The following is a 72089-nucleotide window of genomic DNA, read 5'->3' as shown; positions in this document are numbered from 1 at the left end:
CAAAACTAATTAAATTACATAATAATTTACTTCATGTGTCAGTGAAATGTGTGTAGAAATAAATAGTAATAAATATAATGGGTTATAATAACCCCCAATAATGGTAACAGCAATACTACTTAAACTGGTAATAATTATTTAGAAAAGTGTTTCCATCTCTAGAACGGATAACATGGACTGGGTTTTGACATGGTGGCAGACTGCAATGTGTACCTTCACAAGCACATTATGTTTCATGTTATACAGCCTTTAAGACTCATACTTCATGAAATGACTTAAGAAGAGAAACAGTGGGTCTGTGACTATAGTGGCAATATAACTACTGACTAATACCATGTCGCCCAATCTCTAGAACCCCAGCTTAGTGGTGGATCGTTCCGAATTCTGTTTCTGATGTATCTTTACGACTATGTCCTTCATTTTGCCAAGAAACTCTTTCACAGGATGTTTCCGAAATTTCTCACAGGCACCGCTGCAGTCTGTGGAGGTTGTTGGTCCCTGTAGAGAAGAGGTATTGCATTATTTCCAGCAAATAATCAACTCTTGATCACTGAATATAGTTGTTTTGGCAGTTGTTTTGGCAAGTGGCTCCTGAACCGGTACTGGTACCCAAGTTGTACAGTACAAGCTCTCATCCAATCTTAGCTTGTAACCGTTGTGCCAGATATTACCCTGTTCTTAAGGATAAACCCATACTGTACCTCAACTTAACTATCTCTAAACTAATGTCTTAACTATGTTAAACCTATTACATAAATACATTTCAACCGAAAATGTAACCATGTCTAACCTAATACCTGAACATAACATAACCCGTAAAATATATTCTAAGAATTCATTCAACCTAGGATCATTGATGTTCCAAACCACTGGCTAACTGTAGCACCACAAGACTTAAAGTAACAAACAGTAGTTTAGTTAGTAGGTGGAACATTACCATTTCAAGGACCATTGTGGTTATGGTCCCATGCCGGTTTAGGAGCCACTACATACTCGTGATCCTTTAGCAGAAGAATATTTATAAATACTTACATTAGATTGCATTGCAATCAAGTTTTTCAAGTTGTTCATGTTTTTCTTTGCCTTTCCGATGTGGATAAGGGGTCCGGTACAGTTCTTCATGGTGTCCATTTGAGTAACAATACAGGTCAGAATGCAGTAATCCTGTGAACAGAGGAACAGAGGAAAGTTGTTCAGAATGAAGATGAGGTTGTGGTTGTGGCTACAATGTTCTGAGTTGTCACTGTATGAAAAAGTGATTCCTGCCAAGCTCTCATTTCCTGCAGAGATCCTTTTGTATGTGGTTTGTAAAAGTAGACTAGTAAGTATGTCATAGTACAGTACAGCAATACCTCTTGGTGTTCTACATTATAATCAAACCGACATTTCTTTAAGGCTATTAGTGTTCCGGAACCTCATGTCTGTTTGGAACTTGATTTACTTTCAGTACTAAGAATAGACAATTCTCATTGCATTCCTTCTTTACAGTTGTTCTGTTGTAATAACATTTCTCTTATAGCAGATAATGACTTACACTGGAATTGTTGGTTGGAGTGTGGAATGCTAAGGTCGAATTCTGTTAGTGTGTGAAAAAAAGATATACATATATTAGTGACACAAAAAGAAATTAGTTGAGAATGTGGAGGAGCAAAATAATAATAAACACAAATAATAATAATAATAATAATAATAATAATAATAATAATAATAATAATAATAGATGTAATAATAAAAGTAATAATAATACAATTTTGCAACAAAAAGTATTTAACTTACGCATGATATGTGCTCTCTGAGCTGATTGACTGAAGTCTTGAATTCATTCTGTTTGGTGTCGATGGGGTTTGCTTGAAGGCAGCCTGAGATGGTAAAAATCAAAAATACAATCCTGAAAAGATGCTCCATTGTACAGTGTCAGGGCTTGGTCGGCTACGTGTTCAGTAGAGTTGTTATTAAAGTTGATTTCTATATCTTCTCACATTGTGCTGGACTTATTTATAGTATCTGTGAGGTGGAAAGGGTGGGCTGATAGTTTAGATATCACTAAATAAATACACACTTTTTTTCCTTTTTGATGACCGTTGGGATTTTTTTCTTCTTCAAAGCGGTGCAACGTGCGCGTGAGGAAAAAAAAAAACATGGCTTGCCACACACAGCAGAGCCATTTAACCACAACTTTACAACTTTACTTCTAACGCTTTTTTTTGTCTACACCAAATCTCTTCGCCAAAAATAACCTTCTATCTCACAACGCACCGTGACGCGCTGTGAGCTTGTAGATCTACTACTTTGGCGAATGTTACCCTGGCCTAGAATATGTATGCTGGGGTTTCAAATTTTTTCCTTTTTCAAAAAAACTTTTCCACACTTTCACTCCGGCGATTTGGGTCCCCCAATATACACACGGCCACGCTGGGCCCCGTGCGCGGCTGGGGTTGAGGGGGGCGTAGCCCCCCGAAACTCTAGTATGAACATAACAGACCATAAGCGGTGTGCAGAATTTCCTCTTTAAATGTGCAACTTGTCAAACCTTTAAATGGATAGGTTTGCACTCACCCCTGTCATATGTATGCATTTGTGTCCATTGTTCCATTGATTGATTTGTATTTACTTTTTTATTATTTATTATCTAGGCATCTTGGAACTTACCCGAATTTCAGTTGGTGCAATAACAGCAGAATAGTTTACATATTTAGATCACCATCATGCACGCAAGCAATAGTCACAAGAAATCTTAGAAATACTCTTCTGTACATTGAGTGGTCATTTATGATATGTAAGTGCTAACAATTGTAGTTTTCTTAAATCGTAATATATTTTATGATATGTGGTTCATGTGTAAAACTGCCTACTACAGCAATCTGCACTGTGGTCACCACAATTTTAAATTTAGGCATTTAGCAGACGCTCTTAATCCAAAGCAATTTACAGTAAGCAAGGACAACACAAGGTAATACAGTACATCAAATGCTTAGAAATAGTAATCATAGGTAAACCAAGAACCTATTATCAGTCTAACAGTAGAATATCCCCAATAAAATATAATCTGTACATTGAAACTATACACACTATAGGATGCCAGGTCAACAATGACCTGGCATCTGTCTACATGCCATCTAAATTACATTTTAGCCTTTGCATAGTCGAGGCTAGGGCAAGTGCTACGGCAAGTGTTACGGGCTAAAGTGGAGTCTGAAGACCATATGAGTCTGTGTACACTACTGTATGGGTACTTCGATCAATTGAATACACATGGACCCCAATGGAAACAAAGCCATAGTGCTTTCTTGGGTTTTAATCCTTGTATTTAGAACTGTACTTTGTGTTTTTTTTGCAAACTGTTAATAAAGTATTCAATCATTCAATCAATCAATCAATCAAATGCAAGATAGTTAATATGAAGCACACATGCTAGTAGGAAAGCTGTGTATTTAATAACATTATTTACACCAGGCTATATCTATTTGAATGTTTCTTAAAGTTCAGAAGTGGTTTAAATTTAGGAGATGTTTACTATTTCTCAGGGGGCGCTGAGGAAGTGCATTGATCACAGCAAATCAATTCAAATATATAATAATATGTGTCATTTTAAAACAAACAACAAAATATGAGCACTACACTGTGCCAAATGTAGGCTACCGCCACTGCTGAGGTGGACATGCTCAGCCAATGCCAACTTACTTTTGTCAATGACCATGTTTGGGCAACTTAAGGTGGATTGACAAACACATCTGCATATCGCTAGTTGCAGGTGGAGTAGCCCGCTAGAGAGGAAAAATGAACAGATGACTGAACCAAGGGCATCTGCTCACACCTACAGAAAAGGGGATTCCCCCGAAAGGTGTCATTGTGTCAAAATCCATACGACAGGAGATACTGTTGTGATCAAACATTCTATGTGCGTGCTTAGAGTCTTCATCACACATTGGTTTCATTTCTCTTCCTTACAGTCAGGATTGTAACCTTTGAGGTTATCATGAGGAGGGAGGTACCATATTCTACACGATCACTAAAACAGTATTTGTCATGAGGATGGGGGGTGGGGAACATTTCTATCCATAGAATGTTGTGCTATTAAGGGGGTATCCCCATTGTTTCCATGCCTACCTGAAGACACAGCTTACTCACACGGAAAGTTATCCTTTGTGTACCCATTTTTATATAACCTATAAATGCCTTCCAATGTAATTTGACCAGTCAGGCACAAGTTGTCATAGATGGCCTGGGATTTCCAAGGTTATTTTCAATGAATTTCATTCGTTTTTATTAAATTTTGACTTAATGTCTTCAATTCAATTTAGTTTTGATTACTTTTTAAAGTGTGTTTGCTAGTTTATTTTTTATTTTGTGAAAATGCTTAGTTTTAGGGTTAAGCTTCACAAAAGGTCAGAAAAAAACATTGTGTAATAAAAACTAAAAAAGTTTAAAACACATTTAAAAACCTGAGGATTACTACAGTACATCGGGCACATGGCCAATCTTGAAAATGTATGGTGCATGCCATTCAAAGTAGTTTAAGATGGTTCAATCTTTCTCTCTCTCTAACAAACAAATGTCAACCACGGCTTATACATAGAAGCAATATTTTCCAAGGACCTGCAGGGCTATTTTAGAAGTTAAGGATCCAAATAGCATTTGTCCACATTTGTAAATTGTCACTACAGATGTTTCACTGGAGAACAGAGAGATAATGTAGCCTATGTAGCATATGTTGCCATAATATGCATATTTTATATTCATATTATGGCAAAAATATGGGAGGAGAGAACAGAATGACTAAAAGTGGTAAATGTGATTCACCTGAATATGTCATAAATAGCTTAATGAATGAATATAATGTGATTTTGTCCATTCTGTATGATATGTTAATATTATATAAGTTATGCAATTGAGGTGGCTGTATTTTGTCTCCCTGCTCTTCTGTTGAGACATTTAGATCATGTCAAAGGTCATGTCTCACCTAGATACAGGATCTAACACGAATTTTGACCTGATGGTCAAGATTCAATTTATCCCATGAGCAAGCAGGCAGGCTCTATTAGCTCAATGGTAAACATTTCAGCACTTGCGCAGGAACCCAGGTTCAAATCCCGGGAAAGTTACATAAGAATGCAGAGGGCAGAGCAGATTTGTGTACAGACAATTTAATAACACACAAAGTTCAAGACTATAGGTTAAAGTGTCAAAGGTACACACAGTATCATAGTTTTACAAACTGACAAGAGACAGATGGGGATGAGTCCAGCTCATAGAGGCAGGCTGATGACGGGAGTGATAACCTGTTAATACTTGACAGGGAACTGCAGAACTGCTGAGGGAGTGGAGACAAGTGTGTTACTGGGACTGAGGTGAGAAGGGAAGGAATGTGGAAGTGGCCGAAGGAGAGAGGCAGAGAACAGAGACGAGAGAGTATTTCAAAAGACTCTAGCTAAATTCCAATGCTCAAATTTCAGCCTCCTTGCATCCTAGATCCTCTAGCGCAGGGGTCTTAAACAGGGGGTCCGCAGAGTTACAACAGAGGGGCCGCCAAATCTTTGTGTTTACATTAACCACTTGAACCTTATCCCTATTCTGAGGAGAACTTAAGCCAAAAATAGTAGATCTACAAGCTCACAACGCCGCGCTGCAAGGTGTTGTGAGCTTGTAGATCGGCTATTTTCGGCAAAGAGGTTTGGTGTTGGTCTATGAAATCTATTAAAATACTATTTTATACAGTGTGTAGTGGGAGTCCCTGCTTCATCTCTCTTTCAGCTAGTCCTTGGTCCTTGGGCTGCAAAACGTTGAAGACCCCTGCTCTAGTGTGACCTGGAAATTCTTCACATCCCAAATGTAAATTTGCTTCAGGAGGAGTCGAGAGCGAGCAGAAGGCTCCCCAAGCCGCTTGGAGTGAGGATCAGCGAGGATACATCAGTTGTATCCTTCGTGTCTCCTTTGCTGATGTTGTTTTTCTTTTTTCAGAATGTGTGACGTATACATGTTTTCCTATGGCCGTGACATAATAAATTCTCCTCCATATGACGACCGTACCGGCTCCGTAGTGATCCAGCGATCCAGCTGTGTCACGTGTCATAAGTAATTCCTGTAGCTTCAAAATGATGCTGGCTGAGTGAGGAGCTTTCACATTCCTTAAAGTTAACCAGGTCGATTCTTCCGTCCTCGCCTCGCCTCCTCGCTTTCGAATGAATGTCCATGGGCTGGAAAACATGGCCAGAAGGGGCAGAGGAGCAGACCATGACACCTGGATGACGGGATTGTAATTGGATAGGGCAGAAACGTATACACATCATACACATGTAAATGCACCCCAGAAACTTTAAAGATCAGATCACCCAAACCACTGCTCCATGTGTACACTGCACCTACTGTTGCTTTTAATTCTTCTTGCCTCATGGTGGCACCTATAATGTACACATCTGCATGCTATTGTTCTAACATCATGTATACCCGCTACTATATTTGTATGTGTATCTTTTTGATTATTTGATCTGTTCCTATCCTGTGTCTTTCTCCTTGCTCTTCCTCTGTCTCTATCGTCCTCTCTCTCACAAAAACTACAAATGGAGTGTGCACAAAATAAAATAATAATAATTACACCCACTTCTTTATAACAGTAAGTTAGTGATGTAACAGTAAAGTTGATTCTGATTCTTTAGCTTGCACTCTCTAAACAAGATTGTGGGAAAATAACACATGGTTTTACTTAGTGATGTTTTTGATTGATTGATTGATTGAATACTTTATTAACAAGCTTATTAATAGTACAGGTAGTACAGTTAAAGGTTATGCTAGGATAACACAAAAAGCCCCAAGGGCTTGTTTCCATTGTGATCCATTCAGAAGTAATTCACACTTGCAACTGTGAAATCTGTCAAATGTCACTTCTAATAGAAAGAAAAACAAGTATATGAGGGTGGACAAGCTCCCTTTTTTGGAAGTGTGGAAAATGTTCAGTTGGGTATAGGTCATTTTATGAGAAATGTCTCTGGTGTTAGAGGAAGTGCGATACTTTGAACGTTAAGATGTAGGCCTATTTTCCCCTGCAAAACCTTTAATAGTTGTATTTATCACTGGGCTATCCCCCGACTTCAATCAAAATCTTGACACCATAGATTAACCCAGATTAATCCATTACGACCGGGAATGCATCTGTGTCATTTTAAGATTTGTTTGGCTATTAAAACATAGCAGATATACAAGCTCATAGCTCTTTGAATACATGTTTTTTAAAGCAAACATTTGTAAAATATTTTGTTCCCCCCCAGAAGCAAAGATTTGAGTTACAAATGTTCGCTTAAAAAAATATATATATATATATAAAAAACAATGTGCACACATTGTCACGATTCTTTTTCAAAAATAGCCGATCTACAAGCTCATAGCGCGGCACTCAGTGCTGCGTTATGAGCTTGTATATCTGCTATTTTTGAATAGCCAAAGAAATCTAAAATGACAGAGATGCGTTCCGGGATTGAATGGGTTAAATAAAGTTGAATTCAAGGTTGACATTTGTTAAGATGTTTCTTACAAACACAAGTTCACGTTTGTGAAGTAAATCCTGGCTGAAGAGGTATACAGTAGGCCTACTTTGCTCACTCACCCTCACTTTGGCAGGTATTGACAAGCACTGTGAATTAAGGTGAAGCATTTACAGTAAGGCTTGGTAGAGAGCCTCATGGGGAGATATTGATTTGATTTTGATTTTATTTGGATCTCTTTTAGCCGAGGCTAATCTTCCAAGAGTCCAGCAAGCAGAAATACAATACATTACATACGTACAGTGTACAATACTGATAAAAATTACAATAAACATATTGCAACATACCATAATGTAAAAACAGTACCAATATACAGAGTTACACAATAAAAAGATGTAACTCATCTCACATACACACCTACTACTAGGCCTTAGGCCTGTTGCACCTAAGGGATGACCATGGATACCCATGGTGGACTATGCATGGCAGGGGCGTCCTCCTCCCTGAGCCAGGCCTAGACCTGACCGCATACCATTGTAAAAACTATTTATTACTATAAAAATAGGACACAGAAGAAAAAAGCACGAATCATTAAACAAACATCCAGATTATTGCAATGAGTTCCATATTTTGACCGCCCTAAAAATAAAAGATCTGCTTCCCATGATAGTTTTTATTTTAGGTATAACATAGTGGTTTTTGCATCTTGATCTTGTGTTGACCAGATGACTGTCACGAACTAATGTCAACCGATTCCTTACACTAACTGGCTTGTTAGACACATTAATCTTTGTAATCAGTGCAAAAGATTGCTGTCTCACACATTCAGATACTGTGGGCCATCCCATTATGCTTTGCAGTTCAACCGTACCAATTTCATATCCACATCTTAAGACCATTCTTGCTGCCCTGTTCAATGTGATCTGCAGTCTCTTAATGTCTCCAAGAGCTGCATTGCCCCAGACTGCACAGCAGTAATTAATGTGACTATAAATTAAGCTATGAGATATTATTTTTAAAGTATCCCTAGGGAGAAGCCCTGCAATACTGTACGTCCCACCATTTCCGATAATTTCAACACCTTTTTCGATATATCTGTAATATGGGCTGTCCACGAGAGGTTGTTTTGTATTTTAATTCCCAATAACTTAACCTCCGATACCTCGCCAATTTGAACCCCACCATGTGATAGGCTCCATGGCCCCAATCTCTTTCTCTTTCTATTTGTACATATAACCATGTTTTTAGTTTTATTAGTATTTAATACCAGTTTATTGTTATCTATCCATTCTGCAACACGTTTAAAATCATTTGTCAAATATTCATGTAATTGTGTTTGTGACTGAGCCACTGCAGTGATGGTAGTGTCGTCAGCAAACATATGTGCACTTGAGTCGACTAATACTAATGGAAGATCGTTTGTGAATATGATATATAACAGAGGCCCAAGACAACTCCCTTGCGGGATGCCGCAGTTGGTAAAGCGTGGAGAGGAGTATGAGCCGTTGACATAGACGGACTGCTTCCTGCCATACAGATAGGATTTCATCCAGTTGATAGAAGTTTGACTGAAACCATAATGACTTAATTTTTTAATTAAAATTGTGTAATCGATCAGGTCAAACGCTGCAGTAAAATCTAGAAGTAAGATGGATACAAGTTTACCATGATCAAGAGCATTAAGCCAGGCATCAGTCATGTCTATTAAGACAGTTTCAGTGGAATGATACTTTCGGTACGCATGCTGGGTATGGGTTAACAAATTGTTTGTTTCCATGTATTTCCATATTTGATCACTAACTATCTTCTCTAAGATCTTACTTAGAGAGGAAAGTAAGCTGATTGGTCGACTATTTGAAGCAGTGAAAGGTAATTTAGCATCTTTAGGAATAGGGCAAATCTTTGCATGTTTCCATTCAGTCGGGAACTTGCCATGTTGCAATGAGAGATCAAATATATACTTCACAGGTCTGGCAATATGTTGAGCAGCGTATTTGATCAGTTTGTTATCAATTAAGTCACACCCTGGAGATTTATTCTCAGGAAGCGATGACAATATGTGCATGATTTCCTCTAAAGATATATCTGGTAAAACAAAACTACATTCTTTCCCATTCATTATCTGTCTGTCTATATTCCCCACCAGTAGTTCATTTGAGGCATTGACATGCATGTTGGACCTAAGAGTGTTTGAGGCCGGTAATAATATATAAGTGCATAAATGCATTTACTTGTGTAATCTAATCTGTAACTAGGGCACAGACAGCAGTTGATTGTTTTCCTTCTGATTTGACTTGTAACGTTGTAGCGTTTATCAAAGGATACTGTACACTGCATACAATGAATAAAGAAATTGCCTTCTCATACTTCATATTAATATTTTATAGAAACAATATAGAGACAAACAGTATATTATATTATATTCCTATTATTCCTATTATTTCTTCAACAGTGAACTAGAAAAAAATAACAGTGAAAAGTTAATGAAAAGTTAATTGTTCTATTGCAATATTTTGTCAATGGAGAGACTTCCATGTGTGACTTCCCATGGTTCTTTATGTGGGGTGCTGTCTCCATGTCATCTAAATGTCATTGTGATCACAGACAATCACACTTATTATTCTTGTCAAGAGGTGTGAGATTCAGAGCTGCAACTTTGGTTTCCTGGACAGTAAAGCTGTCACTGAATTAGCTCCAAGTTTCTTAACCACAGACAAGCACTATGCAACGTCATAATTGTGGGTTTATCCAGTGGTGGGGAAAGTACTCACATGTTTCACTTAAGTAAAAGTATCAATACTGCAATATTGATAATACTCTCTCTGTGAAAGTGAAAGTCCGGAATTAAAAATGTACTTAAAAGTACAGTAGTATTGGTATCAAAATGTACTGCTGCAGGGAGTTAGAGGGCTGTGATAATAAAACAATCTAACACTTGGTGATCTCTCAAGAAATATTTTCAATCTGCAAGGAAAATATTTCAGCAGGATCGCTGTTTAGTTTGATGGGAGCTCTCTAGGGTCTGACTATTGAACAGGAAGCAAGCTAATTAGCAAGTTCCAAAAACCTTAGTGAAAGGCAATGGCAAAGGTCTTCATCTTTGATTTAAAAGAACAGAGTTTTAGCAGACCTAGGGGGTGGGGGGGTTAAGTCATAAATAATGCAGAATGTGACTGCACTACATCAATGTGACCAGAAGGTGGCAGTCATCAGATGACTGCCACCTTCTACTATCAAATGGCCTTTTCTAATATCACATCGCAGGCCACATTGGCCCGCAAAACACCACTTTGACAACGCTGGTTTAAAATGTAAACGGTGGTGAATATACATTGCTCCAAAGTTTCACAAAGAGACTCTCATTGGGACTAGAGCAGTAGACAAACAACTAATTCAAATGTCATTGTACTGACAATTCCCATATCTGACTTGTAGCACAAAGACACTACCACCTGCAATCCAGAAACTACCTTTCACTCAGTTCACAATCTTATGGCAGCCTACCTGAAAATTAATGAGTCTCCATAAATCGATTGCACAACATTCAGTGTGAATTTGCATACCAGTTTTTTTTAGCATTATTACTCTATTGTTGTTTAATGTAGTACCTATGTTTTTCACTATTTGAAGATTGTATTAATTATTTAGGCATTATGGTTCTTGAAAAGCAAACATCCCAGATGCAGTAATGTATGTTTGCATGTTTTAGGTTGTTGTATGTAGACGAATTCAAGTGTGTTGCCCCAAACTTCACATATTTTGTGAAGTTTGTCTTGAAGATGACATCCTTTTATACAATAAGGCAAGAGTTAGAACATGGTTGTACGTCTCACACGAAAGCCCCAACTCTGAGCGTCATCTGGACAGCTGACCATATCATGTTCCACTGGGCTGTCATTACAATTACAGCTCCACTGGTTGTACTGGGAAACTCCCAGTGTTAAACATGTAGCTGTATAAACATGAAGCAGACCCTTTGCTGAAAGGCAGCATGCCAGCTCAGGCAGTAGCGTACGGTGGGTTCTAACGTGGACCGGGCCAGATTCTTAACCCCCCAGATTCTTAACCCCCCCCCCCCCCCGCCCCGCTGGGGGGGGGGGTTAGAATCTTGGGGGCGGGTGGGGGATGGCTGATAAGTGACAGTCTATTGAGAATTACCATCAGTGTTAATGCAAGCGAGAGAAACGTGAATAAAACACAATATGCAAGTATAGTTGGGAAGCGGCTTAGTTTGGGTTGAGTTGCTGGCTCGTCGATAGCAGAGAGGTCTGTAGGCGCAACTGCGCTGCTGGAATCCGGGGAGCAGGGGCGCACTTATGGTGCTGCGGGCCGCGGAGATGGTTGCTGGTGGTGGCGGGTCTGGCGTTGTGGTGGGCGCTGCTGGTTGTGGCCCCACTGGCCCCCCACCAGCAGCCGCTGGTGCCTGGCAAGAGAACCGGTTTGACGGGGAAACCGTTTTTTAATGGCCACCCATTAACAATTTGGCCGAATGCAAATAAGCCCGATTTGAAAACAAAGAATTTCTGTGGTTGGCAACAACAGAATAGGGTGAGGGGTGCTAATGTTATGTTGATTTTTTTTGTTTTTCTTTCCCCTGGGGGAGCAGAGTTTTATAGACCGGGCCATGGCCCCGTTGGCCTCTATGACGATACGCCCTTGAGCTCAGGTGAGAAGTCTGGCTATTTTTTCTCAAAATGGAGTTTAGAAATTTTTCACATTTTGGAGAAACAAAATAGCCAATTTCACAAGTCTTCCTGTATCCCTGCAAAGACTCCATGGACAAAAACAAAAGAAAGGATTTCATGACTAAGATGAATGTATGTCCCATTTAATGTTGGCAGTAGAACTATTTGAAATGTCAGACATATGAACTTCATTCATTTACACTGTACTGTATAATTTGATTGACATGTGTAATATTTTATTTACAAGTAATACAAACATCATTAAGAGGATGATTTTCACCTAAAAATCAGAAAGTTGTGACACTTAATAAAATGAAATGCAATTTCATTCAAGGAAAAAAGAAAAGAAAAGAAAGAAAAACTGTCTGAGAGAAAATAACATGAAATGCAAAAACAAACAGAAGATGGCAACACACAATGGCTATATTCCAGCATATTAATCAGTGGAAAAGTATCACATATACACTATTATCCTGTGTTATGTCTTAGTGTATTATTTCCAAGCAGGGTAACAACCCAAGTACATTGTCACTGTTACATGCTTGCACATTGATCACGCTTGTCTATTAGGAACACTTTAATTCATAATATATTACTGAGCACTGTCAGGTTAATCCACAGGTTAACATACTGAATAAGGCCATTTTAAAACTGAAACGTTACCCAAATAGCTCGTTGCACTCAAGGCAAATTAATCTTAGCATGCTTTTCAGAAAGACACAATTGTCACGGTGCAATAAATTTATAATTACGATTGACAAACAAATCAACAAGCATATGGAATAAGAGAACCAAACAAATATGACTGTTAATTCAAACGAGCAGTAGTTAAACTTTACAACAAAATGTGTTACTTAGGTTTAAAAGTGATACACTTAAATGAACTAACTGATGGCAGTTGCCAATACATGCGTAGCAAGAGTCCAGAGGTGGGTAATGAAGAAATGATTGAGCGGCGTAAAGGATCATATAATAAATGAATGAAACATTTTCCTCTGTTCAGTCAACTCTTCATAACTGAGGAAAACCGTCACAGGGATTTAACACGTCACACATCAAGCTTAATTCATACTTTGTTGCATGACAAGGCGGTGGCACGTTGTTAGCTTGAAAATCAGCTACTTTCAGCGAACAGCACCATCGTTCAAAGTATAAAGTAGGCTTGATTTTGAAACATCCACCATACCAGTTCTGATGAGGATAAAAACAAACAATTTCATTGTCCCCTTTTCAACAAAGAGTTAAGCACTGTAATTACACACTGAACGCTTGAGACGAAGGGCATTCAGAAACAGAAACCACCCTCAGCTTGATGGTTCACATTTTTGCATATATTTTATATTGGTCCATCTGTCTCCCCGTTGTCCATTCGAGAGCCCAACGCTAAGCTAGCTTCTTAGTCTCATCGTCTTTTTTATCATCTCAAGGTTTGAATACAAAATAAAACAATTTGAATACTATCGACATGCACGTGGCATTACTCAGAATAGGACATTGTTGGAAAGGATTAAGACAGGCACGACAACCTACTACATCATGACGCAGTGAAGAGTGATATCTAGTCACTTAAAACGGTAATCAGAGTGAACATCACCACAATAAAGACACTGATGAACCCCAGGGGGAAATCAACTTGTTTTAAATGACCTAAACACAGAGGGTTGGGGAGGGGCAAGCACTCAAAGTTTGTCTTTAGATTAAAAAAAGGCAATTTCTTTTGCCATTATTACAAGTGTTTGGGTCATGGGAAAAACATCTGGGAGAAAAGAAAAGAAAACTATTCAGTTACAGAGGTGACATCTCCAAGATCCAGCTCAGTAAAGAGAGAGAGATATATAGATATAATCATATTCTCCCTAGAAAAAAAGGACAAAAAAAACGTAAAAAAAGAAAAGAAAAAATCCCCTCATTTTTTTCCTCTTTTTAAAATCTTTGATTCGTAAAAATTACAGTCTATTCAAAAGTCAACCCCAAAGCTGTGCATAACACCAACATAAAATGGAAGATTGTTTTTTTTTTGTCGGCGTCTTAAGGGCCGACTTCATAACCCTGTTCCCAATGATACGCGAGTGACTCCAGGATGACAGATGGAAGGAAGGACCATCCACCCAAATAGTCATGAGACCAATAAACAAAAAATATTTCACGCTAAATGTCTGTGAGCTACATTTATACACAATTTATAACCTTAAGCAGGTTTGTTTGGGATTTCTTTTTTGTTCCTGTTTTTTTTTTGTATATTTTTCAATGTTTTTATTTTTCCATATATTTTCATTATGAAAGCAGAGCTATTATTTCAACACCGCGATAGTACTTCACGTTTTTTTGTTTTTGTTTGTTTTTTCTCTTTTTCATTTTCTAAGATCCACGCCATGTAATTTCCTCATTGCTGCATTTACAGTAAGAAAAGTGATTAGAAAATTCTGGTAATAAAATCTCAGTTAATGCTGATTTGTTACTACACACTTAAATAAACAAATTCTCCAAAGTAACGGTTGCAAAAGTAGCATATCAGTAAAGAAAAAAAAAAACAAGTCAAAATCTAAAAACCAATCTAGAAACAAATGACCCAAAAAAACAAAACAGGAAATCATATACTATGTATAATGAGAGCCATGCTCTTCAAAAAACCTGTTCTTTATTCAACATATACGGGTATATTAAATAACAATGAGATACAAAATGAGAAAAAAAGAAATCGAAAAAAGAGAGCGAGAACTTTTTCTTTTTTTTTCCCCTTTGCATTTTACATACAGTCCATAAAAAGTTCAGGAAGGCAAGAAAGGACGTGGGAGGGGTTTGATGGGAGGTTGGTAGTCGTGGAAGTTGAGTGACAGGGGAAGGGAGCCAATTGCGTGCTGGCTGGGAGGAGGAGGGGGGGTTTGTTCATCTCTTCCTGCGACAGGTGCGTTTGTGATCGGCGTGCCAGTGCTCCTGCTGACATTTGATGGAGCAGTACGAGGTGTTCCAGCAACAGTGATACATGGCCTCCTCCTCACAGTTATAACACTAGGAGACACAAATGCACACAAGGCACGTCATGACTACAAAATGCCATATCGCTGCTGTTGAGCGAAAACCGCATAATGTCCAAAACCACAACTTTTCAGCAAATGGAAAAAAAGGAATAACCTGTGTTCCAATGGATCCAATGTAGTTATTATTTAGTCACATGCTCTTGTTAATACTTTTAGTAGGTTCAATATTCATAAAACCCACAGACACTTAACCACCGTCACATTTTGTCAAAAATTGTGAAAATAGCCCATCTAGAAGCTCTCAACCCGTGGAGTCCATGTTCCTTGGTGAGGGAAATGTTTGACAGTACGGAGATAATTCCGTCGTCATAACTGTCATGTGTTAATGTTCACCGATCGGTCTTCGGTCTGCCCCACAGTCTGTTGTTAGCAACACTGCTAGCGACTTGCAGACTGTACAGTACTAAACCCCCCCTGCGATAATATGACAATCAGTTTAGTTATTCCACCTCTGTGCTATGTAATGTGCCAACCACTCCAGGATATCCTAAACAATGAACTACTCGCTTCGCCAGCTCGTAGTGTTGTCCCATCGTATCCATGGATAGCTTTCTATTTACTGCTCTGTGCTCAGAGACGGTCTAAGACCGTCTACTGTATCCGGTAATGCATACATGCTAGGGATGTCACGGTATGCAGTGTTACCAGGTGTTCGGGCACACACCGAGTACGTTACTTGCACACCAATACTGTTTTATTATTATTTCATTTCCGTGTGGCACCCATGTTCTTATAAGCATGTTCTCAATACTTTAGTCAGATAACAGGTGGCACAATTATAATTATTATGAAGAGAAGTGATTGACTATTCTACCTACGTCTCTGCACCCAGGGCTGCTAGGATAGCTGCAGGCTAACCTCACGTCACTAGGCTTTTAGCTGCAGGCAGCGGACACACAGCGATGTCAGATTTCACTTACCGGGGATTGGGGGGGGGGGGGGGGCTTCCAAAGTTGAGTTGAAAGCTGCATTGAACTCTCTCACTACGGTGAGCTTATACTTCCATGAGTATGAGTGCTTTATTTACTTAATAACCTGTAGTGACGATGTGCTCTCAATTAATGTATTAATTCATTTGACTTAATATGATTTTCTGTTTGCGTCTTGAACAACACGATGAAGGCTGTTTGAGCTGAAACACATCCATTGTTGCTCTCGGAGAGGAAAATACCGACCTAAAGCCTTGGAAAGGTTTGGTTTCTGGATCATTGCCAGGCATGTCGAGTAGGACACCTTGTGGTTGACAATATTAAAATAAATGAAATAAATAAACAAACTCCCAAACCTTTAAATTGACATCCGAATGTCAATGTAACAAACGAACCTTCAAACATTCGGGGCCAGCCTTATTAGATTATTAGTAACTACCATGTCTCTACACAGGTGTTGTATTGTGTGTGTGTGTGTGTGTTCCCACTCACCCACTGTTTCTTCTTGGTCTGAGAGATGAGCTGTTTGTGTTGAGCAACGATCTTCTTCACCTCCTCCACTAGCTCCTCTTTACACTTCTCCTTCACCTGTTTACATTTTCTCTCCATCTCAGCCTGGGCTCCCGTAACTGCCTTGCTCACTGCCTGCCTCTTTTCCTCCTCCATCTCTGAACGCAGCTGCAGCAGACAGAGACACACACACGCACATTTGTATTACTATACTTGTGTTGTGAGGACATCCAACACTTTAGGACAGCATTGAAAATATATTAATATTGAATATTTTCCTTATGCAAAACAACCATTTACTTTGTGAGGACCAGGGAAATGGTCTTCACATTCACAACAGTCTATTTCTCAAATTCTACTATACTTGTGGGGACATTTGGCCCTCACAAGTATAGTAATACAAGTACACACAGACACACACGCAGAATGTAAGCTCTCAGTGTATCTATTGACATTACAGTACATCTCTGCTGACAATTAAATGTAAAGTGAGTATGAGCCACTAGGGGGTGCTGAGATCCCAACCCTGGTCTTCAGAGAATCCCTGGTTAGCACAGCATGCTTTTCTATATTACTAACGAGTAGTAGTATAGGTGCGTAGTTTAACAGGTGTAGAACCACAAGGATATGCTGTATGTTAACCAAATAATATCACTTACACCACCTTTAAAAGTACTGGATCTGACTTTCTCCCTGCCAACATGGACCAGGACCAGTAGCGCAAGGCTTTGCTTTTACAGACCATGATCAAACATGAAACAGTTTGATCGCGTGCCCATCACTTTGACATCCTTGCAGTCCCTTGCAGATCTGCTACAGTATGCTTGGTTAATGTTCCCCTACAGAATATGGATGCTGGGGTTCAAGTGGGTAAAATGCTTTCACATTTTTAACTTCACGCATCTAGCTTTGTAATTTTCAACGTATTTATTCCCTGCACTAGCTCTCAATGGGGTGTTCAGGTCACACACACACATACACACACCTTTTCCAGGGCTTCTCGAACCACCCGCTCCGTCTCTCTCTTGTTGTCCTGCTTCATCATGTCCTTGACGTCGTTGAAGATCTTGGTGTACTTCTCGTGACACATGTTCTGACAGGCTCCATCGCTGCTGGTCTGGGTGCTGCGGTGCAGGGTGCGAGGCGACCCCCCGCTGGCCTTCTTGGTCTGCGTTGAGACCGACAGCTTCTCAGGCTGCTGGGGGGGGCACGAGGAGACGGGGATCTCCTGGCTGGAGCTCACTGCTTCCATCTCAGGCTCTGGATCCTGGGTGGGATGGAAACACAAGAGGAATTTAGAGGACGAGGAGTCTGTGTCTGTCCCTTTGTGTCCAAATAGGGAGATCCCTGATCTCTCCCAAGTTGTTGCGTCATAGATGACTGACATCATAGACTGGCCTCCAAGTAATCTGATACATGTTCTGCTAACCCTCTAACTAATAAGTAGTTTAAATTAGTTTGAGGTGTAATTAACACAAGGGCTTGAATGCAAAGGGTGTTACGCAGCTTTACATTGATTGTAATTATTTAATTAATTAAGTAAGTCAATTTTATTTGTATAGCACTTTTCACAGAGAAGACTCACAAAGTGCTTTACATACAGCAGAAATAAAAACAGCAACAAAAAAAAAACATTCAAATGATTAGAAACAGAATTATTGTTACCATTGTGACACTGGGTTCCTCTTTGGGTTCAACTGGTTGATTGCGACGGCTCTTCTTAGCCTTGGGTTCCTGACTGCCTTTGAGCTGGACAACACAACACAGGATGACATGATTAACAGTGGATGGGTTAGGTTAGTGTTTTAATATAAGGGATAGTGCAGGTTTGGCGAGAATGTAACTATTTATCCTACTTAAAATTATGGAAACATTTTCTTTAAAGCTTTAAAAAGAGTAAAAAGATTTTTTTTAAAAAAAGCACTTGACAGAGTTAACGTTGTCTATTTATTTTAGTTCTGTACATGTCATGCGGTGGTCAGTCCACCAGGTGTCACTGTCTCACTCCAAGACACCAGTAAACTTGTTAAACATCACAGAAGCAGTGTCAGATTTTATGTTTCAGTGATACAGTAGATAATGTGTGCACAGGCATTATAGAGGTACTGGAGGTGTGGTGGGCTGAATGCAATGAAACCACCAGCCATACCTCCCTCTGGGGATTAAGACCTCCATCTTTTAACCCATATCTATCCTATCAAATCCTACCGAAGTGAATCTAGCAACGTTTCTACAGTCCATCTCATTAAAGAACAGAGAAAGGGTAGTGTATGACACATTTCCCTTCAAAACCTCCCTCTCTAGGGATTAAGACGTTCATCTTTTAACCCATATCTATCCTATCCGGTCAAATCCTACCAAAGTGACCCTAGCAACCTTACTACAGTCCATCTCATTAAAGAACAGACAAAGGATAATGTATGGCACATTTCCCTTCAAAACTGAGCTCCCATATCTACATGCATGCTTAACTAGCTGGTTTTCTTTTGCACGTCTACCTTTTTCGGTGGAAAATCTGAAAAGAAGGCAGATGCACACCTCAAAGGTTCTGTGGAAAATCTGGAAATGAGCTTTGCCTGTCTGAAAGACTAGCATGAGTTATATAGCACTGTGTTCTTATACCCCGTCAAACAAGCCCACATCTCCACTTACTTCCTGTGTCCACGTACGTATGACATGAAAGAGAAAGTCTACACTTACATGTCGTGCTTGTTCGTTGCTTGTGGATGAGATGCTGGACTCTGCCTCTTCCGTCCTCTCCGGCCGCTCCACCACCTTCCTGCTACTAGTACTACCACCACCACCACCACCACCACCACCTCCTCCTCCTCCACCTCCCACCCTGCTCCTCTCCTGCTCCTCTTCTTCCACTACGTCCTCCTCCTCCTCTTCCTCGGCATCCTCCTCCTCTTCCTCTCCCAGCTCCCCTTCGTCGTCTACCTTGGAGATAAAGCGACGTCCGTCCCGGTAGAAGCGCTGGTACATCTCTAGCTCATCACAGGCCTTCTTCCAGCCGGCGCTGCGCTTCACCTGCAGCTGCTGAATGCTCATCTTGATGTCCTGAATGTTGTCGGCGGGAATCCACGCTCTGAAAGAGAGAAACAGGAGAGAGGGATAAAGACGGATGGGATAGAGAGAGCAAGGAAGGAAGATTAGAGATGGTCTTTCCTGAAAACGTCCTCCCGGTATTACGTGGTCCAGTATCACCTCCCTCCCTGTATAATGCGGTCCCTTACCAGTACCAGTTCTCACCTCTGGTGTTGGTGTCCAAAGAACCGTACATCCACCTGGTTGTCTTCTCTCTGGAGGACCTTAGCCGGCCAGTAGCCGAAACCCTTCATCTTAGCCCATACGATCTCATGATTCGGAGTCTGTACACACCAGGGATGCAAACACAAAAAGAAAAAAGATAAATGAAGGTAAAGGTATAGGTAGCCTAATGTTGTAAAGATGTGACAAACAACTGCTGTCATATGTATACCATTTGTATTCAGATCAATAAGAGACAGGTGGTATGTTTTTCATTTACAGAATTATGACAGGCATGAATACGTTGAAGCCCATGGCACAGTGGTGTGGCCACTCGGCTTTATGTTAAGCAATGTTTTGGGGTATGAATGTCATGCGAAGGAATGATGGCAGCTGATCTGAGGTACACAAAGCAGGTTCTGGTTACTCACACATGGGTAGCAGAACCAGTTTTCAGGCCTAGCGTTGGACAGGTAGAAACAGTTCTTACACAACATCAACTCGTTTAACTGCAGGAGAAAAAAGGAGACATAAAGAGAGAATGAAGGAGATGAGATGTTCTTGTACATGTATTTAAATGGAAATACATTTCATTTTATTGATAACACATTCAAGTGAAAGGTGAGACTGCAAAACAAATTGTTATTTTCTACAGTATATAATACACACACACACACACACACACACACACACACACACACACACACACACACACACACACACACACACACACACACACACACACACACACACACACACACACACACACACACACACACACACACACACACACACCTATATATAATTCTGAAACTTTCTCTCTCTGAACTCTTAATACATGATGAATGAAAATGAACAATTTATCCTTCCTTTCTGTATATGAATCCATAACTTACTCACTCCAATCCATCCATTAATCTTTCCTTCTGTCCTTCATCCCTCCCTCATTCTTTCTATCATCCCTGTCTTCCTTCCATCCCTCCCTCCTTCCGTCCATCATCACCGTCTTCCCTGTCTCTTTCCATTCATCAGTCTTTCAAAAGCATCCTTTGTTTCTTCTTCCCTTCCATCCTTCCTTCCACTATTTCACCCTTTATCCTGTCTTCTTCTCCCACCATCCTCCCTCCCATCTAATCTATCCTTCATTTCTCTCTCCCTGCTTTCCTCGCTTCCATCATGCAACCTTCCATCTTGTCATGTAACAAGTCTTATCCTCCTCACTCATTGGTCACTACAGAGAATATAGATGTTTTACCTCATGACACATGTCGCTGTACAGGATCCGTGCAAACTCTGCTTGGTCGCTGTGCACTGCAAGAAACAACCATCAATATAACACTCAGAAATCAAGCACACTGATCTCCAATTGCAAATAAATAGTAGGTAAAACCACAATCATTTTCACAGACTTTGTCACCACGACATTACAGTAATTAATTGCTAAAATTGCCAATCAACTTTTATCTGTTGCTTCTGTGCTCTGTGACCAAATACTTACAAATGACTTATGGACAGGTAGCTATAAATCCCTAAAGCAAAAAAAAAAAGGTTCAACATCACTTTAACTACCCCACCCCCCCAGCATCCATATTCTGGGGGGAACATTAGCCAAATATAGTAGATCTACAAGCTCACAACGTGTCGCGGCACGTTGTGAGCTTATGGATCGCCAAAGAGATTTGGTGTAGATAGAAGTAAGTGGTCCAAGTACAGAGCCAACTCAGTTTAATAAGTCTAGAGGGTTTAACACATTGGGTGCCAAAACCGTATATATACTTCTTTTCAATTACAACCATGGAGTGCCAAAACCGTATATATACTGTTTTTGAAAAAAAAAAAAATGAAAAAAAAAAATGTTTCAATTTTTTTTTCTTTTTTCCTCCATAGCAACAGGAGATATCATTTTTCGAAGATTTAGACTCCCATCCACTTCCTGGTTAACTTATGACTTCAAAAGCTTGCATCTCGGCTCCTGTGTACTTTTTTTTTTACAATGTATTTTTGACTATTTTTGACTATTTTCAACTGGCTGCAACTATGGAACGGATTTCCGAATGTTTTTAATTTTCCCCGATTGTACGAGACCTCTATATAATGAATGGATGCTTTTTTTTTTACATGGATTTGCTCGTCGTGGATTCTAGAGCTTTAAACATTAAAGCGCAGTCAATGGGGAGAATGCTGGCACCCAAGGTAAGTTGTTATGAGAAAATGCTGGCACCCCATGTGTTAAGTGGTTATGGACTAAATGTGTTTGTTAAAATGATGTACTTTCACAAAAGCACGACTGTCACAGTGTCTAGAATTAGAACAAATAATAATCACTTTTCTATTCTAATCTGCCATCTGTTACCAGTACAGCTGGAGTACTGGTTCGGACATAAGGTTTGAGTTTAAAAGTCAAGATAGAACTGGAATTAAAAGAGAAAATATTTTCATGTGCACTATTTCCCTCTCAATCACCTCCAAACAAGATGGCCGTATTGTGAACAATCAGCTGGGCATCTGCTTTAAACTCATCAGAACTCCTATACTTCCCCTCTAACAGGTTCTGAGAGGGAGAGAGAGAGAGAGAGAGAGAGAGAGAGAGAGAGAGAGAGAGAGAGAGAGAGAGGTGGACAGAGAAAGAGAGGGCAGATGAGAGGCGGAGAGACAGAGAGAGGGACAGAGAGATGATTGGAGAGAAGCAAAAATAAGCACAAAGAGCTCTATTCATATGGAAGGCAGAAGTGTGTGTGTGTGTGTGTGTGTGTGTGTGTGTGTGTGTGTGTGTGTGTGTGTGTGTGTGTGTGTGTGTGTGTGTGTGTGTGTGTGTGTGTGTGTGTGGTCATAACATGCGAGGGGTCCAGGAGAGGGCAATGTGGCACACACAAAGACATACAGTCCAGGAGCTGAGAAGTTATCTAGGCAGTTTTGCAGAGTAGAGTGGAACGGTCCAGTAATTACTACCATACGGCACACACTTGGAGACCAACACATACATACATACAGTACATACGTACACACACAGACAGACACACACACAGGGCCATAGAGGTTTACCTCTTGGATGATGTTGACATCTGCTGCCGTGTGAACCAGACGTCTGTACATGGGATGTTTGGTGTCTTTACCTTTCTTATTCAGATCCACCGCCTGGAGAGATGGAAAAAGAGAGGGGGTGATGATAAACAATAAAGTTTTAACATAATGACTTGAGGCATATTGTACTAAGTCTTGTGTAGTAAGACGATCTGAAATCTCTGCCTACTAGTGATGTGCGGGTCGGGTTTTTTTATGACCCGCCCCGCCCCGCCACAGAACCCAACCCGCCTCAACCCGCCCCGCGAACCCATATATAAATCTATGGCTCAACCCGCCCCGCGACCCGCGGTGGCGCTCTTTTAAGTACCCAATATAGCGCTCTTTTAAGTACCCAAGGTCGCTTTAAATGTCTACAGTAGCACAACATTGTGTTTTGTGGGCAAAATAAACAAGCATGTTGTTCAAAATATTTTTTTATTTTTTTTGTGTGAGAGTGGCTGACCCACTCACCCGCAGCCCGTATAATTCTATGAAATCCTGACTCGACCACCCGCGCCGCGGGTTGACCCGCGGGTTACGGGTCGGCCCGCTCATCACTACTGCCTACCAATATGTCTGGTGACACCTAACTTCAAGGTAGAAGCTAAAACTGTGTGGAAACAACTCAGAGATTTAAAAAATAAGAGAAGCTGCATTGCAGCACCAATGCAAAGACTTTAGGGCGGTCCCCTAAATTTAGATGACACCAGGGGCGGTCTCCTGAATTTAGATGACACCGGGGGCAGTCCCCTAAATTTAGATGTCATCAGATGTATTGGTAGTTGGAGATCTCCAATCGTCTGGATACGCAAAACAAATATTGACATGGAAGAGGTAAAAGAGAAGGATAGATTGAAGACGAAGGGAGAGATGGTTCTGGAGCAGGAAGGGCGGTAAAAGAGGGATGGAGACAGAAGGGAGAGAGAAACGAGAGTAGGCACCAGAGGAGGAATAATGAGATTTAATAAAATCCGTATTGTGTACGAGGAGCTGACATAGATATTAGAGAGAGGGGGAGATGGGAAGAGATAAATGACAGAGAGGGGAGGAGAGATAAAGAGATGAAAAACTTGCAGAGTAAAGCCTAATTTATTATTTGTTGCACAACGGTGTCACAATGCATTGTGTTTGTACATCAGTTATTTTTGGTACTGCGCCACATTTTTCACTGCTAAATCTGTTATTTTCTGTTACATTTTCCACTTGTAAAGTAATTATTCTCAGCGATGAATCACCTTTTCTACTTGTAATTGAATTATTTTTCATGTTCTTCATTCATAAATAGATCATTTTGGGCGATTTATTGTGCTTTCCGCTTATGAATCTTTTTTTCTTCTTCTGTAATACATTTTGTTATTTTTGGCTCCTGCTTGTAAAACTTCAGATGAAGCTGTGCAACGAAGCATAAATTAGGGCTTTAAGAGAGGAAAGGAGGAGTAGAAGATGAGAAGGGGTTGATTAGTTGTATTAACTCACTGAGTGCCATTAACGTGTTTCACGCGTTATTACCGCTATGGCGCTGGGTGCCATTAACGTGTTTCACATGTTTTTGAAAAAATAGTCAATTTTTTTTTTTTTTTTTTTTTTTTTGAAAAACATGTTCAGAACCCAAGATATTATCATCTGAAGATTAGCAGCTCCATCCACTCCTTGTTTAACTTAGAACTGAAAAAGGCTGTATCTCGCTTCCTAAGCACTTTTTGTTTTCTGTGAAAAAAACTCTGGCACTTTTCAGAATCAATTCTGAAATAATTCTGGCAATCCTGGCACTCAATGAGTTAACAGCATTCATGTACAGCAGTAGGAGGGATAGAGGGATGCATGGAAGGGTAAATAGATGAAGACAGGATAGAGATTTAACATTTTATGGCATAGAAGAGCAGTGGGACGGACGGAGAGAAAGAACGAAAGAAGCTAGAGAGGAGGGATGGATGGAAGAGATGGGATATGAGAGATAAGGGATACATAAGGAGAGAGGGGGGTTAAGGGGGGAGGGGAAAGGGGTGGATGAATGGAGTGATGAGAGGAGGTATAAAAAGATTTAGTAGCACTTTTATAGAGTACAAGGGGATTATGGGTAAAAGGAGAGAGAGAGATGGAGGGAGGGTTGGAATGAAGAGGGGATGATGGGGGAAAAGAAGGAGGGAGAAGATTTAAAGCCACTTTTATAGAGTGGAGAGAACGAGCGAAGGACAGAGGGAGGATAGAGGCAGAGAGAGATGGCAGAAAAATTAAAGGCAAAAGATGGGATGAAGGAAAAGAGGAACAGGGAAATGAGAGGGAGGAGAAGTGAGGAGAGGGAAAGGGGGGTGAGGAGGAGAGAGAGAACAGGAGAAAGAAAGAGAAGGTTAAGAAGGGATGACAGGAGACAACAGGAGACAGGAGGGTAGAAGGGAGGGACGTAAAGAGAAAAATGAAGAGATATTAATATTGCTATAGAGGAGGAGGTGGTCAGGAAGGAGAGAAAGAGAGAGGGGGGTCCATGGAGAGATGATGGTAGGAGAAAGGGTAAAAGAGAGGAAGTATGGTGGAGGAGAGGAGGGAACAGAATGAAAGGGTGATGAAAGACACGAAGGGAGTGTGAGAAAAGGTAACTAAGGAGAAGAACAGATGGAGAGACCGAGGGAGTGAAAGTGGGATGACAAGAGGGACGAAGAGAGGGAACGAGGGGGTGTTGAAATGAAAGAGGGATGAAACGGGGGAGAAAGGGGAGAATGACAATATATACTGCAGAGATGAAGATTTACTGAATCCATAAACAGCAGAAAGAAGGGAGATGAATAGAGGGGGGGATGGGGGTGGATGGATGGAGGAACACAGGAAGGTGGACGGTAAAGGAGAAAAAAACAAATTAAATAAATGGCTGCTGTGGGCCGTTACTGGACCTTTGATTTAAACCAGTATAAAAAACACGGATGCCAGCCTCAACACACACACAGTATGGATGTTTTTCCAGCCGCAGAGACCCCAGGATCTGGTACATTTCAATATTCACCCCTGTCATGCTGGTTTATGACTTCTAGAACATACTGGTTTGCCTTGCCTACCAGATATGAACGACCTTGGCACACTCAACCAAGACAGCAATTGACCGAGTGACTCAATATCAATAATTTGACAATAATTTCTTCTCCTTTCGTACTGTATTTGTGCCTCTTGTAATGTTGCTTGTTTTATGTATGGGGACTACAGATGGAAGTTAGCATTCTTGCTTAATACGGTGTATTTACACAATATGTATGTATTGTTCATTAATATGCGCTGTCACGTCCAAATAAAAAGGAAAAAGATTGGGTATAGGTGCTTTCAGAAGATAATTATACCCAAGAACATTTTGAGAAATTAATACTACTAGATCAATTGCTCCAGCCACTGAGGAGAACCGGGCAGAACAATTTTGGCTCACCACCACAACACCATGCACCACAGAGGTTTGTCAAATTATAGGAGGATTAAAGAGGATATGATGACTAGACAGGTAGAGGCATTATATGTTCATTTCACTTTGTAAGAATATCAAAGCAAACCTTCCATCTTACTGTACCAACCACACAAATGGAGACTCTGACTCTGTCAGCATATTGTCACTGTCGGGTGGAAACCAGGTATCTCCACATTATTATAATTTTATAGATCGATGCTATTGGTCAAATTGTTGGTTTTACAAATATTTTACCACTTATGCCTTATTATATACTTCCAATTTTATCTTTTTATATATAGAAAATAGCCGTCACGATTTGACATGATCTGCCATTTTCACTTTTTATTATTTATTATGCCTATGCTGACATGCCAAAAATAGTGATGTTAGATTGAAAGTGGTTAACCAATTAAATGTATTAGAGCTTGTAACTAGAATCTAATAACTCCAATAGGTTTTATTTTTCCCCTACGGTTTTGGACATTTTCTACCCGACAGCAACGATATGCAGTACGTTAGGTCTGCAAGTCTGGACTGATGGCGCATTATGCAGTAGGTTAGGTCTGCAAAGGTCAATTTATGCTTCGAGTCAGTGACAAGTGTTGACTAACGTGTCGCACGTCATATCATGACGTTCGGAGCTTTGAGTATTCATACTGAGAAAGTCCTCTGCTGTTTTGACGTAATCTTTGTTGTCATTTGACAATTTTTGTCCAAAGTATAAATTGCCCTTAACACATTGGGTGCCAAAACCGTATATATACGGTTTTTGCAATACTTACACGGAGTGCCAAAACCGTATATATACGGTTTAAAAAAAAAAAAAAAATTGAAAAAAAAAAAAAAAAAATCAAAAAATGTATTTTTCTTTTTTTTTTTTTTTTTTTTACCTTCTAAGCACCAGGAGATATCATTTTCCGAAGATTTTGACTCCAATCCACTTTCTGGTTAACTTATGACTTCAAAAGCCTGTATCTCGGCTCCTAAAAAATGGTTAAAAATCCTGGCACTCAGTGTACTCTGTTTTTAAAAAAACCTGGCACCCAATGTGTTAAGTCTGTATGACTGATGAGAGCTGGCTGTGATCATTACACCTTCACTCTGTTTCCCGCTCTTTTCTGAAAAACACTGCACTCAAAGAGGACAATAAGGTCACCATGAAAGTCTGTGTACATAGAACACCATGACAGAATTGTGCATCTGACCAAGGAGGACTTATCCCACAATCTGTGAAAATCTACACATCTTCTTCACATCTTTGGTCAAGACTAATATGTATGAACAGCAATAACCCTGCAAAATGCACATACCTTGCTGTGAACGACTTAACCACAACAATTCTTAATTATTTCAAAAATAATTATAAGCTCAAGACATGTCACATCGCAACATGTTGTGAGCTTGCATATAGACTTTTTGTGAATGCAATCTCTCAGCTTAACAACGTAGGCTACTAGTCTTTGATAGTCTAGGACAGTGATTCTAACATTTAATGTCGAGGACCCCAGTTTCATATGCCATTGTGTTGTGACAACAAATGTGTGTGTGCATACGTGTTTTCTCACCCTCTCTTTCATCCGCTCAACAATAAAACGCAGGTATTTACGCATGTCCTGTCTGTTCAGGTTTTTCTTTTTACTTCCCTGCAGATGGAGAGAGAGAGAGAGAGAGATGGGAGGGACAGAGATGGCGAAGAGTAGTCAAGAGGGGTGAAAGAGAGAGGGCAGGAGGGGAAAAGAGAAATGTTAACAGTTAAAGAAAAATAAACATTTGAAATGGACATAATCTTTTCAAACACTCCAGTCACATTGAAACCATAACACACACACTCCTGTGAGGTCAGCGGGCTTTTAGCTGAATGCAGTGAACTGTAGAGGAACTGACCTCTCCCTGTGGAAGGGTCTCACTGCCTGGCTGTCTCTCTCTCTCTGTTTTCAGCTGCTGTTTACATCCAATTCACAAGAAAACAAAACGTTTTAATCACACTTTTGAAGCATTCTAAGAGAAAGTCATAAAAAAAAGAAGTGTGAATTAAGCGCATTTTGATAATCGCTTGGCTGGTCTGGAGATAACGAATAAGCCACCTGAACACAGAATGCAACTTTTATGTCAGAAAACACATCGGTTGGGTGTTCCTGCCCACCACCATGGAGACTAGGGTTGGATTCCACCACGGTGCCGCCGGCTTTGCCGGGCGCTCCGACGAACACAACTGGCCGTGTTCATGGGTGGGAAGCCAGCAGAAGAGGGTATTCTCTATAGCATGTTCCTCTGTGAGCATAACACCCTCCACTGACAGGTGATACGAAGCAGCTGGTAAATCCATGTGTATTGTAGAAGATATTATTGTCTACACCCTTCGCAGACCAAATAGCCAATTTGGGGATTATATTAGGAAAATAAAATAAAAATATTTTTTCAAAAACATAAAGAAAACACATCAATGACAGGAACGGAGGGATAACTGAGGATTATCAGGTCAAATGACAGTGGAATTATGTTATTTGGAATATTTATTTATTGATGCAACACAAAGATAAAAGCCTTTTTCTTTCCACTACTAAGTAAGTTTTATCAAATGTATACTTATTTATTCTCTCCAAACATACTAGACTCTGAACACCCAGAGGTTGGTTTAAACCGTCCGAATTTCAGATGTCATTTTCTGGCATCTCACTTGGGTCTGTTGGATTTGCTTACATTCTGAATATATACTGAGGACAGATGGGGTTTGACTGAATAACATGAAATGAATATAACCCTCTGGAAAATGATTCCTCTTTTGTCTTCAAAGAAATATTCTCTTGAATTAATTGAATTATCTATTCAATTAAGAAACTATCATTTTTAACAACTTGAATGACAGGAATTCCACACAGTATGATGCATAAATTAAATTGTTTAGGAACACTCCTCTATAGGGTCAAGTGTCGGTCAACCTAACATTCCGTATCCATGGCATAGGTGACAGAGCTCTAAATAAAGGGATCAAGAATTATATGTAAACTGCTGGAGATCTACAGTATATAGCAAAAAAACTGTTTTTCCAATTGTCAACAAATACCTGTAAAATGTATTTTACCAAGGCTGTCTATTAAGCATAAACAAGAGACAGATCTAGAATTCATTTATGATTATGTTGATGGTATTAGTTTGTGTGTGGGGGGGGGAGACACAAAATTGATTTGAAATCCTCTACATCACTTTACATCTTTTGCACATAGTAATATATCCTTGTTTGCATAATTCAATCGCTCTCTCTCACACACACACACACACACTAAAGACAAGCTTCGACGGACTGTAAAAGGTTGTCTGTAAAAGCTTTGGGAGACAGACAGACACATTGCACGTGGAACAAGCTGCTGATCCAGGGCCAGTAACACAAACTGAGGAGAGCCATACTGGTAGATAGGTTTGGCTGATACAGTATATCGTATTATTTGACTTTTTTAATTAATCAGTATCAGCACCATTGTCTGCCCCTGACAGTCGTGCCAAAACGACTTCAGCATCGAAAATGGACCAGAAATGTATTTATGTATTTTAATTTTAATAGTGGCCAGTAGACCAGTGGTTATGGTAAAGCCAGTGATCATGAAATTTTACTCTAAGGCAACCCCTGCCAAGTTGTATATTTCACCAACTTTATTTGGGAACATAGGTCAACACAAAACACTCTGAAAAGCACTTTTATAGTGATGAAACTGTACAGTGGCACGGGGGGGGGGGGGGTTTTGTAGTCAAACCTTACTTTTGATACCTGGCAGGGAACAGACAAAAAACAAAAAAAATCTAGTTATCCTTTCAAGTACCTTTGGGTGTCCGCAGTCCGCACACCCATATACGGTACACCCATTCACACGCACACAGACACACACACACCACCTACCCTGCAGACCGCACAGTGCCAGTGGAAGCCCCCGTCTCGTGGTTTGTACTCCTCTGAAAGACACTTGAGGTGATAGACGCGGAAGCAGTTTTCACACGACAGCACATCGCCCGGCAGGTGGCACTCGAAACAGTACCAGTCGTGACTCTCTGTCTCCCATTCCTGCACAAAACACACACATGGAACACCGGTTTGGATCACCCCCTCCCCCACCAACCATACCACCCCAAGCACACCCGCCCTTAGGTCCACCACCACCACAAACCTTTTGAGACCAGCCAAGGAGGGAAGTTAATCTGTTCAGCCATCAAAACAACATTTTGGACACCGGCAACATTTTGCAAGGTGATTGCAAAATGTTGGTGTGAGAAATGTTAATATTTGAGAGATTAAAGGGAGCTCTCCAAACCTCAGTTTGATTTATCGCGCTGGCGATGCTGCCCAGTAGCAATATAATATAGCGTCACTGAACACTAACAGTTGTGGAAAGCTATGTGCCAATGCCAAATTGGCCGATTTGAAACTTTAGTGTTCCACAAGGGCAAATTTGTTTTGCAAACAGACCAATGCAAACATTGCATGCACTTATCAGCCTTTTCTTGGCTGATGTTATCTTCCCACCTTGAAGCTAGGTCTCTGCTATCTCACTGTACCCCAGTACATAACTAACTAAACTAAAAAAAACATTACAGATGAAGAGGTTCATTCCAAATTAAGCATTATCCATCAGCTTTTTAAAAATAGACCGCTTCTCTTGGCATCCAAGTAAAGCAAGCCGTTCTGCCAACTGTAACTGTTAAATGGTACAATCTAGATTAAGACCTTCAGACACAGGAATGTTTTGTGAGGTTTCAAAAATATATATAAATATTAACAAAATATATATCAGGAGTTTCCGCCCCAAAAGTGATGTATAAGGTTTTGGAATGAACCTCTTTCATATCAGTTTCTATTAGGAATAAAATGACTATAAAATATCAGGTTGAATGTACATACTTCTCCCCAGCATACAGAACTCTTACTTACTTGCCCAACCTGTTACTACCATAAACAACCTGACACCCTAACACTGTAGATGGTAAATGCAATGGGCATCAGAGTGGTCCAACTGTTATCACGGTTGTACCACAACCAGAATCAATGTCATGGGTTTGATCACCACAACAGCCATTGGTCCATCCTGTCAATATGTCCATGAGTAGAACTCTGAACTAGCCTGATTATCAGACTGAAGCTGCGTGGAGCTTCTGTCTGACATTGGCTCCAGTGTAGGCGATTACAAGGGGGAGGGGATTAGAATTTCCCTAAACCAATCACAAGGGATCCCCACCCCCGACTCTGACTCTCATTGGACGGTACTTTTTGTACCGGATAAATCCTAGGTTCATTACAACACCAGACCAAGAGGGGCAGTCCACTCAGAGAGTGGGCGGGGTCTATGGTCTGGAACCAGGCTAACTCTGAACACCTCCTGCTTGCTCAATGTAGATCAGTCAATTATAACGTATTGCAAGGAAGGGATGCCAACATTCTTGAGACAAATTAAGACACCTACGCTCCATAAAAGTGCAACACAATACCATCTATTAAACCAATACACAATGATCTGGAATGTTTTCTCAAGCCTACAAGGACTTTTACTTCCTGGAAATTGATTATGTCAATAACCATACCAACTCCGGCCACTAAACATAGCTCAGGTCAGCACTGCTTAGCAACAATCTTATCACCAGTAACTACTTACTTATTTGCCTAACGCCAGTTCCTCCATAAAACGACTGAGCAAGCCTTGAGGTGTCTAGGGACACTGCCCTCCCCCTGTAGTTACAACCTGCATCTTAAAAATACCATATTAATTGAAAATCCACCCCAGGCAGAGATGCTCGTAGGCCTGCGTCCTGCGTCGCTGACGCACCATATTGCGAAAGGACGCATTCATGACAACTCTAGTGCGTCCATGGGACGCAGCTCCGATTAGCTCCGATAATATATAATATTTGTCAGCTGTGATCTACATGGACTCTCTCGGTTAGGCACTTTTGGTGGAGAAGTATAACTCTCCGGTTAGACACCGTTGTACTGGAGAAGTATAACTCGGTTAAACGGCGTTGTGTGGCAGAAGCAGCAGCACAGCCCCTCGCTGTTAGTCTACGCTACACACACAGAGAGAGAGAGAGAGACGGCATGAGGACCTGCTCTTAAACGTGTTAAAACGTCTTGGATAGACCACTGTCTGGAATAATAACTGATCATCATACATACAGGTCTACTACTAATCTTTGTTGCTGTTGTCATCTTAAATTGACCAGCCAAAGTAAAATCCCCGATTTTAGAGTGTTCTCCCACTTGCTTGGAGATCAGAGTGAGTGGTGGATTAACGCATGTTGCCAATCAGCTGTGTAACATTAGCAGGTTAACGATGGCTCGTTGATCCTATGCATTTGACCCTAATTTGACCACAAAGGCAAACAAAAGCACTAATTAATGGCAGCTGTAAGTAACCGGTTGTCTATCGTCTGTGTCTTGTGTATGTTTAATAGGCAACTGGATGTTTTCTGTAGCTTAGAGATATCATAACAATTAATTCCCTGAAGAGGGTAGACCCTCTCCCTCTTGCTAAACTTAAAGTGACTTATAAGGTTCCACTTCTCCTCAAAAAGACAACTTTATTTTCCTTTCTCAATGACAAGCCTAATAGTATTATTGCATGTTGACTATGTGCAATAACTGCAAGCCAATGTTCATAGGCATTGTCAGTATTTGTCTTCATTATTTCTTGAATTCCTATTTCTTTATTTGCCAATACTTCCACTGTAAGCCAGTGTTTTCAGTCTACACAATAAATAGTAAAAATAAATTCTACATTCATAAATAATACAAAATAAAATAATAATAATGATTAAAAGGTTCTATGATTAAATGTATTCTATTGGTCAAAGGTATGTTAAATCCACCTGTTGCCCACTACTAGTATTTCTTACCATAAGGTGTGCTAATACTACAGAATCATATACATTTGAAAAAATATATTTATGATTTTTTAATATATGTATATATATCGGTATCGGTCTTGAAAAGCAGGAACGGGTCGCACTGATCTAGATCTGCTATTTTCACAATATGTATCTGTGGAACTGAATCAAACTAAATTAAGTGCCTCAACTCCTAATTCCTCAGGGTGGGGGGTCCCCAGTTAAAATATGATTATTTTGGGGGGTCGCTGCCTGAAAAGGTTGAGATCCACTGCATCAGGATATAATGTACACAGTCACACACGCATAGAAGATATGGAGATTGGAGATCAAAGAAAACGATAGGGGGGGGGGACGTGTAATTGGGGACCCATAAAATGTCCCTGGGACCCATCTAAAAGACCACCCTTGCATCCCAGGACCCATTACATTGAAAACCTAGCAACATCACTGCCCAGGTACTCAAAATGCTAATGATATAGTCATGTTGAACTGCAATAAAAAGTATGTATATTATACAGGCCTCAACAATAAACAGACAATATCTTTAAGTATGTTATGTAAGTCCACAGTCATGTTACATGGGAGAACATAAACAACAATACATTAGGGAAAGCAAATACAGGCTGACCCACTTCCTGCTCCCACCCCGACTAATTAACCTCATAGTATCCACTATGTACATACATTTTTAAAGGGGAGAGAAGTCCACTCCCCTTGCATTTTTCTTTATTTAGACTTCAGAGTAAGCTGAGATGGTGAAGTTGAGGCATAAAGCAAAAGCACTGGTCAGATTTGATCTTAGCTCAGCCAATGGTACAAATGGGTCCAGAGATGGAAGTCTGAACCACTTAAGCATCAATTAGCATTCGACTACATAATTAAAACAGACATAAAGATGATGTACAGACGTATACTTGTAGCAACATTTCCTAGAATATGGTCCCCTTCTAAAAAATCTAGCATGGAACAGCACTCGTTGTGGTTCTTGATGAAAGGTGAGCAATTAGGAGGATGCTTCATTGCATTGCTTAACATCAACCTAAGTACCAGTTCTCTGTAAGTGTGCTAAAGTGACACTAAATCTTTACAATGGTTTAAAGGCATTCTGGCAGCTCTGCTGGTTAGCATGGAAACCAGAAAGTCACAGGGCACAAAGAGTAGAAAAGTGACCCTTATTTTTAAGAAAACTTCTTGTATGCAATCAATGGAAGCGTCTCATGATTTTGACTCGTTTGCTGGAGTTCCAGTAGGAACGAACCACTAGAGATCATCATCCAACTACGGTAATCTGCAAAGTGTCAAGAGTCCAACTTCACCCCTCACAGTCTGCTGGAGTGGCTCAGACCGACTGTCACAGCCACAAAAAACAGCCTAAAAGACTGATGCTTTACTATCCATTTCTGGAAATCTTTATATTTCTATGGTTTTGTTGTTTCAATTTGGCACATTGGTGCATAAATGATACGTATATAAATCGACAAGAGCAGCACATATCACTTTCTTAATCTCTTTCTATGTTTGTCTTTATTGTCCGAGTCTCTAGATCAAATCATCAAATTCGGATTCAACAAGTCAACACACTCCTTCCACAATCACGATCCTGAAATCTTGACTCAACATATCCAGCTTATTATTAGCTGGCACATTTCAGATCAAACAACACCATCAAGGCCAAAAGTAGTTTCTTAGAAAATCTGTCTTCATGTGGTAAGGCCCGAAAATACTGTGTATGTGTTCAATTATTTATCTAATCAGAACTTAAGCTCATGATAATATAACGTACAGTGCATCACCTCAAAACCTCTGTAAATCTCATATTTAGTCATCACATGTTAACAGTGCTTTATCAAACATTCAATCAATTGATTTGATCACGCAGCAACCCTCTTCACTCTAGTACTGTAAATCACTAGTTTTCGTTTTTGTCAAGTTATTTATAAACTTAATCTGTAACTGAATATTTTTTTCTTTCTTGAGTTTTTATTAAACAATACTTTTCAATCCCTTGCACCTGACTAATTTGTTTATTTGGTGCAGGATTGAAAAGGGCCGAAAGTATTAAACTAAAACGAATAAAAACTAACTAGAACTATTGGCATTATCCAAAATAAAAATAAAAACTAGCAAATCCGCTCTAGAAGCTTATTAAAACTGAATTAGAAGAAAAATCTCAAAACGAACTAAAACTAAACTAAAATGAAAAATCCAAAACTATAAGTATTATAACCTTGATTATGTAAACAAAACCTTAAACATAAGTAACATTAAGGCAGATGGGGGTACAATTCAAATACGCAGTCTTTAGAAAACTGTGCACCTAGTCATGTCAGATCCTGCCTCTTCCTGTCTACAGACCCATGAACTTGAACTAGAAGGAGCAGCACTAGTGTCTTCAGTCGGTCATAGTGGGGCTAAGAAGTAGACAAGCCCAAACAGCACCATAAATAGTCATGAGGACAAAAGCAGCAAAGACAGCTCCATGATAGATCTCCGCACCACCAAGGGCCCTGATGTGAAGCCAAGCCTGACAGAAACACTGGAATACAGTGTCTACATACACACACAAACACAGACACACACCGATACGGAGGACATACACACATCAATATTGTACACACATTCACAAAACACAGAGACACACACACACACGTATAGACACACTTGACAACCCACAGGTGCCATATGGGTTCTGTCAGGTAATAAGAGGCATCTTCGCTGCTGCTGGAACGGTTTGATGAACAGAAAGTGTCAGAGTTTTTTTGGGAGATCGGAGCCTGGGAGAGTCTAAAGATGTGTTCACACAAGACATGCAATGTTTTTGAGCGAAGCAATTCAATATTAAGTCAATGTAAAGACACATCATGGAGCAATATTTCCTTCTACACCAAAACTAAACAAATCATGCAAGTTGAAAAATGTCCAACTCTGGGAAGCGAACAGAGCAACATCCGATGTAGGATACAGTTGGAGAAGTAGTTTGTTGTTGCTACAGTGTGTGTGGATTTCTTGAGATAATGTATATGATGCAACACTTGTGAATGGACTAGTGAGAGAGAATTGTATGTCTCAGGTATAAGTACATGTTGTGCTCCCTTGCTTTCCAAGCTTATAAAAACACACTGGTGACATAAACATTGCCAATGCTGCCACCACCAAAGTCACAACATGTCAGCTGAACTGAGCGACATAGCTCCCGCGATTCAAATGATGCGGGAGGGTTTTGGTTTTAACATGAGCCACAGAACCAGGATGCCTGAAGTGGGCCAAAGACAGAGTGTATAAGATGGCAATTATTACTTATTTTTGGTTTGGTTTATGTCACTGAGGCTTAAATAACTGAAAGTCAATGAACACAAGAGGGGACAAGGTGCATCAGTCCAATGACAAAGATGATTATCATTATAATAGCACGTTTAGTCCTGCTAGCAGCGTGGCTCTGCTGATGTTGGTTAGTCAGTTGGTCCATCTTTCCAACACTTGTCACAAACAAGATATCTTGGAAAAACACAGGCTTTCAGCACTAATGCAGGAAACCAGGTTCAAATCCAGGGTAGAAGAGGAAAGTTACATAGTGCTGCTTTAAGTACCACAACTATAAGCCATAATTTGGTAACATGAGTCAGAACTTCACACAATTTGGTACACATCATCTTTGGAGTCATGTGATGAAAACATATCAAACTTTTTTTTTTAAAGAATATAGGCCTATATTCAATATTGTTTTGATATATTCATTATTTGATGGACTGTACAACTTTAATTGTGTACTGATGGGCCTCAATAGAGCGGACCACCAGAAGCACCTTCACTTCTACCCAGGGGCACCACAAATGCAAAAAGTTGAACCCTATGTCGTAGAAACACAATTTTCCCCCAGTGGATTCCTTAGGCCATGGTAGCTGCAATCACAATGTATAATTTCTCGAAATTGTCAAGTTTAGGTTTTCAACAGATTTGAGATCATCCTGACATTCTTCAGCATGCCATGGAGTGCTGGCTGACAAAAAAGAAGGGATCCGCTGCAATGCAAGTAACAGGCGTGGACATGGCAAGAGAGTACAATCACATAATATCACCCAACCCCCCCAACATTCTCCCTCCTCTCTCCCCTCCAGCACCTACAGACACATCATTTTCACTTTGTCAAATAATAATAACTACAAAGCATGCTGGACAGAAGAAACACACAGCAGTACATCCCCTACCCGACCCACTATGGAGGAGAAAACTACAACTACCATAAGCAAAAAGACTACAGGAAATACACACTCATCGATGTGATGCTTGCTACCAACCTGCAGCTATGCTAGCATTGCTTGTCGTCTTGCATGAGGACGCGAGTCAAATAAAGGACACTGACATGGTTCACTCTGAACCCTCTGGTTTTGATTGCGATACAATCACACCGTATGCATAAAGCCACGGTACTGAAGAGAGCTTTCGACCATGTCACTTCATCGCTGAATCTGTTTCAATTTGCCACGTTTGTCAAGCAACGGCACATCTGTAGATAAGTAGCGAGCACACTTTTCATGAAGATCACTGATCCATTCCGCAAGAAATTTCCGGCCACCTGAACACAGTGCTACAAAAGGACTCTTGTGAACTTGAATGCGTTTGGAAATCCCTTATTGCTGCAATGGAAAGCCACTGAAATCTTTTCAGTTTTCTGAAAGGATTGCAGGATTTCAGGTAATTTAATTTAATTTAAGGTAAGGTAGTAGCCTCAACCACAAGCATCATGTTGGAAAGTAGACATTATTTACCTTGTGCACTTTGTGTCTATTTGCAGTTAATGTAGCCTACACAACCAGCAGTTTTGTAATGCATAAAAAGCTTCAATCAAATCCTTGATTGCACTGTGTGTGGTGGAACCCATTTCTCACAGAATGATGTTAGTTGTGAGGGGGGAAAATAGAGAGAGATCAAAGAGAAACAAACCAACTCCCAAATTTGGAGAAACAATGCAGCCCTTACCTTGTGTCCCTCAGCTTTCGGGTCCTGTGATTGCAAGTGATTCAGAAAGTAGTGTTTAAATGTTCCGCTGATAAAAAGGAGCTCTGCTTGTGTTTGTCTCCTAAGAGCCTGACACCTCCGATACCTTGACTTTCATGGATTTGTGACTACTAATTGTGTGCGACAATATGAAATTGGCCCCTCACAAGAAGAATTCCCTAACTGGTAACAAAATGGTTTAAGTGTTATTGTGTGTGAGTCTTTCTTTCTCCTATTTCGCCTACCACCAGCACCTATAAATCAGGCACATGGTGAGGTCTGCAAATGTGTATGTATAATTTATATGTAATTATATGCAGCAGTTAACATCAGTTCAGACCATTCTAATATCCCTGCAAAGTGTATATCATTGCACTAAAATGAACAGGGTTAGGAGTTATATTCATTGCCTAGATCAGTGGGTAGAGAAATAAACTGCCATGGTTAGGGATTTGTATCCCACAGGGACAACTCATATTAAAAAATGGTATGGTTCTATTTACTTAGACAAAAACATTCATATCATATCATGTTAACAAGACAAGTAATTGGTAATTAACCATAAACACTTAAATATGGTTTGTGTGCAAGCTTTATGGCATAATGTACTTGTCACCCACAAGATGTTTTTACATACGGTGCACCCGTCTTATATTACAGTATGGAAGTTCATTACATAGTGCAAATTGACATGGCGGTGCAGAATCACTGGTACACCATTGGAGGAGAGTATTACAAAACAGCACACTGGTCCTTCCAACTAACAAGGGAAATAATCAAATCAGGACACCAAAAGAAAATATACGTATATAAAAAAGTTAAGTATAATAGAATAATATATAAATCATGCTGATGCAAAGCCAGCAGATTTTAAAAGCTAAAAATGTATATGTGTAATAACTTGTGTTATTGTTGAAAAAAACAATACAATGATATATGATTAAACAGGACTTCAACCTAACCTATGGTTTGAATAAAGAAGGCGCTGGAGCAACTCGGATGATTGGAGCCTTTTAATTTAATAACAGGGTGCAAAAGCACCCAACGTTTCGATATCAGATTACGTCCTCGTCATGACCTGACGATGTATGCATGTGGTGTATGTGGAAAGGGTAAGCAGAATAAGCTTATTATCTTCAGCCTATACCTTTTTTGGTCATAATAACTATGTAATATAATGTATTATTATTGTTGTTTGGTTTTAGTACTGTTATGTTTTATGCACATGGTGTGTATTGTTTACATGGTTGAACCGATGACCAAAATAACATTTGCAATGAAGTGAACTATATGTGTGCGCTCCTGAGACACACCGGATGAGCCTGATTTCGGCTTGAGGTGGAATATTCCTTTAAATCGTAACCTATGCTTTGTCGCACAACAGCACCCCTCACCAGAAATACATTCAAGCGAACAATACTTTACGTTGTTTGTTTGCATTTATTTTCGGTGAGCGACACCATCGTGCGGCAAAGCATAAATTAGACTTAATGGTGTGGTCCTAGTCGAGCTTGGCTTACCATCTCCTCCCCAGGCAACCAGTAGCCCTCCTGCTCAATGCCAGCCTTAGAGCCTTTGCAGCCGACAGTCAGGGTCTCCACCACCAGGCCGTCCTTCACAGCCAGAGTGAGTTGCCTGGCCGTCTCCTTGGGGTGCATGCCGAACATACGGCTCAGGTACCTGTTGGGGTTTGAGGGGTGGGTGGCAGGAAACCAACTGAATTGGTGATTTCATTCTAAATCTTCTCTTATATCGCTGTCTTCAGATAAAGAAACACACATAGATGTATATGACAGACATTTCCATTCATAGCAAAGCTGTGCTTCTCTGTAAAAAAAAGAAAAGGAAGAGGAATTCATCAATCCATGGGGTCTCGCCAACACAGACTCTATGCAGGATTGTTTAGATAAGGTTGTAAAGCTGAGGCCAGGTCCATTCTGTCCCATGGGCTGATTTTGGGAACATCCATTTTTTATGTAGCGTGTTGCAAAGGCAGCTTGTTGTTGTGTACTTAAAAAAACAATAGATGGCAATAAACCACCCACTGTGTGTGGTCAACCCCCAGTCTGTCCAGGGCCTCAAAGAGGTGCATAATGTCAACACACAAGGCCACAACAACTTGCTATGGAATAATAAAACAACATTTGTGCCTTTCAAATTAAATTAGACCTGTGGGATGTGTGGGACTCCATGTGTGCATGTCACTCATGGGAATAATTACAACATGGACAGGTACTAAGTGGGGGAAAAAGAGCTGAAAAGTGGGAATCCTTTCCAAGTTTTTACTCAGCTGAATGTGCATGAGCATGTGACAAATTAATGGTACGTGAGGGTTTCCGTCAGTTATTCACTACTTAATATTATCTATCGTATCGTTGTGCACTACTATTGTATATGCTTTGCAACTGTACATTGCTATGTCATCGCTGCTTGTACTACTAAAGGGTGTTACATTATATAACCTAAATTGGTGGTTAGTCGGTTATCCGGGGCAGCCGTAGGTGAGTTGGTAGAAAAGCCATCTGGGAATAGTAAGGTTGCCGGTTCAACCCTCAGTTTGGCCAGTCCATATGTTGAAGTGTCCGTGAGCAAGACACTTAACCACTGACTGTTCCCCGGATGCTGTATTAATACCAACCACTGCTCCTAACAATGATATTGAGGCAGCATGGAGCTCAGGGGTGTGGTGCGTGTACATGTGTACTTAAGTCAATGAAGTTGAGTGAGTGTGTCTTTACGTGTACTCTCAGTGAAGTAGTGTGTGTGTGTAGTAGTGTTTTGATGGTGTGTGTGTGTGTGTGTGTGTGTGTGTGTGTGTGTGTGTGTGTGTGTGTGTGTGTGTGTGTGTGTGTGTGTGTGTGTGTGTGTGTGTGTGTGTGTGTGTGTGTGTGTGTGTGTGTGCGCGACACATTCCGCTGCTTTCCATCACCATGACAACAGCACGGGTGCCTGGCAAGCAGCCAGATCCCTGAGGTACTCTGCATATGAGACGCGCTAAGTGTTTCATTTAAACCGCCCATTCAATAGCACAAATCAAAAGGAAATGACTGCTCAGCCACAAGGAGAACCGCCGTCAAGGATTCTCTAAGTCTAACCCATCTGCACACACTAAACCCATCAGCTCTTAACTGGCTTAATACGGGGACTCCCACTGTGCGCTAACCACAAATGCCAGGACCAGGATATGCTGAATTAACATTAATATTCTACTACTGAAGTCATTGTCATTTGTGCGACCCCGTCAGCACATTCCGCAACGCTGATTTGGGTCCTGGTCTGCTGCAATGCTTTTAAACAATAGTATAAACAATATTCCTCATCCTCAATAATTTAACAAGTGTAATGAAAATGGGTGAACCTGCTGTGTTCAATATAAAGGCCTGACTTCTACAGAGGGGAACTGCAATATGGGCTGGCTGGATTCCCAGCCAGAATGACAATGAATGTCAATCCACCTATTGATCATGGCCCTGTATGTTACAGCGTGGGGCTGAGTGCAGATAAGGTTCAGGATCACTAGAAGAGCATTTTATTTGAAGTGCTGGTCTGAGCTCATGTTACTGCAGTTGAAATGCTTCTGATGGTGTTGCAACTCGCAAGATGCTGTATTTGTATGTTTTTCAATAGACAATAGACATTCCCAGAACCATGACGTTTTGATTAGGCCATTGGAAAAAATAAAATCTTTGACAGTCACTTTGTCAAGTAACATCGAGTTTAACATCCAAGCCTAGCTAAATGCCTAGCATGTAAATTGTGCTCAGAATGGTATTAAACAAGTCAAAAACATATATAGATTGTGGTCACTTACTTTGAGATCCTGTCCATATTAGCAATTTGTTTCTGGTTGCGGATGACTTCGATGGCTGCCCAGACATACTGCACCACCTTGGGGTCGGCCTGCCTCTTCCTCACCACGCGAGACATGACTTCCTTATTCATATTACCTGGTGGGCAACCAGAAATACAGAACCACTCAGACATTATGTCAATTTAAAAAGGAAAGGGAGAGAGAGAAATTATTTTTTAGATTTTAAATATCTCTCTATTGTCAATAGCTGCTTGCAAAAATAAATAATCAAAATTACTGAAACGGATAGAGCAATTGTAAGATCAATCATCTGCTCTGGATGATTTCACAAGTACTCAAATTGTGCTGAATTGCTTTGTCTATAATTGTTCAACTAAGTTCAAGCCAGTGTGCAGTGTCAGCAAAAAAGAAAAAAAAGCGGGGGATTTTTTTTAAAGCCAGTAATGAAAGGGATAGGAAAAAATAAAAGGAGTCTGTAGGGTTTCACAAACTGGTCATTTGGCTCAGGTTTGCCTCATGAAAAGGAGACAATCATCAAAGCAATATATGGAAAAATCTTCCTAGCTATAAGCATCTGCTGCATCTGACACCATCTTCCAAGTCAACTATGTAGTACGTACACATTCATCCAAATATATCCATTGTTCCATTAAAGGCCTCAGGCCTGTATCAGTGGTGCTAATCCTAATACAGCTGCCATTACACCCAGAAAGTTCCAAACCGTGGCCAATGGGCATACAGTATATATTCATCAAACATCATGTCCATAAAACAACTTGCTACATCTAATATTCTCCCATGGTTTTGCCAAATAAGCCCCGCTATGGGCCTGCTCCAGTGGTGTAGTCAAAAACACAAACAAACTGTCTGAGCTACCCTAATCCATTGCTTCTAGGGCTGCAACTATCGATTATGTTCTTATCGATTATGCTATTGATTACTTTTTCAATTAATTAATAATAATTGAGAAGCTTGCTTTACATATATTTTTTTGAATTTTAATAAATCAACGAATCGAGCATTGTTTTATAATTTGTCGCACAATGACTTTGTGCAAAAAGATCTACCGTTGTGAGCTGGTTTTAGATCTCCTATTTTCACTATTAAAAAATAAATAAAAATGTAAAGGTTTTTACATTTCGCATGTAATGACATGCCCAAAATATATAAATATATATATATTATTTATTAAATGAGCTATTCTTTTTTATAATAAAAATCAGTTAGTTAAATTAACTGTTGCATCATCAATTGCTTCCTATAAAATAAAAGAGAAGCTCAAGCTACATGGATTTATCATAGTCGATAAGGAGCATTAGGTGAAGCCTGGACAGAGGTAAAACCCAGGACTTTCTACTGGTATTCTTAAGTTGATACCTCCACATAAAGCGGCATTACATGCATTTTGTAAACGTATCAACTAATTTAAAGCAGTGATAATAACCATCAGTTAGAAAGGAAGAGCTAGAGCAAGAGAACAAAACTGTCCTCATGGATAAGTTGGATGGATAAAGAATGAGTTCCTCATACACATCTCCAAGGACCTCGTGGACCACACACACCATGTACATGGTGAAAAGGCCCAACATCTGTACAACCTCTGGTGAAGCTGAAGACATTCAGCATGCGTCCGGATTGGATCCTCTCCATTGAGAGCATACCTATGAGCCGGTATCACGGTATGGGAACACATAACAGTATGGGAACTGCCAAGTGCCAACTGCACCGCCCTCTATCGCAGAGCGCTAGTAGAGAGGCTGGTGCAGTGGTCCAAGAACATCAGAGGTGAGCTTCCCTCCCTCCAGGACATGTACACCGACCGTGGTGCCTAGCCAGGGCTAAACAGATCATCAAAGACACTCACCACCTCAGCCAAAATCTGTTCATGGTGCTAACGTCAGGCAGGTGATACAGCAGTATTAAATGCCAAATGAAAAGTCTAAGGGACGCTTTCCACAGCCAGGCCACCAGGCTGCTCAATATGACTGTATATACCACTCCCATACATTGAGGAACGTCGCCTTTGTATTTGTTTGAGATTAGTTTTTCTTATTTAAAATGAAACTGAAATGTGTGGGTAGCTTGCACTAAAGAACTTCACCCACTATTTTATACCTGTAGAGTTTTGCAATAAAGTTAAGTTGAAGTGGAGATGTTCCTTTATTGTTATAGTATTTTAAGAGAGCAGACAAGATAGAACGCCAGAATACACAAGAACACAAACATGAAAGGATAATGATTAAATAAAAAATATTAAGCTAAAGCCAAATCTTTCCTTTTCAAATACTTTTACTACAGTGCTGTCATAAGGACATTGTCTAATCTAATGTCTAATACCATTTGCCATTTTGACATAAAAACAAAGGTTGCAATGGAGACTGGAGCTTAGAGATCAGATTGCATTAGAAAATAAACATAACTTAAAGACCTTCAAAGGGAATATCACTAGTTTGCCTGAGCCTCCATGCAGCGGGTGCCTGGGCTTAGCATCCTTTGAAACCTCTTCAAAAATTCAAATCCAATTTCATGCGTTCTCCTCCTAAGCCTCTGTGAAACCCAAGGTGTCATTTTTTGCGGACAAAAACAAACCATAATAATAGCATGGAGTGTGCTTGGCTTCAGAGCTTTCTGTGAAAGCAGGAGCTCTAATAAATGAAGGGTGAGAAAGTAGCCTATATTCTTCATTTTTTGAAACTTTTGTCAGGCATGCCATGTGTGAATTACCACAGAGGCAGTGAAGATGTAGGCCTACTGCAAGCTTAATCAACATATGTTGATCGTTGGGACTTGGGTGAATCGGCATTGCCTAAGAACATATATACACAACTCAACCTAAACATGCGGTCAGTCACACTCACAGTATGCAGCCATTGCACGAAGGCTAGAAATACAGCAGTTCATGTTTTGCATGACTGCTCATGTGCTGAAGCTTTGTGTTCTTGGAAAGCAAATTAGTTTATTGCACAACAGGGAATATTCCAAAATAACTTCCCTCCTGCATGCTGTACTATAACCTATGTGCGCTTTGTTTATACCCATTATGTTTAACCTTGTTTTTCTACCAACTGAAATAGTTAAATTGTTGTGCATTGTGTTTTGATTGTGTAGTCAAGCCATTGTATGTTGTCTGTTGTAGTTTAAATCTTTCATGTGAACACAAAAGCAAATAGGCCTACTCGACTACATTATAGATGTTGTCATTGCCTACCAAAGACAATTATTGCTCTATTCTCTGTACTGGAGTAAAGGTTTGGCTCAAGCACATCGCCACTATCTCTTCTGTCAAAATGACATATTAACCTCCTGCCGCTACAGCTAAAACCAACACCCTTGCCTATGAAGAACCCTTGCCTATGTGAACCACAGCGGGCAATAATTCATGTTGAAAAGTGAATGGACAGTAAATCAGGCAGCCTACAGCATTCAGACAGGCCTCCCACCTCTTCTGGAGTGAAACAGGAGGCGAGAAGAGAGCAGATAGGCGACAGTGAGCAATGAGACACCCCTACGCTATGCCAGCCACAAGGTGTATATTAGGACCACCTGTGCCACGGTCACAGTGGCGTGGATGGCAAGTCCCTCCTGCATCTGCTAAGGTTGCCATGCTCAGGGCAAAGACAAAACACAGCTGCAGACCCGCACACCTCTGTCTCCCTGGGGCCCGCACTTGTACATGATGCTGTGACAAATGGATCCTGGACCTCACAAACATCCTCAAAACAAACTAGTTGCAGTGCAGCACTGGGGTAGCCTGGTAGCGCTGGGGCCAATTAACCACCTAAATCCTCTAGTCTAGTCTTAGTAAACTGGTCCCAAGTTGGCTCTGTTACACCTAATTTCTTTGCCAAAAATAGCTGATCTACAGGCTCGCAGAGTGTGGCATTGTGAGATTGTAGATCAGCTACTTTTGGTTAATGTTCCTCCAGCATATGATGCTGCGGTTCAAGGGGTTGAAAAAAAGGCAGCCAACAAGGTATGTTGTTGCATTTTGTTATTGCCCAGGTAAACAAATAAACAACAACATTGTGCACATGTATCTGTTACCAACTTTCTTCCATCACAAAAAGGAGCATAGTTCGCACTTGAATCCCCCCCCCCCCCCCAGAAAGTGACACGTGTTTTGGGGATAGTTTCAGTGGATGTCACACAGCCTTCTAACGACTTTGTGTCACCCAGCATTGGCAAGTTGATGACCAAATCACATCTGACACTGGACTGGATTAGACAAAACGGCACGTCTCTGTGAGCTGTAAATCTGTGTCAGTTTTTCTCAAAGTGGATTCTAGGGACTCTTGCAAGTCTGTAACTCTGACTGTGTACAAATAGAACCAAATGGGTCCATTTGGTTCCATTTCTCTGTCAGAGTTAAGGGGAGACCTTGAAATGTAAAGGTTTGATAACCACTGGCATATGTGCTGCAAAATAAGACACATGTCACTTTTAGATTACTGTGTGAACACCACTCGTAGATTCCCAACAAAGAGGAGACCCAACAAGGCCACGGGGCAAATCACTTTAGCTTATCCTAGCCTAGCCAGGCTAACTAACTGGCGTAACACAAGTATATTATTTGTATTACTAAAAGACAGCGAAAAACAATACATTACACGTTTAGTGTGCTTTTATCTCATCACAATCACATCACTAATCCAGTTGCTAATGAAAGAAAAAAACACACAAAACAACAAATACAGATGGGAGCTGAGGAGGCTAATGGCTTAATAGTTTGTCGTTAAAAAAACTAAAATGACTTATTTTCAACTGTAATAACGTATTATGCTTTTTTTTAATAAGACGTACGTCAGTTTTGACGAGCGGAAGGCTCGTGCGGGACCTAGTCTAACAATTTAGCATTTTAGCTTCAGTAGCTAATGTTAAGACGACCGAGTGGTGACAACAAACCAACCCGACAAGCAGCTCATATTATCATGCGAGTTTAGTTTGTCATCGTGTCGTGTACATTAAAATAACCAGCCATTATGTTTTAACAGTGCTTTATAAAATCAGCTGTTGGCAGGTTTATCGTGCGACACGTTCGACCAGCTAACTCGCTTTTTTAGCTAGTCGTTTGTTTTGGAGGGCGCCATGTTCGCCACAATCCTCCATCATGGGAGAGGAAAAGCCCAGCAGCCAGCCCCCGTAATGTTGTCATTGAAGACAATGCGTTTATGTGTTCGCTCGTTAAATAAATAACTTACCTCTCTTCTACAGTGTTGCCGTTAACACATGCGATGCTGTAGAACGTGTAAATATCCGCGCAGGACTCGAATGCGAGGCGCCTTACATTTGTATTTCCGGGGTTAGTTTTTTTTTGGACAGTATGAATATAAATGTGGTTGTTGGTGTCCAGCTGGCTCTGGCTCTCTGGCTCTCTCTGGTTGGGAGGTAAACAGCGTTGCCAGGTTTTGCGAGAGAAACAAGCAACCAGGGGTCTATGAAAACAAGACCAAAACAAGCGACTATATGCCACTTTAAACATATACGTTGCGTTGGCTATTTGAAAGTAGCCGATCTCACAACGCGTCGCACCGTGACGCGTTGTGAGCTTGTAGATCTGCTATTTTTTTTAAAGAGAGAGAATTTAGAAAATGTGGATTTTTTTAACAACACAAATCTTGTATGGGGGGGGGTCCCTGGCATCAAATATTGTCAGATGTGGATGTGAGCCCGCAGACAAATACATATTCATTTGGGGGTTCTTGACTTGAAAATGTTTGAGAAACCTTGTTTTAAACAACATTAGGAAACAAGCCCAGATAAGCAACTACACTTAAGAAACAAGCCCCCCCCCCCCAAAAAAAAACGCAACCCGCAAATAAACTACCAATATTTACAAGCAACTTTACAGAAAGACAAGCTCAAAATCCCTTATAATAAGCGGACATGGCAACACTGGAGGTAAACACAAGCCGAGCCAGAAGCACACGTAGCAGCACAGCCTGGGTCTCTAGTGGTGGAATGTTGGTAGTTGTTCGAAGTACAGTCACGTTTCTGCTTGTTGAGCCAGGAAGGGAATCAAAATGTAGCATATTATTATTTATGCGTACCATTTATGTCGTAGGCAGTGGTGGAAAAAGTACACACATTTTTTACATGAGTAAAAGTATCAATACTGCAATGTAGTACATAATACTCGTCTGGACTTCAAATTTGACTTACACGCTGGAACCCATCAAGGACTCCACTTTGAGAACCCCTGTTGTAATGAACTTGCCTGGTAAACCCTCCCTCCAGAAATCTCATTTCCATTTGGAAATTAGATTTCTGGAGGGAGGGTTTACCAGGCTAGTAATTAACTTAAACTTTACTTATTTGTGGCGATCTGCACAAAATATTTCAAACCAAAAACTCACCCCATAACAACAACCCCAAGCCAATTAACTATACATTGTTTCGCCACATTGTTTAAAGAAGTAACATAAATCATGAAAATAATTAAACAACATATGACATCAGCAAAACTACATAAACAACCCCTTTTGGAATCAAAAGTCAATCAAAATTTGGTTGTGAACCACTTATTAACATGGAATGTTCTGCACATACAAATATTGTCTTAGTAATATCATATTACTTAGACAATTTGTTTATTGTCTATTACTAATATTTTTTCCCCGCAAAAAACATAATGCATCAGCACACAGATTGACAGGGTGAAACGTGCCTTGGCTGTAGGCTTCTTCACACCATAGGCAAATAGGCACACACCACTAGGGAGCAATTCTCCTCTACACTGCACAATCCTGCATCTTAATTCAACTCTATATAATGTGTGTAAAGTATCAAATTCCTTTTGTACATATTGCCACTCAGGGGTTGGAAGTGTAGCGTGCCTTGTTTTGTTAGTAATCTCTGGTTGTTGGCAACTGTCCGCCATAAAACAATTTGTAGCTGTTTTCCAGGTAATGTTGTGATTGCTGGTAAATTGGATTAATTTACACATTTTGCTGAAACCAAAGCAGTACAATATACAGTCAAATCTTCATTCAGCTAATATAGAAAGCAACTGTCTCTGAACAGGATTAGTTCTTGGCTTCTTGAGATGACCTCTCCAATCCACTCTACCAGGGTTCATATCCCATCCCTCGTAACTAATCCAAATACACGAACGCGCACAGCCGCACACATACCTTTTCCTTAAATTCCTTCCAGTCGATAATTGTTTTTGTGCATGTACGCAGCTACCAATGCTCCAATTTATTTGTCAATTATCTTCTTTTTAAATCCCCAACCAATGTCATTAGTTACTCTATACAAGTTCTACAAATACATGTATTTGAATACATGTACCTTTCCCCTCTAGCTGATGATTGTTAAAGGTTTTGAGCACGTAGGCAGCTGTAGAATCTGTCTGTCTGTCTTTTTCTCTCTCAGAGACGTGAGCACACAATGTGGGGTTGTGCGCTTGTATGAAAAGTAACAGGGCAATGGAAGAAGGGATGATAAAGGATGCTGCTTAATGCCTTATGCCAATCATGTTTGTACACAGACAACTCTGGATCACAATTCCACAATTACAAGTGCACCTTCTTTGTAGTTTTGCTTGCTCTGGTGGATGCCGACTACAGATTTCTGGCTGTTAACGTTAGAGGTTTTGGCAGAAACAGCAACAGAGACATCTTTGTCAACAGCCAACACTCATCTTGGCAAAGCTCTCCAGGCAGGTGACCTTGATCTCCCTCCCCATCACTCCTACCTGAATAAGCTGAAGGCGATCGGTTTTGATAACACTGTAAACTGGATGAAATCCTACCTTGAGGGAAGAGAACAAGTGGTTGATATCAATGGAACCATGTCCTCGTCCCTCCCAGTGAACTGTGGGGTTCCCCAAGGAAGCATACTAGGGCCGTTACTGTTCCTTCTATACATTAACAACATGAAAGTTGAAAAGTTGAGGAAGCTCTCAGTTCTGAACTCAGTAAAATCCATACTTGGCTTTCCGATAACAAACTGTTGTTACACCTTCGTAAAACAGAATTCATTCTTTTCGGTTCCAGAGTAGAAATTCCCTTAGTATTGTAAATGCAAATGATTTCAAGGTCAGAGTTGATGATATAGTAATCTCAAGCAAAGAAGAGGTTACCTAAATTTGAGCTGTATTCTTGACAACAAACTGACAGGTGAAAATGGCATCAAGAGTGATCAAAAAAGTCAATCAAAGAACAAGATTTTTGGGCAGAATTACCTCTCTTGTCAACAAAAGTGTTCATAAGACTCTTGCCAGAGCCCTCATTCAATGCCACTTTGACTATGCTTGCACCTCTTGGTTCTCCAACATCCCCAATGCCACTTAAAACTAAGCTTCAGACCTCCCAAAAAAAACTGATTTGACTACTTCTCGGCCTAACGCCCATGACCCACCTAATTCCAACACATTTAGCTAGGATGGCTTAGGGTATAGTGAGAGACAGGGTTAAGCAATTAAAAAAGGGATTGGTTTTTAATATAGTCAAAGGGGCATTGCCCTCAATGCCCTCAATACCCTCATACCTGACTAACTACTTCTCCAAAGTGAGTTTCAGTTTCAGTTTATTAAACTTATTTATGGTGCAACATCACCCCAATGGGTCTGTGCAATTCACAACAGGTCATACAACAAAAACACAGTAGCAAAGAAACATAGTAAAATGTGCCCGCACGTATGGTCAAACAATTACCATGCAGCAGTGTACAGCTGAAAAAATTACAGATCAGCAAAAAAAGAAGAGAACATTTAGAACAATGTTAAAAACCACAGGGCAAGAAGAGGTGGTCATAGCAATGAATACAATACAGCTATGGGGAGCCATAATGCAATGAAAAAAGATGGGTTTTTAGCTTAGATTTAAAAATGTCACAGGTGGAACAGGTCATCAGCAGAGGCCCTGCAATAACATACACGATACATAATGTTGATGACAATACGTGTAATACCAGGTGCAGGTGTAGGGTACCTAGCTCTGCAGAATGCATTGCTCACCATGGGTAACCCCCAGAAACAAGTACCAGACTTGCCAGATCAGCTACAATGTCACACTGGCACACTGGAGACATAGCCCGTGTTTGTCTTGGGACCGCCACCAGGGGGCATGGACACACCACGGCTGTATGTCATACAGTAGCAAGAAGAGACGTCGGCTGTCAATTGCAATTTATTTACGACCAGTGCTACAAAGCATGGAGAGTGATTTGATCTGATCTCTCACTTTTCTTCAATCATGTGTCCCTATATAAAAATGACATTTGCAACTGATTCACTTGTCGAGCAACACCTATCAAAATCAAAGTTTGTCCAATTAAGTATATGAACTAGAACATTTGCTCAGTAGAGCACAGACCTCCTCAAGCTGTCAGTTTGTCTGTATCAATCAATCAATCAATAATTCATTATCCTACACATGGGGTACACAGACGCTCAGTGGCCTCTGGAATTTACAACCAAACGGTGTGACCAGTTAATCAGTTCTTCCTGGTCCCATGATAAACCATTTTCTGATGTCATATTAATCTGTTTCCGAAGTTATGTGCATTTTTGTGACAGGCCACGTTCACTGCCATGCACTACTTCGACCAATCAGTGTGAACATTACAGGAACAGTTCTTATTTGACCCTGCAGGACCACCTTTCCACCAAGTTTTGTGCAAATCCATTTATAACTGCTTTGAAATACCCTGCCAAAATTTGGCAGCCAAATGTCAAACAGATGAGGACAGAACATTTCCTCCTTGGCGGAGGCAGCTAAATACCATAAGTTTTCTTTGTGTTAGTATAAAGTAGGCCTACTTGCAATAAAGGGACTCTGACTTCTGAGATTCGACTATTGATACCTGTCCACATTCACCATCCATTGTCTATCCCCCAAACCCCAATGGTCAAAATGAAGCAAAATGTAGGCCTATGTTCGATCACCAATGATGGGGGACATTGGAACATCAAAGCACAGTGAACTGGATTACATTTTAACTGTTCAAAATAATGTAAATTTCTCTGGTGTATTATTAGACAACTTATTCAAGACTGCCTTAATTTGGTGGTTATTATGGTTAAACATGGTTATGTTTCTCATTAAATTCACTAGCTTGTACTTACTTGCCCCTCTAAAAACGTGCAACTTGCTCTGGATAAGCTAAATGCCTAAATTGTAATAGTAATTGTAAAAGCACCTGAACTTCACAGATCTTGTAATGAATATATTTTTTTACTCTCACAAGCTTGACTCACTAAATTAAAACAAGCAAGCAAGACACTCATAGAAATCTAGGCTACATGACAATACCACACTGGAGCGGTAATATTAATTAAATGCTATGTTGATGTAGATGTAATAGGACAAAGAAGCCCATGTTTTTCATGTTTTCAAAAAACATAATTCCTATAAAAATTAAAAATAAACAATCTCATAAAGTGAATGCCTTAATGACAAAAAATGTGATTGGTTTCATTCTGAGCTTCTGAGACTAAATGTAATAATATTTATATAGGCTTCTAATATATTGTAATTCTATACTTTTCAAAACCAAGTTACAAAGTACTTCACAGTCTTGGAAGAAACAAATCTCATAGACTTTAGCAATAGCTGGGAAACACCTTGACAGCATAGTGTCAGCTTGTGTCATCAATACAGTATGCTCACGAGTATTTATAGAGCAGGGGTCTTCAACGTTTTTAGGCCAAGGACCCCCTAGCTAAGAGAGAGATGAAGCAGGGACCCCCTTTATATGTATAACATTGTGTTTCAGACAAACTTTTGCTGCTCTTTTTTCCAACACCTATAACTCTTTGTCAAAAATAGCCGATCTGCAAGCTCACAACGCCTCGCAGCTTGTAGATCTGCTATTTTTGGCTTAAGTTCTCCTCAGAAAAGGGATGGTAGGGTTCAAGTGGTTAATGTAAAACGAAAATCATATCACACAAAGATTTGGCGGACCCCCTGTAGTAACTATGAGGACCCCCTAGGGGTCCCGGACCCCCTGTTGAAGACCCCTGTGGGATGTGCTCTCATCAACCACAAGGTGGTGAAAGAGCTCCAATTACAAGTCTCAATAGTAGTCTAGTTCAGCAGTCTGTCAGGGTGATTTTGTTGCCAGGCTTCACTTAACTGATTTGTCAAGTGAACATCCTAATGTTCATTATTGTCAATTAACCATTAAAGAATGATTTTGTTGAGAATATATATTTATTTAGCTGTTCCTGCACCTGTGCACCGACCATATATTATAGGCACTTCTCCTGGATTCTATTGCATTCTAAGCTCTGTGATGAAATGTGTATTTGAGGGACATTTTAAAATATGTATGTATGTATGTATGTATGTATGTATGTATGTATGTATGTATGTATGTATGTATGTATGTATGTATGTATGTACCCCAAGAAGAGGGAAGTACATAATTATTATATATAATGTAATACGTTATTATTATTATTATTATTATTATTATTACCCTTATTATTATTATTATTATTATTATTATTGTCTCTGCCAGGCCGAAAGGCATGGCGAGAGAGTATGTTTTACCCTCCGTCCGTCCTTCCGTCCGTGTGTGTGTCCTGTCTGTGTGTTACCAGCCTTTAAGCATGGAGACTGGGTTGCACCAGCTAATCTCCGGCACCGTTGGCCCGGTCGCTGCGAAACTGTGCACACCCACTCCCTGGATGCCAATTCAGAACCTCTGCCCCACATTTTTCACATGGGCCTGTTATAGCGCCACCAGAAGGCCGATTTGTGCAAAACCCATTTTTCCCATTACACCTACAGCTTTTAACAAAACGTCATGCAAATCGGTACACAGTATCTCTATAGTCATGTGATCAACCCGGATCTGTCCGATTTCCCATATTGCATCCTCATTGGCTAAGGTTGGCTTCCAAAGTTTGCAGGATTGGTCCGTTTTGAACAAACTGCCTCCAATCATGAACGCAGCTTGCCATTTCCATAAAATTGCACACGCACATTCCCACTAGGCCGAGGAAGAAATGCCACTTGAACATTTTCAAATCAGCCTCATGGTGGCGCTATAACTGGCCGATTTGCATTTTTAACTATAACTGCACCGATCTGCGTGAAACTTTGCACGCACACTCCCTAGAGGCCAAGGAAAAACATTGGACTGCATTTTTCACATCTGCTTTTTACAGCGCCACCAGGAGGCCGACTTATGTAAAATACATTTTTGGAGATTATTCCTTCAGATTCTGTCCAAAAAACACGCAAATTGGTACACTGCATCTCCATAGTCATGTGATTCTGATGGATCTGTCCGATATTTCATATTCCATCCTATTTGGCTTACAGTGGCTTCCAAAGTTTGCAGGATTGGTCAGTTTTAAACAAAATGCCTCAAAACATGAATGCAGTGTGCAATTTCCGTGAAAGTTTGCATGCAGATTCCCACTAGGCCAAGGAAGAAATGCCCCCCTTTTCACATTCACATTGGCCTTTATAGCGCCACCAGCAGGTCTAATTTAGCAAAACACATTTTTGGAACAAAATGCCTCAAATCATGAATGCAGTGTCCCATTGAAAGGCCTAAGAAGAAATGCCACCCTTTTCACATTGGCCTATTATAGCGCCACCAGGAGGCCACAATAACCTACCTGACCTGGCGGAGACCTGTGCTCCGAGGAGCACTTTTTCTAGTTATTATATTATTATTATTATTCATAACATGCACTGGGTTAATACAACAATTACTGTGAGCAGTGATTCCTGCCTGAGCTGTATCAAACTTCTGGATCTTTCCATGGCCAACAGTACGTCATATCATTCAAAGTGTAGGGGTTCCTGGGAGCTCTGGAGTTGGTCTGTTCAATTTCTGTCTGGTCTGTTCAATGGTCTGTTCAATGTTTCATGCCGAACAAAAACAGGAGCACAGAGTTCCTATATTCATTAGTGAATGTCATAACAGGAAAGCTGGGCAGAACCGAGGCGGATGCAGACAGGAGCTTCTATATTCTGTTCAAAGGGAACCTCATTAGAGCTTTTTCTGACAACAGCCAAAGTCCGTTAACTCGCAATCAGCTGCAGTTCCCTTAGAATGAGCATAAGATTGAATCTTCTTTATATCACTTAATAATAAGATGGTCCAGTGTCTGTCTGTCTGTCTGTCTGTCTGTCTGTCTGTCTGTCTGTCTAGCTAATTACTGTAACATTCAACTTTATATCAACTTTAATTAATAAGAATAAGATGGTCCAGTGTCTGTCTGTCTAGCTAACTACTGTAACATTCAACTTTATCTCAACTTAAAATGTGACATTTAACAAACCCTATAGAACTTAAGTTAACTGTAGACCCCCAGGGGTCTATACATGGTCCTCTCCTTTGTTCCATCTACACCAAACGTCTTTACCGAAAATAGCTACATCTACAAGCTCACACCGCGTCGCATTGCAACAAGTTGTTGTGAGCTTGTAGATTTGCAATGTTCGCCCCAGAATATAGGGATGCAAGGATTCCTGTGGTAATAAGGCAATATCTTAGAAAGATTATCGCACAAGTGGTTGACAAAATGATAACATCTGAAAATACAGCACATTTTTGTTTTGATCTATTTATTTGCTCCCAAAGTGAATATATACTGTAGAGTTTAGGGATCAATTCAACTATAATTTGTTTCTGTGTGACATATCACTTCATACCACAAGTTCAAATGAATATGCCTCCTCTCCATTTTCTTTTTCTGTCCTACTCTGCCCCACATTTCCCTCTCTCTCTCTCTCTCTCTCTCTCTCTCTCTCTCTCTCTCTCTCTCTCTCTCTCTCTCTCTCTCTCTCTCTCTCTCTCTCTCTCTCTCTCTCTCTCATTCTTTCTCTGTCTCTCTTTCTCTCTCTCTCTCTCCCTCTATCTCTCTCTGAAATCTCATTTCTTTTTGAAGAATGATTGTCACCTACATCACATCACTCTGTCAGAGCTGCTTTCCAAAAGGCCCAGTGATGGAGAGAGAATTTCCTGTAATTGTCGCTGTAGGAACTACAGCGTCTTTTGTTGCAACCATTCTGACAACCAGAGAAAAGGCTATTGTCGGGCATCATTTTGTAAATCTGCACTCGATAAGTGACACTACTCATCTGTAGAGGCTTAAAGTGTTTGGATTGCTGAGGGCTGCGTAGCCAATACAGTGTTGAATAGAGTTCTGATTACAAGCATTGTTCTTAATCCGATGATTTGGGGACGTGAAAAAAATTCAGTGGATGACAAAGAAGAAGTTTTATGGGTCGGGATTGGGTATACTGAAGAAACACATCACACGTTATCAGTTTTCTTTTTCCACTTCTACTTCTTTTTCAGCTGTCATTTGACCTCAACTTATTTTGTTCTTCTCCTACCCAGAGCTGGCAATGTCCTTGACCTACTGTTCTCAGGAACATGCTCTCTAACAACCCGCTTCCCCTCTTACTCCTCTTCGTGTCTCTGACCACCACACGTTATACCTTCTCCATCTCTCTCTCTTGACTCTCTCACATAAACCTATACAACCTCAAACTGTCACCACTCAACAGAACCTGAGGTCTCTATACCCCTCGTCTTCTATCCTCTCCTCTATTCCCTCCCCTGATTCATTCACCTGTGTTTGACAGTCTGCCCTTTCCAAACCGGTATGCCTGTCTTCACCAGAGCTTAGCAAACACATCTCAAGTCGTGCAAAACTTTTCAATCAGATCCTGGCCTCTCCCACTTTCCTCCTCTGCTCTCTGCTTTCTCCCTCTCATTATCTATCTACTGTCAAATCCACTTTCTATTGCTGTAAATTCAGTCCTTTGTCTCTCCACCTTCTCCTCCCTGCTCAGCGAGCACATGACGTCTCAACTCAACTCAAAGTTTATTTATAAAGCACATTTAAAATGTCCAAGGTCAACCAAAGTGCTATACAGATCAAAGCAACAAGACAGTAGAATAAACTGCAACAGAGTTAAATTCAAAATAAAATACAAACAAAAATAAGAAAAAGCATTAGGGTGCCAGGCTCAACTGTAATCAAAGGCCAGAGAAATAAATAAGTCTTTAATAGAACAATTTCTTAGTTCCAGAGCCTGGGGGCGGCCGCCACAAAGGCTCGGTCACCTCTAGTTCTTAGCTGGTCGGCCGACCAGCTTATATCTCTGGATGGGGTGTGTTCATGTAGAAGATCTACAAGGCATGGGGGAGACAGCCCATTTTGAACTTTAAAAACAAACATTAAAAGCTTTGAATAAATTCTGAAGTAGACAGGGAGCCAAGGAAGCGAGGCCAGAACAGGAGTAATGTGGTCTTGCTTCTTTTTACCAGTAAGGAGGCGGGCAGCGGGATTCTGAATGAGCTGCAGACACCGAAGCAACAACTGATCAATGCCGACATATAGGGATTACAATGATCAAGTCGAGATGAGATGAAAGTGTGGATAACCCTCTAGGTCCTTCGGTGAGAGAAAGGCCTTGATCTTAGCTACGAGTCTTAACTGAAAAAAACGTTTTGACCACAGTGCTAACCTGTTTGTCAAATTTGAAAGTGGCCATCTAAGGTAACACCAAGGTTTTTTAATGAGGAGTAGATGTTGGAGCTTAGGGGCCCCGAGGAAAGACTGGAGAATCATGCCCAAAATGTTCATTTTCGTCTTGCTTTCATCAAGTTTGCGGGAATACACACACTCACGCAAGCACAATTTATTTTAAAAACAAGGTTGCAAAGTGCTTTACAAAAACAAAGATGGACATTACAACAACAACATGAATGACAAAAAGATAGTAGATGTCGCAGTCACAGACTTTTTGTCATTGAGACAGACATTTTTGTCATTGATTGTACTGTCTAGGTCTTGTATTTCAATGTATGTTCTGGTCAAGTTTTCTAGGTTTATGTGTCTGTTTGTCACAGTATCTCATTTGCAATCAGCCCTATTGTGTATATCAGTCTTGTTCCTCGATCATTCTTGAGTCTGTTGTTGTTGATTGAATATTTTATTAGACAGAAATGCAAAACAGCACGAGTACAGTCAAACACTTGGTCTAAAAGGATGACACCAAAAAAGTCCTTGCGGTCTTGTTTCCATTGGGGTCCTATGTATTCAATTCATCAACATATAAAACATAACACAAATTCAATATCATCACAAATATAAAACACTATATGTACAGAGTAGAAAGGGGGGGGGGTAAAGTGTCACCTGTTTAAGTAAGTCTGTGTGAGATGTTCATGTTGGAGGGGGTACTACTGAAGCACATGCTAGTTTGATTGTGATGTCCTGGTTCTGTGGGTTCCGTTGTCACTCCTAGAAGTCCTGGTCGTGATGGCTCCGATATCTCCTTCCGATGTCTTGGTCTGGTCCTGTCTTAGTCTGTCTGTGTTCATATTGGGTTTTTGAACATTTTAATCCGATCGGCGGTCCTTTTCTCATAGAGTTATAATGTATCAGAGTGCCATACACCTCCCAATCGATCGGGTCGCGTAGTTGAAAGCATATGGAGAAAATTCTGAGAAAATGGCCACCGATCGGATTAAAATGCTTTTTATTGAACAATACGGAAGATACGGTTTCATATTGTAACATTTGTGGCCATGGGGTAAGCACTTTATATTTGAAATCTGAACATTTATGTAGATGGGTTGTAAATGGAGAAAGTGCCAAAACCAGGTTGAAGCTCCGCCATGACTGTCATGATATGATAGTCATGTTTCAGGGCTACTAGTATGCTGTAGGTCAGTGGTTCTCAAACATGTCATGTCAAGCACCTCCAATATGACTTTGAATTTGACGGTGGACCATCATCTGAAAACATTTTGTGCCAGGAACCCCATACAAGATTTGCGTTGCTGAAAAAAATAAAAAAAATACCCCAACCCCCCCCCCCCCCCCCCCCAATTTCATTAGCAGATCTACAAGCTCACAACGCGCTGTGATGTAATATGAGCTTGTAGATTGGCTATTTTCAAATAGCTAATGTACTGTGTATATAGGGTTAAAGTGGTTAAACTGATTTTGATGCTATAGTAGGCCTAACTTCTGTAATTTTGCTGGAGACCCCCCTTTGAGAACCACTGTTGTGTATCCACAAGTTTCCCATGGCATTGTGGGCATCACTTCCTGTCGATTTGACCAGGTATCAGGGATCAAATCGACAGGAAGTGATGCCCACACAATGCCCTAGGAAACTTGTGTATAGAGTAGAGTGCCTGGACCGCAAAAGCCTAATCGTCCCTAGGTAATAAGACTACGTTTTCGGAACAACCAAGAGGGCCCTACCTGATCTCAGTCTATACACCCACACTCATATGCGTAAAATCAATGCTGAAACTCACAGGCAACCAGTGAATATAGGACATTTTTTCATATTGGCACAACATTTCCTCCAGGCAGTGTTTTTCTACTGAGAAAACGCTGTGTGAACACAGCCTAAGCAAGCCTCTTTCACATAATCAATCCACTCCCTTTTTGTTTTTTCATTTTCAGCAGAAAAGACATTCTAGGCAGCGTTTTTTTCTTCACAAAGGGCGGACAGAGTGTTAGCAGTTGTTTTCACTTTTCTAAGTTGGCATTTTTTCTCTTTTCTAAGTTAGTAGTTTTTCTTTAATTTCTATGAAGCCTTTTTTACTTTTCTAAGTTGGCCTTTACCCCACTCTTCTAGTTTAACGGTCTGTTTATTTCTCTTCTTTCTTATATTCTATTCTTCTTTCTTTTCTCACATAAATGATGTCCTGGCCCTGTTTAAAGCAAAATATCTTAATGTTCTTCCATCGAGACATTTTTGAATTCATTCATTCTCTCCCTTCCTCATCCATCACCGCTTTTTTAGATTTCATCAGATGGATTGACATATAGAAGAAAAGAAGAAAAAGAGAATGTATTTACCATTCCCATCAGCTTCTCCATAATGTTCCATCTTGATAAGTTCTGACATGAATGTGTTACATTCATCAACTCCATTCCTATCTCACAATGGCAGTCAGTTATTCGAGCAATCATCCGAGCTGTCTGTCAGCTTAGTTTTATGCCTTTCTTTCTAAATATTGTAGAGGCCAGCGACAGAGAAGAAAGAGTTTACCATAATTTAAAGCTCCCAAGGCAAAAACGTGCTATACATTTGTGTAATATGTGTGAGATCATAATATTTATTCATTTATATTATTATATGACCTAGTTGGTGATTAGAGTTGTTTTGTGAAATGCCCTATTAGTGCCAGTGTGTCCGGAGGTGATGTGATCACCTGGGAATTGAAAGGTTCCCAGTTCAACCCCAGCTCAAGTGTCCATGAGGCATGGCGTTGAACTGTCCATCTGACACTGAACTGATCCCCGGGCGCTGTTCAGCAGCTGTCCACTGCTCCGAGTCCTTAATAGTTCGGATGGTTTAAATGCAGAGGACAAATTCTGGATATTTGTAAATGTACTTGGCACATTAAATTAGTCATGGAGCCCTGATCTCAGAGACAAGCACAATTCCTTTTACAAACCACCAGAGTACTGCGTTGTGGCCAGGCTCATTACCTCAACGGAACACTTATTAAAGCATTGGTTCTCAACATGGGGCCCGAGACCTAATGATTTGTAGTTATTAACCAAATGGACCCTTACAGGTCTGTTACATAAATTCTGAGGGTTTCACAGCATATTGGGGTCCTAGAGACGAAAATCATATCAGATGGGGGACTAATAATGCATATCAAGATGGGGGTCCTTGAAATGAATAAAGTTTCGAATCATTGTGTTAGATCATGAGCTTTGATTCATTACCAAAAACGCATGCTGTAATATTAAACTGGTCTTAGGCCAGTCAAATTCGAATCAATTGTCTTGAATAGCAGTTTGGATGTCACCATAATGACCAATCAGAGCAATGTGCTTGATATCACCTGGTTGCGTTACCAAAAAGCATGACTGAAGTAAACATTCCAGTAGTAAATAAAAAGTAAGCTTCAAATGCCATCTTTGTATGTCTCCTTTAAAATCACTCGTAGCCTATGAATTGTTGAGCAGTGCAACATTGTAATGCATTCTAATGTGAAAGAAACCATAGGCTACAGCTTATGGTTCACTCGTCTATGGTAGCGGATATTAACATGGGATTTGAATTTAAAGTTCTTGTTTGAGGTGATATTACATTCATCTTTGTCTGTCGTGTATGGCCCATTATAATCAACCAAAATATATGTCTCTATGTCTCTACCTATGTGACTACCTTGCTAATTGTAAGTCGCTCCGGATAAGAGCCTCTGATAATGCCTAAATTGTAAATTGTAAATTGTGTTGCATTGGCAAAGTCTTTGAATGCTAAGAAACTCCAGGGACTGGCTCACTCATCTCACAGATGAACAAGATGAATTGAGGTAGGCAGTATGGTAATGTTGTCACTTTTAATCATCTCAATCAGGAGATTTATATAATCGGCAACTGAGACACAGGTAAATAGAATTTTCAAATGGCAGTTGCTAAATCGAATTTCACTGTGCACGATGGATGTCTCTGGACGACTTGAATTCCCTCAGCAGGAGTGGAACGGACTGCACCAGGCTAATCTTCCTCACCGATGTTAAGATGTGAGATTCTCATTCCATTACATAGCCTACACAACAATATGCTTCAAGGGTATATAAATGACTATGGGGTGGGAGTGGGGGTAAGGAGGCCTGCTGCACACTGTTTGTGTGATATCAGCTGTCTGTTTAATGTCAGATATAATCCTCATGAGATCCAAATGCTGTGGCAGATTACGATATGCTGCCACATCTTACACCGTGCCAGCAGTGACTCAGGTGGTAAAGCAACCTCTTGGGAATCGGGTTGATTCCTGGCTCCACCTGTGTTGAAGAGCGCTTGAGCAAGACTGAGCAGATGCATTTTTATGGTGGCGTCCCTCACATCTCAGTTGTTGTGGCACAAAGAAGACTCGGCTTTGCTGGATATTGCTACAGAGCAAAAATACCAGAACATTATCATCCAGAGGAAGCAGACCACTCGCATTTCCAGATCTTTCCAGTTGAGCAGGGATACAGGATTGACTGTGAATGAACTTGGGATTGGCAATGAGCAACAAGAGACCAGTGGAAGCAGGATCTCGAAGGCACTCGAAGGATGATGATGAGCAGGAATTGTTGCCTTGCATTGTTTCCTCTGCTGTCAGTGTGTGAATGTACATGTGAAAGGGTGAATGTGGTTCACTGGCTTATTTTAAAACAGCCCTGAAAATTCACATTTCAGAAGGCCAAAGGGGGAGGTATTTATCACTTCTCTCTTAGACAGGCGACCACCTCCCCCCCTTTCTTTACCCCCCCCCCCCTTTCTACATATAGTGTTTTATATTTGTGATGAATTTTTGGTTCTGTTTTTTATGTGTTGTGTTATCCCTTATAGACAAAGTGTTTGACTGTACTCGTGCTGTTTTACATTTCTGCCTAATAAAATATTCAATCAATCAATCAAATGTAATTAACGCACATTGTAAAGCACCTTGGATAAAGGTGCTACATACAGTAAATGCACAACGTACCATTTATGTACTGTCAATATAAGAGAAGAAATAAAGCCTGGGTACCAAGGCTAGAGACGCAGTGATCGTATAGCATGGTCGTGGTCCAGAATGTTAGACAATGACAGAATTCGTCAGAGGCTGTGTTTGGGCAAAGGACTGCTATAAGATGAGGTTGACACCAACAGTTTCCGCTGTCACATCCAAAACCGTTACTGTTCAGGAAATGGAAAAAAAGAACGTGTGTTCCAATGGATCCGATGTAGATATTATTTTAAGCTCTCTTAATATTTTTGGTTAAATATTTATAAACCCCACAGACAGATTTAACAACTTTCAACCTGGTGTCCCCATTTTGGGCATGTTGGCAAACACTTCCCCAAAATGTTTTTTCAAAAATAGCAGAAAGGGCAGATCTACAAGCTCACAACATGTTGCATCACAGCACATACGATGACATATAAAATAGGGCATTAATTTATGAAAAAACTAAACAAAAACACAAACAGATGAAATATGGAGAAAGAAGGTTCCTGGCCGACAGGGACGATATACTGGTATACCGGTACCTTACTGTATATACTGACCTTCCAGTGCTCCCTCTTGCAACGTGTCCATCAGCCTTTCTTGCTGAATTCTGTTCCTGGAAATGCTTACTGTGCTTTCAATGTCATAAATGATGGGTGGAATTCTGATGAGGTGATAAAAGGAGAGAGAGAGAGAGAGAGAGAGAGAGAGAGAGAGAGAGAGAGAGAGAGAGAGAGAGAGAGAGAGAGAGAGAGAGAGACACAGACAGAGAGAGAGAGAGAGAGCTGCATACAGCGGTTCACTATACATACATACAAAGAACAGACATCCTAATGATTAATAGAAATATGTATAAAAGACCATTCTCATACATGGACTCAAGATCCAAGGAATTTATAAAATTGACAAAAAAATGGACACACATGGTAATTCATTTACTCCAGAAAACAATAAGTCCCGAGGGGAATAACACTCAAGGTTAAAAACTTTCTTTTTTTGTTAGTGTTTTGAGACAGGTGCATCCCAACACTTAAAGTAGCAACTGTCAGCTCATAACCAGCATGTGGCATCAAAGCAAACATTGTTGAAAACATCTTGTTGTTCCATGTAAAGCTGTTTTCTCTTCCCCGAATGTTAACTCTAATTAGTTGGTGAATGTCGCCAGACAGACTGATGCTGCCTGCCTAGCAGGCTTGTCTTCAATTCCGTTTTGATTAGCTCAAGTGGATTTTCTTAATTTCTTTTATGAATGTTGGGGGTCTATTATTGTGATGTGTTGTCCTGAGACCTAGAGTTTCAAGTGGCTACCCTGCTAGTTAGGGAATTTTAGCAATATGTGTGGACCATCTGTGAAAAAATTTACTACCAATAGCTTTCTTCACCAATGTATTCTTATAAGTGTCTAGAATCACCTCTCAATTAATGCAAACCCAAATCCTCGTGGAAAATCCTGGAGAGCCAATCAAAGTTAAGGAGCCCAGAGGGCTTGGGTGAAAGATATTAAAACAAATAAAAGTCTAAAATGAACTTGTGAGGTGTCTAACTAGGGGTTTTCAGGGGTGCTGAATCCATTCCAACCATTATTTTTGAGTAAAAATGTCTCCCTGGCCATCTAATATTGGTATATTGGTTATTGTTAGTGTATAATCAGTGTATAATCAATGGTAGGGGATTGGGGTGTTGTTGAATTGATTCTATTCTGAAAAATAAAATAAGAAAATATTGTTAAACACTTGATAAGAGTGTACACCTACTGTGCACATGCTCAGTGGGATACACTGTCTGCATGTGGGGTAGGAGCGGGAGTGTTGCATCCTGGCAAATATGTCTGGACGATTTTAAGGTACGGTAGTTTGTCTACTTTTTGGCATTTATTTTCCTCTGCTGGCAAAACTTTTGATTACTGTGAATTTAGATGTCAATTTTCTCTAGCCTATTGCTTACATTGAACAACCATTAGTTAAACAATCATGACACTTGTCTTTTAGTAGACAACATGGAAGAGGATTCTGTAGCTTGTGGCTTAAGGTGCTTCATCTGTGGTGGTCCTGAGACTGAGATTCAAAAGTCACCCAAAAAGGCTATGCACATTTTTTGTCTTATTCTGAGAGTGTGGATGATGCAGCATTAATCAGAAGACTTCATGGGACTAGAAAAACTGAGATGACCCCAAACTAAGATACCATTTGGAATGCAAAACCGAGCTATACAGTCGTGCAAGAAGTACAGTATATCCACTGGATATCGTGCACCTGATAATGTCTACCAGGGCCGACTGAAAAGGAGTTTGATGCAGAGAGCAAAGCGACGAGGTGATGACTGGGGACTTGAAGTCGCTGGTCGCCTGGTGGCAGAAGAGGCAGTATATCATATTCGATGCAGAAGAGACTTTGAGAACCCTGTTACAAAGTCTGAGGTAACATTATATGGATACACAATACAGCTGTACAATACAACTCACATTTCTTATCCTGAGGGAAGAAATATAATTTTTAATAGTGAAACTTTTGACTTCAAAATAATTTATTCTGCAAGATTGATATGGGTCCAGGAATGAGGGGGACTAATAAAGGATAAGAAATGTGAGTTGTATTGTACAGCTGTATTGTGTATCCATATAATGTTACCTCAGACTTTGTAACAGGGTTCTCAAAGTCTCTTCTGCATCGAATATGATATACTGCCTCTTCTGCCACCAGGCGACCAGCGACTTCAAGTCCCCAGTCATCACCTCGTCGCTTTGCTCTCTGCATCAAACTCCTTTTCAGTCGGCCCTGGTAGACATTATCAGGTGCACGATACAACTGCCAAGCTCTGTCTGGATAAAAGGTAGCCACATACAGTATGTGCATGATTAAATTATTTGACTTTGAGTGGAAGCCTATATGAGGAGCAAGAAAAACAATTATCAAAATTCATTTGAATCTTACATACAAAAGACTTACCAGGGTTTCTTTTCAATGTGCCAACATTGATACCTTCATTGCAAAGGATGCAAGTATTATGGTAGATCAAGTGTGCCAGCTACCACTTGAACTACTTGACCCAGACAATGCCCTGCGTCTTTTCTTCCTGTCTGGCCGTTGGACTTGCTCATCTTGCTCTAAAGAATAGATTATGTTTAAAGTTTTTATTAAATTATGATGTCACTCACAACATAGAATAGGATTGAAATCTGCATGTGGCAACTTTCATCACAATGAAAAAAAACTTACGATATCCAGTGGATATACTGTACTTCTTGCACGACTGTATAGATCGGTTTTGCATTCCAAATGGTATCTTAGTTTGGGGTCATCTCAGTTTTTCCAGTCCTCATGATTAATGCTGCATCATCCACACTCTCAGAATAAGACAAAAAATGTGCATAGCCTTTTTGGGTGACTTTTGAATCTCAGTCTCAGGACCACCACAGATGAAGCACCTTAAGACAAGCTACAGAATCCTCTTCCATGTTGTCTACTAAAAGACAAGTGTCATGATTGTTTAACTAATGGTTGTAAGCAATAGGCTAGAGAAAATTGACATCTAAATTCACAGTAATCAAATGTTTTGCCAGCAGAGGAAAATAAATGCCAAAAAGTAGATAAACTACCGTACCTTAAAATCGTCCAGACATATTTGCCAGGATGCAACACTCCCGCTCCTTCCCCACATGCAGACAGTGTATCCCACTGAGCATGTGCACAGTAGGTGTACACTCTTATCAAGTGTTTAGCAATATTTTCTTATTTTATTTTTCAGAATAGAATCAATTCAACAACACCCCAATCCCCTACCATTGATTATACACTACACTGATTATACACTAACAATAACCAATATACCAATATTAGATGGCCAGGGAGACTCAAAAATAATGGTTGGAATGGATTCAGCACCCCTGAAAACCCCTAGTTAGACACCTCACAAGTTCATTTTAGACTTTTATTTTTTAAAATATTTTTCACCCAAGCCCTCTGGGCTCCTTAACTTTGATTGGCTCTCCAGGATTTTCCACGAGGATTTGGGTTTGCATTAATTGAGAGGTGATTCTAGACACCTATAAGAACACATTTGTGAAGAAAGCTATTGGTAGTAAATTTTTTCACAGATGGTCCACACATATTGCTAAAATTCCCTAACTATGCTTCTAAATGACTCCCAAAATGACAAATTAATTAACAAGCAGACTTGTTAAAGTTGGTGTAGTAATTCCTGTCATGACATGATGATGCAATGATTGATCATGAATTACATTTGACATACCAGTCAAACTAGTAGCAAGAGAAAAGATGATACCCCAAGATATAGTACCCACTATTCCCACACACACACACACATGCACGCGCGCGCGCGCGCACACACACACACACACACACACACACACACACACACACACACACACACACACACACACACACACACACACACACACACACACACACACACACACACACACACACACACACACACACACACACACACCAATTACTTAGCATATCAAGTTCATACCATAGATCAACTCCCTTTCATGGAAGGCTTAATGAATTGAATACCCTGCAAAAACACACTGTACATGCTTCAAAGGCTTTGTGGCTCCGGGCAAATTGGCATTCAGTGTTCAAGAGTCAAGCCAGCTTAAAACCATCCCACTGTTCAGTGATGCCATCTGCCATAATTCATGCCCCGTGGGCCTTCATTTAAGTTCCTCAGAGCCCAGTGGTCTTCACTCTATGTGGGATAGTGCATCGACAAAAAGCATCACAGCAGTTTCTCTGTAATCAAGAGAATGGCGGGAAGATGTGCTTGTGATTCAGGCAGAGCGGGGCCAATCCTCCACAGAGTGCTCTTGGCTCCCACAGTATTGGCTCCTCCATTGGTCCACACAGGCATGAAATATAGCTGCCAAGCTTGAAAGTCATCTCAGGACAAACGTGAAAATAAGACTTGGCCCAGATAAACTTCCCTACTTAGGCCTTACTTAATTGGACTAATTGAAGATGAGTGAAAAAGTCATCTCTCAGAGATGTTTTTCTATGGAGGACCACTTTGGAAATAAGTGTTTTCAGTAATGCTAAGTGCTATCTACTGATATTTAATTATGCTCCTTTGAGGTGTCCTTTTTTAATTCCCAATAAAAGTCAAACCAAAGCCCTGAACAGCAAGATAAATTATTCAATTATTTGTGGCCAAGTTTATTTGACAAGTCAGTGCATCACATGCACACTAAAAACCTAAAAGAAATCTAACTACCCCATTGGGTTTGTAATTACCTCACATGCAGAAGTTGGCCATTTTACTGTTGCAGATATTTGTTTGCCCTGGCTGTCTGAATTTTTCATCTCAGTGCAAGGATTACCTAAACTAATTTTTAAAGATCCATACTGTCGGTGAAGACATTTAGGTTTAGGGGGTATCGAACCAAGGATGCAGGCTGAATTAGAAACCATGCTGTGAGGTATATTGATGACGTAATGGGAGGATATCAATTAATCTTTGGACCATAGCATCGCTCGACAGTTGAATCCACTGCCCTTGGAAGAATCAATTTGCCTATTTATTTAGGCACACTTGAGCCTATCAGTTTGAGGAGCTAGTATAGAAATAAGCTTTGAAAACAAAACAGAATACTTTGGAAACAATGAATACATTAAGTGTGATGCTTGAAGTAGTGTAGTTTAAGGAAAAGTACCAGAGAAGAAAAGCCTTATAAGGATATAGGAGTTTTGTTCGTAATTCTTTAAAACAAATCTAATTATTAAAAACTCATATGATTTCAGTATACAAAATTAATTAATCTTTGTGGAATTTGAACTCCATCAATTGGTCGACTATTTTAGCGGAGCAATCCCATCAAGGCAACCCTCTCTCTGTCAACACAAAGTTACGTTTCGGTTTCTTTTTCGCCTCAGAGCACCGCTGTTGCAGTGAACGTCTGCACGCTCTACTGTCTCTGTTTCCGATGTGCGGGCCAGGCTACTAAACGGGAGGGCCGCACAGTGGCCCGTACCTCTAGTATGATACAGATCTCAAAATCAAGGAAAAGCTGTTTGACCCACCAATTGCTATTCTAATAATAATGTTATTAGTAAAGTGAAAATATATATTATGACTATTGTGTTGTGCCTGTATTTGCCTGTATTTGTCCTCCTGGGCCTAAAATACTCATCATTTTGGTTGTGGGTGGCATATATTACATAGCAACTTTCAAAAAAACTATACTCCACACTTTTCTCTGCTTTAGTTATCAACATTTCTGTTAAACCAGGACATTTATCTAACTATATAAATGGCGACCAACTTCCGCACCCTCGGTGTCCACACCCCACAGCTCTGTTATCGACTAAACAACGCACCGCCAGACCACATGTCGCCAACTGACTCGCCACGCCGGCCGCGCTGAATTTACGCCTCGCGTAGGGGACATCTCACTGCACACTACACCTTTTCCACCGCGCAACATAATTAATTCTACTCACCAAATGTCGGACAAAACGGAAGGGGAGGCAGCTTCGTACCGTTTACCGTGCGCACGACCTCATCACCACAACAGCACGCAGCCGCTGCGGGGGTTTTTTCCTTTTTTTCCACACTTTTTTTTTGGTCACCATTTTCTCCAGGCACCATTTCTGGTGTAACGTGCGGCAGCATGCGCTGGGTTGCCACGTTTGTGCGGCAGCATGCGCTGGGTTGCCAGGTTTGCACAGCCAGCGCCAGAAACAAGCAACCACCTTCATGAAAAAAAAAAAAAATGTTCCAGGGGTGTCCCCGCGCGTCCCAACACTCCACAGGGGGTCAGTGGACCATCAGGGGGTCCGCGGACCCCCTGTGGACCCCCTGAAACATAACAAATATTATTTCTTCAAATTTTTTCCTTTTTCAAAAAAACTTTTCCACAGTTTTACTCCGGCGATTTGGGTCCCCCAATATACACACGGCTGGGCCCCGTGCGCGGCTGGGGTTGAGGGGGGCGTAGCCCCCCGAAACTCTAGTTGGTACATAAAAGGACAAAGTGTCCCTGAGTTTGGGCACTGGCTTCCTGATTAGCCAACCCGACCAGTGAGTACAGTACTCAAGTAAATGTACTTAGTTACAGTCCACCACTGGACCGAAGTATGTTACTTTGGTCACCACATTTAGCGCTTAATATGTCTGCCATAAAGAATGAAGGAACATTTTTGTTTCAATTATGATTGAGCTAAACTGAAGGGAGCCATTAATGAGAGAAACAACTCTGTGTGTGTGTGTGTGTGTGTGTGTGTGTGTGTGTGTGTGTGTGTGTGTGTGTGTGTGTGTGTGTGTGTGTGTGTGTGTGTGTGTGTGCGTGCGTGCGTGCGTGCGTGCGTGCGTGCGTTTTGTGTGATGTCTTTAGTTTCATATTCATGGGTCATCAAATGTCTCTTACACGCCTAAATAAAATCTTTGTGACAGGTGCGTTGGTTGAATGAACTCGTCTTCATTAGCTTCATTAATAAAGATAAGTTAATAGGCAGTCAATGACCTTCTTCATTTAAACTGAACTTAGGAAAAAAGGAGACATTGTGGTAAAGCTCAGGGTATGCAGTCACATTTCTGTCTGGCTAATGAAGTTGCATTGATGTGACTAGGTGTAAATGAAATGTCTGTAAATCATATTAGGATATTATCCAGTTAGGAGACACTGAAACGACCGTGTGCAGGATATATGAACATACTATAGAATGGACAGGCATTCTTTATCAACAGAAATGTCAACCTTGTGTTCTCTTCTAAACAATGAAAAACTAAAAAAACAAAAACAAAAGGGAACCAGTTCAGTGTTGATTGATTGAATACTTTGTTTAAAAGTTTTCAGAGAAAAACATAAATGGAAGTACAGTTTATAATACAAGGTCAACTAAAATGGATTGCTCAGGAAAGCCGCAATGGCTTGTACTCAATTACGTACTCAATTCATGGAACATGGATGGTCACATGTTTGCCATCTATGCAGTTATGTAGCTGCCAACGCTCCTCAAACTCCTGTGCACTGGCATGGCCCTCTATTCCTCCTCTTTTTGCCTCGGCATGTAATTGCTTACAAACAATTTCAGATCTGTATGCCAGAACATCTACGGCACAATATGAGATATTCCATCAGCTCCATCATGGCAGTTGCCAGGTATCTAAAATGAAAATGACAAAAATAATGTAATGGCTAATATTTTACTTGGAATGACCATGGGATGAAACCCGTGCCTGCATGCATCATGGCATGCAGGCATGGACTTTTGAGAAGCCTATGTAATTATGTTAATGAATGAATATTCGTTTTATTAATGCATGGTGCTCCTATATATTTTAATCAAACTTTGGTCTGTTCAAATTTGTTTGTAATGAAGCTCGACTCAAACCTATTGCCACATTCTCAGCAGTACTGATCCATTTAGTAATTGTTCGACCAATTATGGCAAAATACGGCATAAAACTGGTCCTGGTTACTCTGATAAAATTATGGAGTCTGTGATAAGCACTCAACTCCTGGCAGAGGATTTGCATTGAATTTGCATACTTTCACAGAGCTTTCTGGAAACGTGAGTAATTTGAGTCTAAAAACTAAATGTTTTTTTCTTCCACCCTCATAAGAGGTTATGATGCTTCAAGGTGACCACTCAATACTTGGCCGTCTTAGTGTCATCCAAGATGAACTTTCATAAACGTAGCAGAATCTTTCATCGTATGCGTCTGGGTCATTAAGTGTGACAGGGTCATGTTCGGCCATCTACGAGCCAATCGGCACAGTAACATAGGATACAGGAACAGAGTTCTGAAACTGTCAGCAGTTTTGGTACGTGTTCGTGCAGTGTGGCTGGTACCACGATGATTGTCAACGTGAGACTGAAAAAGCTAATAACAACAAGTAAGACGGAAGCTGATTCATATTGTGGAAGCATTACTGCTGCAACTTGACCGGTTTCATATGTTATACTTGACAGTTAATAACTGTCTGCTAGTCTACAAAGTCCACTAGATAGTCCACTGTCATAAAGCGAAAACTGAGGTGGCACGGACACATCTCCAGATCCTCAGGCCTCGCAAAGACCATCCTGCAAGGCACCGTACAAGGTGGCAGGAGACGAGGGAGACGAAAAGATTGGAAGATAACATCGGAGAATTGACTCACTTGAAACTCAGTGAGGCAATGAGAGCTGCTGAGGACAGAGAGGGATGGAGAGAGCGGCTCAACAGGTCGTCTGTGGTGCCCCAACGACCCCTCCGGGGTTATGGGATAGGTGAAGGTGAAGTATACAAAAGTGACAGTTTCATGAAAAGGGCATGCAGATTTTTGGAGAACTGTCAACCCATGTTGTCCCCTTCTACCAAGTCAAGATCGGGGTTCAAATCCGTTCATATATCAGAATTCTTTCCCCAAGAGGCACAACTTCTACCAGCAGACGTGGATCATCGTCTCGCCGCAATGTGTTTGTAGTTGCATTGGGACAGATCCCCGGTGCCAATGTGCACAAATATGAAAAAGAACCAGAGTCCTCAGCAAACCTTCCCTGGATGAAAAAAAGGCTTTAAAAAAGTGCATTGAAGGACACGGAAGATAACAGGATACCATGGCCTAATGTGGGTTTTGATGTAGGAATTGCACA

The 72089-nt window shown here is 40.5% G+C and overlaps 1 protein-coding gene and 1 long non-coding RNA gene across 2 annotated transcripts; one reads left to right on the top strand and one right to left on the bottom strand.

Annotated features, from left to right (window-relative positions):
* Positions 1 to 12287: 12287 nt before the first annotated feature.
* zmynd11 (zinc finger, MYND-type containing 11) lies at positions 12288 to 47409 on the bottom strand. The gene is made up of 17 exons (XM_084056492.1): positions 47245 to 47409; positions 42047 to 42182; positions 39756 to 39915; positions 38218 to 38241; positions 30266 to 30427; positions 28258 to 28314; positions 27939 to 28016; positions 22929 to 23021; positions 22350 to 22437; positions 21142 to 21197; positions 20318 to 20395; positions 19890 to 20008; positions 19338 to 19725; positions 18303 to 18386; positions 17623 to 17904; positions 16620 to 16805; positions 12288 to 15169 (listed from the first exon to the last, which is right to left on the bottom strand). Exons 2-17 carry the CDS (start codon positions 42175 to 42177, stop codon positions 15047 to 15049), a joined length of 2109 nt encoding a protein of 702 aa, XP_083912618.1. The 5' UTR covers positions 42178 to 42182; positions 47245 to 47409; the 3' UTR covers positions 12288 to 15046.
* LOC311044731 lies at positions 30466 to 36929 on the top strand. Its single transcript, XR_014600733.1, has 2 exons — positions 30466 to 32138; positions 33696 to 36929. It is a non-coding gene; the product is annotated as an uncharacterized lncRNA (long non-coding RNA).
* Positions 47410 to 72089: the final 24680 nt, after the last annotated feature.

The sequence above is a fragment of the Gymnoscopelus microlampas genome, assembly GCF_963454915.1.
Source record: "Gymnoscopelus microlampas genome assembly, chromosome: 5".
In the NCBI taxonomy this organism is placed as follows: Eukaryota; Metazoa; Chordata; class Actinopteri; order Myctophiformes; family Myctophidae; genus Gymnoscopelus; species Gymnoscopelus microlampas.
This window is presented reverse-complemented; position numbering and strand designations above follow the sequence as displayed.

Excerpts from the sequence above, each read along its gene's own strand:
- zmynd11 (XM_084056492.1), bottom strand. The coding sequence starts at position 42,177 with ATGAATAAGGAAGTCATGTCTCGCGTGGTGAGGAAGAGGCAGGCCGAC. Across the intron at positions 30,428-38,217 it reads CGAAAGCTGAGGGACACAAG|GAATGGGAGACAGAGAGTCA; the intron begins GTAAGGGCTGCA and ends TGTTTTGTGCAG. Across the intron at positions 28,017-28,257 it reads AGACCCTTCCACAGGGAGAG|GGAAGTAAAAAGAAAAACCT; the intron begins GTCAGTTCCTCT and ends CTCCATCTGCAG.